A 72,089-nucleotide genomic window follows, 5' to 3' on the forward strand; every position below is an offset into this window, starting at 1 on the left:
AACACACCCAAGCAAGGAATGTGCTGTCTCCATGTCTTAGGGTTTCTATTGCTGTGAAGAGACACCATGACCACGGCAACTCTTACAAAAGGAAAACATTTAGCTGGGGCTGGCTCACAGTTCAGAGGTTTAGTCCATGATCTTCATGGTGGCGTGCAGGCAGACATGGTGCTGGGGAAGGAGCTGAGAGTCCTACATCTTGATCTGCAGGCCGCAGAAGCAACTGTGTCACACTGGCCAGACTTATGCTTATAAGACCTCAAAGCCCGCCTCCACAGTGACATACTTTCTCCAACAAAGCCACGCCTACTTCACCAAGGCCACATCTCCTAATAGGCCAAGTATTTAAACACATGCATCTATGGGGGCCCTTCCTATCCAAACCATCTCACTCCAGAATCCAAATAGGCCCCATAAACATTGTGTTTCTTTCTTGGTGATGGGAAGGTCCAGGCATAATAACTTATCCTTCATCTTAGAAAGAGTAACTCTGCATGTTCCACACCAGTGGACTCCTAAGAATTTCACTGAGTAGAAGGTCCTTGAATTTTGGTTGGATTTATTTCCCAACCTTTGATATAGGAATGTGTTATCAACAAGTCCAAAGTGGCTGCTGTCTCCTGCTCACTTGGTCCAATCAGCATATTGTCATCAATATAGAAAACTGAGGTGATATTTTTGTGTTAAAAGACAAACAATCAAGATCCTTTTGAACTAAAACTTTGTTTTTCAAGTCCTGGATAATGGCACTAACTTCTTCATTTCTTTCAGGGATGTGATACTGCTTTTGATTCACTATTTTCCCTGGCAGAGGCAACTCTAAAAGCTCCCATTTAGCTTTTCCAACCATAATAGCCATTTCTCCACAGCTCAGGGAACCAATGTAAAAATTCTGCCAATTGCCAAGTGTAATGATATGGTACATGGGAGGCCTTGGTGAGTTGGGCCAAGGTGCCCTGGTAGGTGAGGGAGACATGCCATGCAGACTCGGTGGACAGTGGGGTGGCACAGTGGAAAGTCACTCATACCATCTAGACACAGCATCCACGTGGAGAGTTTATTATAATACATACACACACATTATATATATATATAATATATAATATATATAGAGAGAGAGAGAAAGAGAGAGAGAGAGAGAGAAAGAGAGGAAAAAAGGAAAAGTGGAAGTGTGCATACCTTATGTCGAGGAAGGGGAAGAGAAGAAGGGAGGGGTTTTTCCTTAAAGAAAGCTCTATGTCAGGATGCAGGTTGGGTCCCCAAGGGGTGGGCCAGAATGCCAACATTCCTCCATTTTGATTACTATAAAAAGGTAAGTTAAGGAAACAAGTGGAGGAATAAGGGCGCTGAATTCTTGAGACTGCTTCCTGCTGATTTGGGGTTGAAGTGGGACGGGGAGTTGGAAGTCAGGGTCATTCACAGTGGGAGGTGTGAGTGAAGAAGCATTCAGCTGGCTGTGAATCATGGAGACCTCAGGCATGGAGATTTTAGGCATCTGTTCCTTGAGGGAGCTGAGAAGGTAAGTTGCTAGGAGAAAAAAAATAGATTGTTATCATTGGCCTCATGAGTGGGGCTAGTCATGAAAGAATGGGACAGAAAAGTACCCTGGATGTACAGAAGAGGCAGGGTGAATGAGTGAGACATGATAGCGGATATGTCCTTTATTGGGACATCTTGGAGAACCAGGTTCTGGTTGCTGGGTAGGTGCCTGCTTGATCTTGGTAGGGTGGTACCAGCAGTGAATTGAGGGATGATGTGTTCTTATTTTTATTTATTTATTTATTTATTGTGGTTTTTCGAGACAGGGTTTCTCTGTGTAGCTTTGTGCCTTTCCTGGAACTCACTTGGTAGCCCAGGCTGGCCTCGAACTCACAGAGATCCGCCTGGCTCTGCCTCCCGAGTGCTGGGATTAAAGGCGTGCGCCACCAACGCCCGGCTAGGGATGATGTGTTCTTTTGGAGTACATGAGATATCACATCAGCTGTTTCTGTAGAGGTGGGAGTACATCCATCCCAGTTAGCATCCTTGGTTGGTGGTGGGCATCCCTGGAACTTATGCAGGGGCTGATATATCTGGAGGACCCTCTGTGGGTTGGCCTTGGCCCAGGCAGGAGGGGTGAAACTACAAAATGTGCTAAAAAAAATGGGTGGGGTCAAAATGGGCTCTGGAAACTGTTTTCATCAGACCGGATTTCTTGGTACAGTAGCAGAACTTTTCCTAGGAGCCTGCAAGTTTCTGTCAGACAGCTGGAATGGATTTTCATCTTGGTGTCATAGCAAAAGGGTAAAAAATCCATAGAAATTTAAGGACTCTTAAGAACTGTTTGTAGTCAGTGCTGTATCAGTTTATCAAAACTGCATTTATCAATATTAAAACTTTGCACCTCTGGAGTTATATCTGAAACCAGTCTATCTTGTACCATGAAGTCTGTGAATGAGACATACCTGTCTGTATTTTTAACAGGAAACTTATTAATGATCTATCAAGGTGCTTGTAGTCTTGAGATTGGGGCTGTTAAACTGGTACCCTAGTCATCAAACACCATCAGATCTGAGAAGGATAAATATAAGAAGTGAGACAGCTTTCCAGCTAGCTAGGGCAACCATCCCAGGTTTCTCCATGGTTATTGGGGGATGGAAGCCCCAGAGACAGCTCTTGCTCAGCTGCTAAGCCCAGAAGATCTGACAGATTTTTCTGTGGAGTACGAACTTGGGGAGATTGACCCACCTTGACTTTGCAGTATGGGGCAATCAGTCCTCTGTTGTTCCACTTATTCACAGTCTGGACAGGATCTCAGCTTTTCACTGCATGGCCAGCCTTGCTATGAGCTTCTGGGTGGAGGTTCTTCTGCAGCCATCCGTCTTCTTGGAGGAGGTACAGGATGCTGCCAGTAGCTGACATGTCTCTCTATCATAAAAAGCTTTTATATTAAATGCCATATTCTCAGATCCCTAAAGGTGTTTGAGGACTGGGGGAACAAAATCTATTAGGTATATCTAAATTAACTTTGAGACCATATATAAGTTAAATCTGGGTATACAGTTTTTCCAATTAGTTGCAGCTGGTGAACACAAGGAGGCTAGACATACATTCTTATATTATTTGTTTTTAAGAACCTATAGTTCTGATCTTTGAGAACAGCCAGATTACAATACTGAATGATTTATATAGAAATAATAATTTCTTATGGTCATATAATACTTTTTTGGTTTTGCATAAAGAAGGTCAAATATCTTATCATAGTGCAGAACCATTTTAGTTAATAAATCTATCAACTGATAATTTTGGGTCCAGTTTCCTGGTATATCAATGGGCATTATAGATAGACATTTCATTCCCAGTGCTAGAGGATCTCTTTGACTTAGCCCTTTAACCTATTTTGGAGGGGCAGGGACGATGTTCTCTCTTCTATAGCTGCTTCGAGCTGAAATGGGGCTCAGGTGGTCAGAGCTCAGGAAGGTTGAAAGGCCAGTCAAAGGCAAGGAAGGAATTTGGGCCATAGGGTATTAATCAGAAGCATCTGATCTGATCCATCTGTAAACAAGGAGCATTCATATCGGATGATAAGCAAGTCCATGTCTCACAGGTTGAAATCAGTAGCTGATGCCTGGATGTGTCAGTCAGTCAAATGGAAGCCCACTGAAACAGATAGACTAGAGAGAGACAAGAGTTAAAATTCATGACTTATTTGGAACCTTTAGGCCCACAGCCTTAGTAACTGGGATGGGGAGGGGTTTGAAAACTCAGGCTGTGCTGTTGTACTTATCTGGAGTCCTTTCGACCTCTGTGAAGTAGATTCAATGGCTTCTTTTGATCCTCTGAAGCTTTTATGGATACTTATTTTTATAAAAGGACATAAAAGTTTTAGATACATTCGTATTATCAATGAGTATTGAAATCGAAATTGTAGAAAAGCAGGTAATGGGTATCTAGACTTACATCTTTGAGTCCTAGCAAAATTACAGATTTGGGTTAAAAGGTATGTACGTTTATTTTTGTTTAGAGAGCCAGGTACAGATTGGACAGATAAGTCTTTGGTCTGATGAGAAGTTTAATTTTATATTTAGAAGACAACCAAGGAGAATTTAAAATCCTGAGCTTGTAACCCAAATAGTATCAGAATTCTATTAATGTTAAAATCTGAAATTTTAAAATCTTAATATAACAATATCATAGAAGGGGAAAGTAATCTGAAACATTTAAATCATTTATTTATGACAAGAGACCAAGTAGCTTTAGGAAAAATAAGGCTTGATTTTTTTTTTTTTTTAATCTATGAAAGAGCTGGCAAGTTGACCATATCACCAGCATGTGGCACCTCTGACGCCCAGAGCCAGGGAGGGAAGAGGATAGGTCTCCGGGCCCTACCCACATGGGCTTGCAAGCAGCAGGGGAGGAATGCCAGGCCTCCCCCTGCATGCACAGCAGGAGACAGAGTTTTCCTGACTCCTGCCCCAACAGAAGGCCCCAGCACCAGGCATCCCCCCCATGCTTCAGCCACTGACAGAAAGTGACTTTTTTTACTGCCCTTAGTAAAGATGGCCCCTGGCCACATGCTTGCCCTTATCAAATATGGCCACATAGCCATAGGACCTGTCTATCTTTGATCTTAATCAAGATGGTGCCTGCCTGATCACATGATGGTCCTCTGGTGCCTGACCACATGTTCACATGGGTTTTTCTTTTTTTTTTTTCAAGACACACAGAACACATACGGGACACATAAACTCAAGCATTCAAAAGTCAGAAACACATTCACGTGGCCCCCTCAACCACCCATTTCCATCCGCACATATGAAATAAGCTTTTTAACAGAACGACGGGCCAAACTTCCCAGGAAACTCTCAGCTGACCAACTTAAAAAAGCCAGAGATAAGAATTCACCGGACCTCAGGTGTCGACCGAGAGACAGCACGGCGGGAGAAAGCCAGGAAGGATCGGAAGATAAGGGAGGCATCCTGGGTCTCCAGAGCCTGGGTAGCCGTGGCAGAGCGAGGGTGGGCTTCGGGGGTGGGGTGGGGTGAGGCATGGGGGCTCGGCTACTCGTAGCTCGTCCTACCAGCGGCTGTGGCGGCAGTAGGATGAGGGAGAAGGGTGGGAAACAGGGAGCAGACAGAGACAGAACAGCAGGAGACGCTTTGAGTGAAAGCATGAGCGAGCAGGTGGTAAGGAAGGAGTCTAAGGGACAGGAGAGCGAACAGGACAGGGGTCGCTGGCAGAAGTGATAAAGATAGAGGTTTGGCGGGAGGATCATTTTCCACGAGTGAGGCAGACTGACCTCCAGTCCCCCAGAGGGTCATCGAGGACCGTGGACAGCTCAAGGTAGCCAGTGGATCGTCATCCAAAGGCTATGGGGCCGTGGAGTGAGTGGGCGCAAGCTGAGCCGTATGCCGCCATATAGGGACGGGGGGCCAGATGCCTGAAAGCCTGAGACACGTGGTGCCCAGTACTAGGTCTTCTGGGCAAGGCTGAAAGGCAAGAAACCACGGTCAAGAAGATACAAATCCTCACTCATGGAAAATGGCCAGAAGGGAAGGGAGGAATCTTACTGAAACGGTGAAGAGTCCCAGCGATCCTCCCGTGGTCCTCCCATGGTCCTCCAGTCGGCAAAGTGATGGTACAGGGTCCCAGTGTTTCTTGCACTGCCGGCCGGTAGGAGAAAAGCCAGAGGAAGCCTGCCGAGTCACACAGCACCAATGTCATGATATGGCATGCAGGAGGCCGCCAAGGTTCCCCTGAGCGCCCCCCCCCCCCCCCCCCGCCCAGCCCCGTGGGTGAGGGAGATGTGCCATGCAGACTCCTGGGTATCAGTGCGCGATGGAAAGTCACTCAGACCATGCAGACAAAGCATCCAAAGCATCTATGTGGAGAGTTTATTATGAGAGAGAGAGAGAGAGAGAGAGAGAGAGAGAGGGGAGGTGTGTACACCTCATGGCGAGAAAGGGAGGAAAAGGAAGAGGAAGAAGAAGGGAGGTGCTTTTCCTTAAAGAAGGCTTTATGTCAGGATACAGGGTAGGCCCCACAGGGACAGGCCGGAATGCCAATACTAAACATATCTATCCCAATTATACCAGGGGAATAACCACAGGATGAGTTTGGGAACCTACTGGATCTACTGAGTCAGATTTCAGCCCAAACTCCATCAATCCCCTGATCTCCATACATCTCCACTTTAACTGGAGGGCCATAATGTTTCTTGGGGTCTCCTGGAATCAGTATCAATTCAAAACCAGAATCCAATAGACCCTGAAAATTCCCCCTATTTCCTTTCCCCTGGTGTACAGTTACCCTTGTAAAAGGCAGTATGTCCCTCTGGGGAAAGGCTAATAATAAAACTATTAGGTATTTTGTCGAGGTCCTTCCTCGGAGAAACCTAGCCACCCCTTCATTCCAAGGGTTCTGGGTCTGCAAACCAGCTGAAGTCTGGAAATCGGTTCATGAGCTGAGATTCCCTTTTGCCATGATCCAATGTGGCCTTTCTTTAATCTGTTTGAGAATTTTTCCACTTATGTATATATCAAGCAAAAATGAAGTAAGCTTGTAATCTATTTCCTGCCTGGAAACACCATGACTGATTAGCCAGTACCAAAGGTCCATAGGAGTCCTGCTGTCATAAAATTCACTTTGCCTATGCTGACCATTACGGGTCGTGCCATTATGGACACTGCTTTGCCTATGTTGCCCATTACAATAACTATGATCACCGTAGGCAATTCAGTGCCGCCACCTGGCCCCTGATTACTCTGGGGCCCAATTAAACCCCTTGCATTTAATTCATACAACTCAGCAGCAGCGTCTCAACCCTAAGGTCTGGCGCGAGGAAAGGGCTAAAACAAAACTCTTCAAATGTGCTGGCGCCATCTGTGGGGGGCCAGCTCCCACATTTTCAAGGGTTCCTATGAGGAGGAGAGAGAGATAAGAAAATATTAGATAGAAAGATAGTGGAGAGGAGAAAGACAGAAACACAGGATAGCTTCGGGAGGACCTGAGTCAGTAGCCAAAATGTCCCTTTTCGTTTATTTAAAAGGGCTTTTGCCAGCCGGGCGGTGGTGGCGCACGCCTTTAATCCCAGCACTCGGGAGGCAGAGCCAGGCGGATCTCTGTGAGTTCGAGGCCAGCCTGGACTACCAAGTGAGTTCCCGGAAAAGGCGCAAAGCTACACAGAGAAACCCTGTCTCGAAAAACCAAAAAAAAAAAAAAAAAAAAAAAGGGTTTTTGCCGGGCGGTGGTGGCGCACGCCTACACAAAGGCGCAAAGCTACACAGAGAAACCCTGTCTCGAAAAAACCAAAAAAAAAAAAACCAAACAAACAAACCAAAAAACCCCCAAAAACCAAAAAAGGGCTTTTTATAACAATGCCAAGGGATGGGGCAAAAGACCTTCCTCTTGCAGGATCAAAGCACGCCGCACAGCCAAGTGTAGACCCTTCCAAACACCTGGTAACCACTCCCGTGGTCAAATCATCCCCTTATACAGCCCTGCTGGGTAAAGCAAGCTCAGATTCACGGACCCTGAGTAATTTGAGCCTCCACAACCTTCTCACCATTTTGTGTCTTATAGGATTAAGGGAGAGCATGTCTTCCGGGCCTTCCCATTGTGGAGGATTAGGTTTTACAAAGTGTATCCACTCTAGCACTGCAATTGCCCTGAGCCTTAAAATCCCTTCATCAATGTTAAGCCAAGGGCTATCGGGCATCTCCGGCTCCTTTCCAGTAAGTCATCTTTCGACAAATGTTTCAGCCAGCCACTCAAACAGACATTTGACACTCTCTTTTTCCTGTGTGAGCTTTCATATTAAATCTAGAATCTCCACTCAGTATGCCCATGTCAATAGACTCAGCCTGGTCCAGCTTCAAGTTCCTTCTACCATTATCCCATACCCTCAAACCCCACTTTAACTGCTGACACCCTCTGCGACGGGGACTGGAATTTTCTCTGTAATTCAGCCAACCTTATAATGAGGGCTTCGGTTGATTTTCCACAACTTGAGCTCCGTGGCTGCTAGAGAGGACATTCTTTTCTAGGGCACACTGAGAAAACTTCAGTTTGTTTTTGTGCATCTGGAGCCAGTCAATTTTATCCTTCATTGTATTCTGAAATGCTAGAAGTTGGTTAATTTTATCACGGAGCTCATTTTTCTTTTGTCAGTTTATCCAGAGATGCTAAGAGCAATCGACCAGCATCATCGTTTTTCTTATTTTTCTACAAACTGTCAAAAGTTTTATACACCGAGTCAGCAAATCCTTTGCCTCTTACAATTGGTGAATCAGGATAATCAAATCTATTTGTAAATATTTGTAAAATAGTTCGTACCATGGACTTTAAGTGCACTCCAAGCTTTCAGGAGAGACTTCAGTAACTGGAGAAGCTTCATTCAGTAACTGTAGGTATTGGCAAATTGGAAAGCCTATTCCAAATACTTAAAAAAATTCATCCTTGTATTATTATTACTTCAGAACCACTTCTGGTATCAAAATCTGTATTAGTCGTGGTTCTCCAGAAGAACAGAGCATTTATATGTAACACACTGTAACACACACACACACACACACACACACACACACACACACACACACACACACGGGGATTTGTTACAATGGTTTTCAGGCTATGCAGACTGTGGTCCAGCTACTCCAGCAATGGTTGTCTCCTCATGGAAGTCCAAGGATCCAGTCATTGTTCAGTCCATTAGGCTGACTGTCTCAGCTGGTCTTCAGTAGACACTGGAACCCCAAAGAATTAGGCTCTCATGCCTGTGAAGGACTGGTCTTACTAGCAAGGTGAGGGTAAGCAGGCTAAGAGAGCAAGTTTCCTTCTCCCATGTCCTTTACACAGGCTGCGAGCAGAAGCTGTGGCCCAGATTAAAGGTGGATCTTCCCATCTCAATGATCTGGATTAAAGGTGGATCTTCCCGTCTGATAGATCTGGATTAGGAATGGGTTTTCCCACTTCAAATGATTTAATTAAGGAAAAAAAATCCCTGACAGGTGTGCCCAGCTATTTGGGTTTTAGTTAATTCCAGATGTAGTTAGTTAATTCCAGATGTAGTCAAATCGATAAATAAGAAATGCCACTGCAAGCAGTCATTTCCTTATTGCCCGGAGAACAGAGCAGAGTGGAGAAGAACAGCCTCTCTTCTACAGGTGATGACCGGCCTTGGTTGGGAAGCAAGGTCTAACATGACCACCCCACATTCTCCTGGGCTTTGTGTCAGCCAAACGAGCTGACACTGTCTGGAAGACTGGTAGAATACATGACCTTCCTTACACAGAGCTTAGGGTCTCCAAGAATAGAGACTGGGATTCCCCAAGCTTCCTGAGGCCGAGGTCTAACAGTCATTCGGAGTCCCGTCTGTCAGATTCTACTGTCCAAAGCAAATCACAAAGCCCATCCCAGATGAAAACAGAGAGGGGCCCACTTGACCTATGTAGAGGAGTAACAAGGTCACATGCCTTGTGCCTTGCATGCAATTATGGGGATGACTGCAGCAGTCTTCCCGGCAGTCCACCAGTTAGGGGTGGGACCTGAAAAAACACAGTTGGAATCCTTTATAATTCTAAAGGGCTCTGGACACAGCATCACTCCTCAGTGAGCTGGACCGCTATAATGACCAGAGTGGGGGCTGGGTAAAACATTTCCCCCATTATCTGGAGTATGGACAGAAGCGTGGCCAGATCAATCAGGGACTTAGAAAGATTGGTTGGGTATTAAGATATACGTTTTCTATGTCTTTTATTGATATACAAAATAAAACATAAAGACAAGAACAAAATTTGGAAGTAAGATCAAAACTATTTTTCTGTGGGGTCTGGCTTAGATACATGGATATTTTAGTTGAAAGTCAAGAAGACCCTCAATTTTGAAAGTCAGCATTTCAAAAACAATGTTGCCCACCCATAGCATGTAAACTGCCATTGTACAGGTGCTCAGATTCATTGGATGGTATCAGGTTGGATGCAGAGAAATTTCCACATGACTGAAGTTTTATCAGGAGTCATTTGTTGGGGCATTACTGGGACTAATACAGCAAGTAATTCTGTGCAGTGGTATGAATAATTTAGAGGAACGCTCTTTCTTGGGCAGTGTCTGAGTGCCCATGATGCCTTTGGAGAAAGAGAATGCCAAAGGGCATATGTTGGTTGAGGAAAGGTGTGGTGGTTTGAATTAGAATGGACCCATAGGTTCATATATTTGAATGCTTAGTCATCAGGGAGTGGCACTCCTTGAGAGGGATTAGGAGGTGTGGCCTTGTTGGAGGAAGGGTGTCACAAGAGGTGGGCTTTAGGTTTCAAAAGCCCAAGCCAGGCTCAGTGGCTCTTTCTTCCCGATGCCTGTGGATCTGGATGTAGAACTCTCAGCTACTTTTCCAGCCTGCTCCTAGCCAGGATGATAATGGTCTAAACCTCTGAAACTGTAAGCAACTCCCAATGAAATGCTTTCTCTTATTAGGGAAAAGAGAAAGTATTTCTCTTGCCATGGTCATGGTGTCTCTTCACAGCAATAGAACACCGACTAGGTAAGACAAAGGGGAACTAAGGTAGTGCCCTACCCCATATCATATAGCTTGCTGCTTAGGAGACAGGAATCAGGCTTAGGTAATGCTTTTGATTTTGTTTTAGGCCCTTTGAGATAGAATCTTGCTGTGTAGTCCAGACTGACTGGAACTCTGAACCTCTTGCCTTGGCTGCCCAAGTGTTGGCATTACCGGCAGACAGCACCAGAGCCATCTTTATTTGATAGTATGACGTTCAATTCCACACCCACTTTTAATTTTGGATAAACCACTTTTTCCTCCCCTGCATGGTAGTACTGTTTTCTTCTTGAGGCTTTTTTTTTCTTCCTTTAAACAATTTCCCAACAAAAGTGGTTTTTTTTTTCCTTAACATCTCTCTTATCAGTGTGCTTGAAAGCCTATCACTCATGCCTTGAAAATGTTATGGTGTTGCTTTTAAGTTTGGAGTGAAATCTCTCTTCCATTTCTTCTTGTACAGATTTATTTATTTTACTTTGGGTATATGACTGCTTTGCATATATGTATGTGCACCACACATGTGCCTGTTGGATTCCCTTGAACTGGGGTTACGGAGAGTTGAGAGCCACATGGGTCCTGGAATTGAACCCAGGTCCTCCACAAGAGCAACGAGTACTCTCAACTCCTGAGCCATCTCTCCAGCCTCTCGCTTCCACTTTGTACCCTACTTTCCTTTGTACCCTACTTTCCAGTATCTGAAAGACAGCACTGGCATTCACCAGGACCTCTGCGGCTGCTGGCGCACCGTGGGAAAATTCCAGGTCGCAGAGACTGCTGTGTGCTCACTGGGCATGGAATAGACGGCAGAGCGGAGTTGCCTGGCAGCCTGGGTTCTCAGATTTGAATAGTGAGCTTTTTTGGGGCTTTGACTTTCTTCAGAGGCTCTAGCTCCCTTTTTAAATTTATGCCTTTCCCCAGTGAAAACTAAATCCAGTTCAGAGATCCCAGGCTGTTACATTCTGAGAAGTCGCTTTTGTTTGGGAAGCTGATACAGTACAAGGCTGTTGTTTTATTATTACCCCAGACAGCAAGAGCCGGCTCCGTGGCTCCCATGAAAAGCCCCGTGACTAACAGGATTCTTTCTTTTTCCTTTTAGGGGTTACTTCCCCCCTACTTAGCTGCCAGGTCATCTCGCGATGGTTCGCTGGCTGATTTATCACACAGGGCTGGAGAGATGGGAACTGTTGGGTTCCCTTTCATCACCTGAAAGACGCACCCCTATTTCTGCGACCTGGGCAGGCAAACAGATCCTTGTTGGGCCGAGGGGGGGAAAAATACTTGACTCATAACTGTTGCGGTTCTGGAGAAGTCCTGGGCACACAGGGCTGCGAGCCAGCCCATGCAGCCTGCCTTCTGCTGCGAAGGCAAGGCTTAGGTGATGTAGCCAAACCAGAGATAGAGGTGCTTCCGCAACAGGCTTGGGAACCCACTCAGGGTGGACTTCACATTTAGGCAGAATGTGCAGCAACCGGAAGTGAACAGGCATTTTGACCCTCGTTAAGTCCCAGTTTTTGTTTCTTCCCCTCTCCTCTCCAACAGGTTACTTCAGCCCCTACAAGCTGCTGAAAACTCCTCCAGGGTACACGCTTCTTTCTTCAGCTATTTTACACAAGCAAGTGAGATTGTGAAAAGACATGGATTACTGCTGTGATAGTTTGAATGTCATTGGCCCCCATAAACTCAGGGAGTGGCACTATTAGGAGGTGTGGCTTCGTTGGAGTGGGTGTGGCCTTATTGGAGGAAGTGTGTCACTGTGTGTGTGTGTGGGGGGGGGGCGGGCTTTGTGGTTTTCTTTGCTTGAGCTTTGCTCAATGTCACAGTCCACTTCCTTTGGCGCTCTGATCAAGATGTAGCCGGCATCATGTCTGCCATGCTCCCCGCCGTGATGATAACGGACTGAACCTCTGAAACTGTAAGCGAGCCCCCTCAAGTGTTTTCCTTATAAGACTTGCCCTGGTCCTGGTGCCTTGTCACGATAGAAACCTTAGCTAAGACAACTGCCATGTAGCTCAATTGATAGAGTGCTTGCATAGGATGCCTGGGCCCTGGGTTCGGTTCCCAGACTGTCATAAACTTATGATCCCGGGAACTCAGGAGATGGAGACAGAAGAAGGTCATTCTCTGCTATACAGTGAATCTGAGGCCAGCCTGTGTTATAAAAGACCCTGTTTCATACAAACGGAAAAAAAAAAAAAAGAAAGAAAGAAAAAAAAAAGAGGGAAAAAACAAAACAAAACAGAGAGAAGACAAGACACAGTAGTTTGAAAAATCCACTCAGTGCCTGACTGTTGTAATAATAGCTGGGAAAACATGGTAAAGCATCTCTAGGCTTCCAGCTTTCAGAGCTCCACTTGAGATGCAAGCGAGCCATTCACAATGAACACATCAGGACCAGCTGGATTTGCTAAGGATGTGGAAAATCAAGATGCCACCCTGTGGAATGTAAGGGTCAATGCAGCACCTGATAGTCCCTTGGGGGAAGCTATGCCTCAAAGTTCTCCAGCTTTTGGCTTCTGCCGCGGGCTCTGCAGTAGGTTTCCAATTTCCCCAGCTCCTGAGCCAGTCATAACAAGCAGGGAGTAGGTCAGCACAGCAGAAAAGAATGACCAGGAAAAGAGAAATGAAAGTATTTGAAGCAGAGGGCATTGACGGCAGGGAATTAGTTATTCAGGAGATGGGAGAGCCCAGAAGCCAAATGGCCCCCATAAACTCACGGGGAGTAGCATTATGTGGCTTTGTTGGAGTAGGTATGGCCTCCAAGGACAGCAAGAGCAGGAAGGGGTTAGACTACATCTCAAAGAGAAGTCTCCAGGGAGGATATTTTTACTGTAGAGGAGGAGGTCCTAGAGTCAGCTGGCAGAAAGCCACCATGGGTCTGCAGGGAGCTAGAGTCACAGCAGCACTCCTAAGACACTGCCTCAGAGAGTGGCCTGGTTGTTTTTCTGTTTTATTTTTATTTTTATTTTTTATTTTTTTTATTTTTTTTTAGTTTTTTGCTGTTGTCTTTGTCATCCTGACACAAACGAGAGTTGTCTGGGAAGAGGACTCTCAGCTGAGAAAATGTCCTGATCCGATTGCCTGTAGGCAAGTCTGTAGGGCATCTACTTAATTAATGGTGGATGTGGGAGGGCCCAGCCCATTGTGGGTGGTGCCAACCCTCCCTGGGCAGATGACCCTGAGTTGTATAAGAGAACAGTCTGAGCAAGCCATGAGGAGTAAGCCAGTATGTGATCTCCTGCATGGATTCTGCTTCAGTTTCCGCCTCCAGGTTCCTGCCTTGAGTTCCCTCAGTGATGAAGTGTGACCTGAGAGGTGTAACCTGAAACAGACCCTTGCACCCCGAAGTTGCTTTTGGTCATGGTGTTTTATCACAGCAACAGAAACCCTAGTTAAGACAGAGAGGGAGTAGAGAAATATCATGGGAAACACGGCTTCAAGGGCCAGGCTCCCAGGCTCCAGAACGGGGTAGTGGAACATGGGACTGGTTCAGGTGGAAGCCCCACACTCTATATGGTGGAGGGAGCTTGAGATGAAGTCTTGTTGGGTGTGGGTCTTGTGTCTGTCCTTCTGGCTGCTGTAAAACCTGCTAGTGGCAACACCTGCTGCTGTCAGGTGGTCTGGCGGCGAGGGATGATAAGAGTTCTATACTGTAGCTGGAAGTTTTCCGGTGTCCCACTGTGTCCGCAGTCGCTCAGGTCCAAGTAAACACACAGAGGTTTATATTAATTAAAACTGCTGGGCCATTAGCTCAGGCTCACTACTGACTAGCTCTTACACTTAAACTCAGCCCATTTCTGTTAATCTATATGTCGCCATGTGTTCCGTGGCTTTACCTGTGTGCCATTACACGATGCTCCCTGGACGGTGGACTGGTGTCTTCTGACTCAGCCCTTCCTCCTCCCAGAATTCTCCTTGTCTGCTTATCCTGCCTATACTTCCGGCCTGGCTACTGGCCAATTAGCATTTTATTTATCAACCAATCAGAGCGACACACATTCACAGCATACAGAACGATATCACCCATCACTATACAGTGCCACATTCTGCACAGACTAGGTCAGATGGATGATACATGTATTAAAAACTCACGGAGGACTGGGGAGATGGACCAGGGGATAAAGCTCTTGCAGTGTAAGCATAATGACCCAAGTTCGGATCCCCAGAACCCACATAAAAGTGGTGGCGCACTTGCAATGCCAGCACTATGGAGAGCTGGGGAAACCCCAAGGTAAGCCGCCTAGCTAGACTGGCTGAATCACTGAACTGTGGGTTCAGCAAGACATCCTGCTTCAGTGAATTAAGGTGGGGAGTGATTGAGGAAGAGGTCTAAAGCCAAATTCTGACCTCCACATGGGCACACACATGTACAAACAAAAACCCAAACCAACCAACCAAAAATGCTCTCAAACTTAGCCATAAGTTAAAACACACCTCAGTAAAAGACATACTAAAATAAAACACTAAAAGCAAATATCAAGTCACATGGCGCTCGCGACTTCATTATCCGAATTGTTTCCTCTTCACATTGGTGAAGCTCCCGCCCCTAACAGGCTCGTGTTTGTTGATATGGCCTTTGAGGAGGTGATCGCAGTGAATTGAGGTCATCAGGATAGGGCCCTAATCTGATGGGACTGGGCGCCTTTATAAGAAGAGGTAGAGAGCAGAACTGACTTTGCCTGAGTACACAGTGAGGAGGCCGTCTGAGGACACACCAAGACGGTGGCCTTCTGCCTCTCCAGACACGAAGGCTGCCAAGACTTTGTTCTGACTTGCGGCCTCTAGACCTACGAGGAAACAGGCTTCCCAGCTTGTGGTGTTCTGTTAGGGCAGCCAGGGCTGAGTGAGTGCTTCATGAGCTAGGCAGCTCCTCATCTTCGTCTTACCGTTCGCCTGTCTACTTTGTTTCTTCAGAAAAAAAGAAATGAGAAATTTCCCTCCCCACCACCCCCACCGCCTCCCCAGGATCTGGGGGAAGAAGGGAATGCAATATGAATCGAAAGCACACAGTATGTGTGATAAGTGTAACGGATTTTACAATGCCTAACTCTGAGCTTTTGCCTCGGTCCCTCCGGCCAGACTTCAGGTCGACCTACTGCAGCCGAATGCTGCCTCCTGGCTTCACAGGATCTTCTCAGTCTTTTCCTTGGATCCTACTTCTGCCCCCGCCCCCAGTTTCCCACCCACAGATGTCATTTGAGATCCCAGTGGCATTGCCCAGAATTGTCGCCTGCTTTTTCTTCGGCTACATGCACTCCACTTCCCGGTGTCTCTCTACCCTGAGCGTGCTGTGACGGTACCGTTGTGTGCTCCGAGGGAATCAGGAACCAAAGTGTCCCATTGTTGAACCGGCATCCTATCTGTCTTCCGTCACCCTCTCCCTTCTGTTCCTGGCTCCATCCCATCGGCCTGTGTGCTGCGGTTAATCCAGCATGCCGCCTTCACCCCTTCGAACTCACTCGCCTGCGGAAGCTCCAGAGTTTCCTTTCTGTCTAAAGTTCAAAGCGGGACGGGGCAAAAACAAGATAAGCCTGTTTCAGAACACAGTGATTCAGGTGCTGTTCTTTAAGCTTAGGTCGTGGGCTTCTTTGGGTTGGATTTTGGAGGGAATTCTATGGGTGTGGGGCCCGGGCCACAGAGACTGGGCCCAGCCTCTTAGACTCAGTCTCCTCGCTGCACATTGTTAATGGCTTTGTGCAGTGCCATCTTTGGTGGCCTCTCTGAGGTTGGTTGTGTGGTTTGCCAGTGAGTGCTTGTCTCGTTTGTAGTGGATCCTTGCTTAGATGGGTTTTATGTTATCACAAGCGACATAAAAGCACACACTTACTATTTCAGAATTCCTGCAGCTTCTCAGCCTTTTAAAATGACAAAAACGTTACAGCTTGTTATAAGAAGTTAAAAATTGAGGAATGTATAATGTACAAGAGACACGTGTGGCTCTTCTTCTCATCTGCTCTAAATTTCCCCACAAATCATTTAGTGTATACATTCAGAGGGTTTTTGTTTTGTTTTGTTTTTAGATGCTTATGTGCAAATACTCACCTACAGGTACCTGGTTTCTTCTCCACTATTATTTTAATAAAAACCACCCCAAACCAAGCATGATTCTTATCTAGACTAGATAGGATTCTTATCTGCAAGTGACAAAAATCCTGCATGAAATACCTTAAGTCAAAAGAGGAATAGAGGCCGGGTGGTGGTGGTGGCGGCGGCGGCGGCGGTGGCGGCGGCGCACGCCTTTATCCCAGCACTTGGGAGGCAGAGCCAGGAGGATCTCTGTGAGTTCAAGGCCAGCCTGATCTAGAGAGCGAGATCCAGGACAGGCACCAAAACTATACAGAGAAACCCTGTCTCAAAACAAAACAAAACACCAAACAAAAACCCCAAAAAATTAAAAAAAGGAGGAATAGAAACCATAGGCTTTCTCTTTTGTCTTGTTTCTCTAATATCAACATCACCACAGGCTGGAACTGTAGTCACCACAAGCTGTGTGGCTCTTAGCCATGAGTTTAACGTCTAGAGAGGCTGGTCTGTGGCCTCCACTTCTAAATAAACCATTCCCAACACGGACTTTGATTGGTCTGTGTGTCATTTTAAAAACATTTGGCTGCAGGCAGCAAAAGCCCCAATGAAGAGTAACATAAACAACTGGACTTTTATCCCTTTGACAGATCAAGATATCCAAAGATGAGTGGCTGCTCTGTGGTCCACTGATGCCCCTGGGTCTTGCCTGGTGGTTTCCATGGATAATGCAATTCTACACCCCATGTCCTTGCTCGACAGTGCTTTAACTTTGCAACCTAAGGTAAAATCTTAAGCAAGACTAAAGCAAAACATAAGGGAAAAGCTTGTGTGTAGGATACTGATGTGTGGAGTGCAGGACCGGGGACCAGGAAGACGATACTGGAGGAAGAGAGAAAGCTAACAGAAAGGGCATTACTGGGGGAGAAAATACTATGGGTATGCCTTGCTTACTTCTGCCTTTACTGCGGCAGAGGACCTGGCAAAGAGCCTTGAGAGAAAGAGCTGCTTGAGCTCAGTTTGAAGATACGTGAAGACAGATGAAGACATTCCATCACGGTGGGAAGGCATGGGAGCAGATGTGTGAAGCCAGGAACACACTGCATCTGTGCTCAGGAAGCAGAGAGAGGTGTGTGTGCTGGTACTCAGCTCACCTTCTCCTTTTCAGACCATCCTGTGGGAGCCCACAGAGGTTTCCTAGTGAGAGCTGAGCTGGCTTTACCAGCAGGGCTGCCTAAGAGGATGATTGGAGCATGGGCCTGGGTACCAGGTGTTTGGAAGGGTCTACACTTGGCTGCATCTAGCAAGAGGGAGGTCTTTTGCCTCACCCCTTGGCATTGTTATAAAAAGTCTTTTGAATAAAGTTCTGAGCTGGTGGATAAGGATCCAGGCCCTCCCAAGGCTTATCCTGTGTTTCTATGTGTTTCTCTCCCCTCTATCCTTCTATCTAAATCTCTTATCCCTCACTCCTCAAGAGTACCCTGGGGAAAAAAGGTGGGGGCTGCTCCCCCACACCATCCAAGACCCAGCCCATTGCACAGTGCTGTCCACACTTAGGGTGGGTCTTCCCCAAATCAGTTACCATACTCCAGCGAATCCTCACAAGTATGTCACAATTACACTCAATATTGTAACCACCACAGGGTGATGTGCTAGATTCTGCTGGGACCTATGAGATGTGTCTCAGACTGTTTTCCTGAGGAACCAAAGGAAGCGGTTTTTCCATCAACACTCCTGCAAAACTACCCACTACGAAAATGATCATAGACCCCTCCCTCTATGTATGTATGTTTGTATATATAATAAATGTTTTATAACTACATAGTATTTCACTTTATAGATGGTCTACACTTTGACTATCTACCTGTTATTGGGCACTTATCCCTTTGTTTATCTAGAGACAGGGATTGAACCCAGGGTCTTACACATGCTAAGCAAGTTCTAGTCTACTGAACTGTATAGTTCACAGCCCTGGGTTTATATCAAGTCACATATGTGTTGGAAGGGGCATGACTCTGGTGAGTGGTTTGATTCTAGGGCTGAGGATACCTCTTTTATCTCATCTTGAGATAGGTTGCTTTTTAAAAATATAGCCATATTTCATCTTGTCAAAGTACAATTATCTCATACTAACCTATTCAGAACAAAAATAGAAAAGAGATAAAAATAGCCCCTAAGTGGCCAAATAGATGCCAGACAGCCACAGATCCCAGATGGATCGTGGACATATGCACAGTGTCTTTCTGCCTTTGTCTTAAACCTCAGCTACTTTACTCATGAGAGAGTCCTTTATTAGGATTTCATTTAACCTCGTTTTACTGAAAATTCTAATGAGTTTGGTATCCTAGTTACTATTTCCACAGCAATGCGAAGGGGAAGGAAGTTGCTTGAGGAAGTCTCCTGAGCAAAACCCAAATCAGAAAGCGGCTGCAGACCGAGACTGGGAGGGAGGGGCAAACAGCAACCACCACCCGGCAGGGGTGGCAGAGACACACGGAAGCTGGGCAGCCTTCCTGCACCCACAGAGCAGTGAAGGCACCAAGGTTCCGGGTCAGAAACAACCGTCGAGGTCGCTCTCAGCACACTCTTTAAAAGGCAGGGAAATGAATAATTTATTTTAGGCTATTATGTCTTTCCACGTGGTATTGCCTGGATCTGATTATCCTTTCCGTGAAATACGTTTTACAGTGATTTCCCCATGGATAGGCTTAAAAAGATGAAAAAAGTTGATTGTAAGGCCCCGGAGAGCTTTACCTTCCAAACAGCCATTTTCCATGGAGTTTTAGCCAAGAACTCTCGTTCAGCTAGACAGATGGGGAGCTCAGGCAATGGCTCTCAGCCTTCCCTCTGAGCCCTGCAGCGTGAGGACACTAAGAACATCAGTTTTAAAAGTCACTTTTCATAGTCTTAAAATATTTTCTGTAAATTTCTTGGTACAGTTTATTTAGTGTGTGTTCATGTGTGTGATGTGTGTGTGTGTGTATTTGTGTACACACATGCACACATGTGTGTTGGCATGTGTGGTTGTTAGGGACTACTTGTGGGAGTCTGTTCTCTCTTTTCACTATGTGGGTTCAAGTTTTGAACTCAGGCCATCAGGCTTGGTGGCAAATGCTTTTACTCGGTGAGCCATTTTTTCTGGTTCATGTTTTCTCTTAACTGGCATAAATCGCCATGTATGGAATTTCATGAAGGAGGGCATGTTTGAATCACTGTCAGTCTTTGGATGGTGATGATTCCATCCACCCTTCTAGAAGTTTTCAGAAATGCAAAGGTGAATTAGGAAAGAAGGGGCACACACACACACACACACACACACACACACACACACACACAGACACACACACAGACACACACACAGACACACACATAAAATATTTTTTCTAGGAAGAGAAGAATTTGGATTTCTTTTTCTATGAAAGCTTTAAAAACATGTCATTTACTTGGATTGTTTTGCTGCAGTGGAATTCTAGTGAGTACAACCCACAGTCTCTCTCTCTCTCTCTCTCTCTCTCTCTCTCTCTCTCTCTCTCTCTCTCTCTCTTGCATGCAAGTACTGTTTACTAAGAGCAGTGAACAGGGCTTGTTTCTGCCTTGTAGTGCAATTCTGTGGTCCAGCGTATCACTCCTCATTCCTCTCTGGTCCCAACACTGTCATCAACGCTACAATTTCATTTTGTCTCTTCTTTGCCATTTCATCTTAGAGCCTTCATTTTTCGTTTCCTCATTTGCTCTTGGCTCATAGTCTTTGGTAGATACAGTAATGGCACCAAAGATGACCATAGCCGAATCCACGAAGCCACTGGTCAAGGGGGGAGATTATAGCTAGAGGAGTTCTGAGTGCGGGCAGACATCTACCAGCTGGAGGTACAATTGGGAGATTTGCGAAGTCCTTAACTGGGTAAGAGGAAAGGGTTATGGCTTCGAAAAAAAGAAAAGGGCTCGTGGAATTGTAGCTACTCCTAAAAGCTAAGGCAAGAAATCGATTCTTTCTTGTGTGGCTCTGCTGACACCTGGAGTGTCACAGCAGCAACTGGAGATGAGCACACAGGCTCCGAAATTGCCTTGAAGAAGTGTCTGCGATTGTTTCTTTGCTGTTCCTCTAAGGAAAAGCAAACACATGGTGGACGAGATGAAACTACTCTCTGGCAGTCACTCAGCTTCTGTGAAACTCTGAACACCGGCAATGAACCAAGGTGGAAATCGTAAGTTTACAAAATTCTAGTCTTTTTTTTTTTTGGTTTTTCAAGACAGGGTTTCTCTGTGTAGTCCTGGCTCTCCTGGATCTCACTCTGTAGACCAGGCTGGCCTCGAACTCACAGAGATCCTCCTGGCTCTGCCTCCCGAGTGCTGGGATTAAAGGTGTGTGCCACCACTGCCCATCTAAATTCTAGTCTTTAAATATTTATTTACTTTTCTTTTATGTGCATGGGTGTTTGCCTGCATGTGTATATGCACTCCATGCATACCTGGTGTGGTTCTGGATATTGAACACACCTCACACATTCTAGGCAGTGCTTGCACACTGAACTAGGTCCTCTTGGTCTTCACTTTTAATTAGAAAATGAGAGATTGGAAGCAAAGCCAGTGCAAAAAGATGGGACATAAAAAATGAGTCATGGATGAATTTATGTCTGCGTTAAGATAAAAACAGGCTGGAGAGTGGCTTAGCCCCTAAGAGCACTTGCTGCTCTTCCAGAGGATCTGAGTTTGATTCTCTGCACCCACAGCTGATGGCTCACATATGTCTGTAACTCTGGCTCCAGGAATCCAACACCCTCTTCTGGATTGTGCAGACACCTGCACTTATGTACGTGTACATACACACAGACACACAGACACAGACAGACAGACACACACACTCCTTGTGTTCCCTCATATACAGTTCCTAGCCTGTAATGTACAAAAGTGTATAAAGTACAAATGTATACCTTATATATATATAAGGTATAGGCCATATATAGATGTAAATGTGGGCAAAACCTAACAGTCTAGAAAGAAGACCAAGAGGAAGTATGGGGTGGGTAAAGGACACGTGGGACAAGAAAGAAGAAAAGAGACTGTGAGGGGTTATGAAGGAGGATGAAGTCTAGCAGAGAGTTGGGAAGATGATTATGAGTAGAATCTTCTAAAACATTTAAAAATGCCACAATGCTATCTAATACCTTGTATGAAAATTGAAAAACACAAGAAATTATTAAGAACACTTGCTGCTCTTGTGGAGGACCCTGTTCAGTTCCCAGCACCCACATGGCAGCTCACAACCCTCTGTAGCTCCAGTTCTAGGGGACCTGATGCCCTCTTCTGACCCCTGTGGGCACTAGGCACACATGTGGTACACATACATACATGCAAGCAAAATATTCATGTACATAAGATAAAAATAAATAAATCCTTAAAAATAATAATTATTGAAAGACTGAGCATCATCAGCTCTTTAATTTCTGCTTCCAAAAGACTATTAACGTGATTTATCATAATCCACCAAAATGACAAAATGAAAATAAAGCAAAGCCAACAGGTTTCTGCATTAAATGACCCATAGATAAAGCTGGTCTACTTTTGATGGCAGTTTCGTATTCAGTATGTAATGGAAATAATCATGTATTACTATACATTGAAGCAGTTGTGATAGCTCCATGGGAGTATTTCAATGTATAAGTCATATTTTTGAAGTGCACAGAATAAAATACACGGAATCAGCTTATGGATATTCCATATCTCAACTCCCTCACTCTGCCATCCAAGTGACCCTGTGCATTATTTAACCTCCCTGAGCCTCAGTTTCTCCTTCTGTAAAATGAAAACAACGGTATTTACTGTGATGAGGATTGCAAGTGCTACTGTATGTATATTGCGCACCAAACCTTGTTTGAACGGGTTTGAGAGTGGTCTCAGTTGGGACAGGTCAGCCTCCCACTGTCTGTGTATGCCTGAGAACAATTCACTTCCTCTCATCTTTGGGTCCTTTATGTGAGGGAGAGAATAGTTTTAGTTGTCTGGGACCACAGATAGCTTTACACCCAGTGTGCCACACGAAGTGTTACATAACAGCTATGATCATGAGACAATAAACATAACAGATATTGCCATGAGGACCCCAAACTGAAAACTAGTGTGTAGCTTACCTGTACAGCACAGATATCCAAATATTGCCGGTTACCATGTTCCTCCACATCTTCTTAAACACTGCTCTTATTTTCTGAACAGGTCACCTTCAGGTATCAGGGATTCTGGTACATTATCCCATAGTTTTGGTGTGCCCATTTTTTTTTTTTTTTTTTGCTTGTTTGTTTAGTTTTTTCGAGACAGGGTCTCTCTGTGTAGTTTTGGTGCCTGTTCTGAATCTCGCTCTGTAGACCAGGCTGGCCTGGAATTCACAGAGATCCGCCTGGCTCTGCCTCCCGAGTGCTGGGATTAAAGGTGTGCGCCACCACAGCCCAGTCTAGTGTGCCCAATTTTAATGCTTAGAGTTCACGAATCCTGGCATCAGGACTCTTGAACATCCGTTTATTGTTGCTATCCTGATTTTACTTGTTGGAATTGAATTGTACCCAGAGCCCATGACTTGGCTCTTCATCTTCCTTTCTTCTTCCTCCTCTCACTTTCTCCTTCTGACCCACTCTCTTCCTTTGCTTTCTTCCTCTTTCTGCTGTGTGATGATGTCACCCTTGAATGTTCTAGGAAACCAACCCAGAGGACTAAATGTGCTAGTGGAGACTTCTGCTCTCAGAATGTCTACCACTTGTCCAGTGCTAGTTGCATAAACTTCTGTGAGCAACTCACTAACTTCTGTCTCTTTGTTAAGTAGGAAGAGTAATGATGTCTTTCACTGCTCAGCATTGAGGGCTGAGGAAGAGAATTCACAGGAAAAATTCCACACACAGTCAAGACACACGGTAAACTCAACTCAGCAAATGTTTAGTGTTATCATTCTGTAAGTATTGATAATTTATTCTTGAAGCTGGCCATGGTGGTGCATGCTTTTAATCCTAGTGCTTAGGAGGCAGAGGCACGTGGATCTCTGTGAGTTCAAGGCCAGCCTGGTCTACAGAGTGAGTTCCAGGACAGCCAGGGCTACATGGAGAAACTCTGTTTCAAAAACCTAATAATAATAATAATAATAATAATAATAATAATAATAATATTCTTACCAAACTTCATATTTTAATAATTTGGTTAACTTCTCCTCTCCTTCAATTAATCACATCATCCTTTACTAAAGCCTCTGGGTTTAAGATGGGAAAAGCATATTTTTCTCCAGCACCCTTTTTTGTTTGCTGGTATCTAGCAGGCTAACCTTCCCTATTTCCTTTCTCCCCACTCTCTGTATTATTTATAGCAATACAGTAAAACTCTGTGTGATAGATGTAGCTGAAGTTTTCCTGTGTCCCACCTGGCCCATGGTCAGGACAAATCTCTCTCACCCGCCAGTCCTGCAGCCGCTTGGACCCAAGTAAACACACAGAGGCTTATATTAATTAAAACTGCTCGGCCATTAGCTCAGGCCTACCACTGACTAGCTCTTACATTTAAACTAACCCATAATTCTTATCTATGTTTAGTCATGTGGCTTGGTACCTTTTTTCAGTTCTGCCTTGTCATCTTGCTTCCCCTGTGTCTGGCTGGCAACTCATGACTCAGTCTTCCTCTTCCCATAATTCTCTTTGTCTGTTTATCCCACCTATATTTCCTGCCTGGCTACTGGCCAATCAGTGTTTTATTTATCAACCAAATCAGAGCAACACACATTCACAGCATACAGAAAGACATCCCCAGCAGACAGATGTTTCATCAGTCTTATAGACAGCAGAAGAAAATTTCCATTTGCTTCTGCTGCTGGAAATCTGGCTGTAGACACGATGGATTCCTGCTGGTAGAACATCCAGGGGACCAACTGCCTGAGTCTGAAGGACTCAGTGTACCTACTTTTCCTAGAGAGGACTTTTGATGGAACTGTGTTTGCCCTAGTGACCAGGGGCTCCCTGGACACCTGCGTGGTTGTCAGGTGGCCCCAGTACTGAATCTACAAGGCTCTGATCAGGGTGCTTCCCTGCTACCTTCTTGGCTCAGTTGCTCTGTGGATGCTTCCATCTATGTTTGTAAACATCTCCTTGGCTTCCAGGGTGTCTTCACAGGTGCCAAACAGCACGAGTTCTGAGAGCTTACTCGGGAGGCCAGTGGCATTCACTCTACCCTGTTTTACAGAGAAGGCAATGGGAGCTTTCCTCAATGGGTTTTCTTAATCAACGGTGATTCGGGAACACACTTCCTGGCCTCTCTTCCCACTACTCAGAGGGGTTTTGGCTAGACTGACTTCATTCCTACACAAAGACAGCAGTATGGTTTGAGGCCAGTAGGATCCTCTCCAGGTAGATGGCTTCTGTTTTTCTGAAATCTTATCATTTGAATCAGTTATCTTATTTTTCACCATCTCTCTAAGTAGTTTCTTAGAAAAGCAAAGAATCTATAGGCATGTGGGTCAGTGGTCAAATTAGCTTCTTCCTGACACCCATAGATTAGGGCAGTTAAGGATGGAGATAACACAGCAGGTCAGGAAGGAACTTTTGGAATTTATTTCTTTGTCTAGAATGGGCAGGTCCCAGGGACCTTACTTTACTGGTTTACTATTGCTACATCAGAAATGATTACAATTCAGTGGCTCAAACAAACAAACAAACAAACAAACAACAAGCAAAACAACAGCATATTGATTATTTCACAGTTTTCCTGTGTCACGACCCAGAAGTGGCTTTAGTTGGCCTAATTTGTTTTCTATTGCTGTGAAAAACGCCATGACCCAAAGCAACTTGGGGAGGAAAGGGTGTGTTTCATCTTACAGCTTGTAGTCCATCATGAAAGAAGTCAAGGCAGGAACTTGAGGCAGGAACCTGGAGGCCTGAACTGAAGCAGAAGCCATGGAGGAACATTGCTTACTGTCTTGCTATCTATGACCTACTGAGGACCACCTTGCTAGGGTTGGCGCCACCCACAGTGGGCTGGGCACTCCCACATCATCCATTAGTCAAGAAAATGCCTCCATACCAGAGTTTCCTACAGGAAACCCGATGGTGGTAGGGCCCCATGTTCCCCCCCAACTCCCAGCACCATCCTAGCTTGCATCAAGTTGATAAAAATCTAATCAGCCAGTTTGGATTCTCTGGTTAAGGTCTCAAAACTTTGCCATAAAAATGTTATTTGTACTACAATTCCTTTCTAGAATGTGAGATCCTCCTCCAGGCCAGCAAGATTGATAGCAGAATTTAGCTTTTTGGTTGTAGGACTGAGGTCCTCAAGCCAGGAGGAGCCTCCTGCAGTTCCCGGTCACATGACTCTCGCCACCACCAGGTCTTAGCAAAGCTTGCTTTGGCTAGATGCTCATTCCTGTCTCTCCAGCTTTTAAGAATGGGCGTTGTCCAGTAGACTAGGATTGTGAGAGTGACATTTTGAGATTTCACCAGAAAATCTGGATCATTAGGCAAAGCAGGGCCGATATTTTTGTTGAGAAGTAGCCGTTAGGAACTGATCACGATGTCTCCTCGGACGGAGAAGGTTTCTTTCATTTTCCAGCCTTACAGTGATGCTGCCCAGGCTGCATTGGTCAAGACACATGCTTATTATTCATCTATTTCGAGCATTTGAGTTTGTGACCTAGGATTATATTTTTGAAGAAGCAAAGGAAACTGTGTGACTCTAGGAAATGAAATACGGAGGGCTCTGGTTGAGAAAAGGCGGGGGAGCTGAGGCAAACAGGCTTGCAAATCTTCCCAGATATAATATAATATAACATAATTATAATGTAATATAAAATAAATTATAATTATAATATAATATAAGAGAGGTGAGTTGACCCGGTCCTGGTTTCTTCTTGGCTCTGCTCTCAACTGGGGACTCCAGGATGTAATCGGATCTCTGTGCTCCACAGTTCCTCTTTTGGGGTACATTTCCTTTCCCACAGTTTCTAATTCAGATAGGCATGGCTTGCCACCTTGAAGTCTGACATGTTGACAAATGATCAAAGCTCTCACCAATCAGGCAAATTCAGATAACAAAACCATTCACAATTGGACACTAGCCTAGAACCTATGGGCCCAGGGAATAAGAGCCAGCTTGAGGAAAGGTGTTAACAAATATATGGTTCATTTCAGCAAACAGGGTTCTGGGAAATAGTTCAGTTTCAGCAGAAATAGTCTCAGGGAGTTGAGGGTCTGGGAAACTGAGTCAGAAATCCAGTCATACATATTAGGGAGGGAAAACATACATGTACCCTTATACCACCTTCCTGGCCAGGGGCTGTCTTCCTGTCATTCATAAACCTAGGGGAGTCAGGGCCAGACAGGTTCTGAGCAGACTACTTGCTGATGAACCTCAGGGGCTGATGATTGGTGCCTTATCTCAGATTAATTTGTAAACATATATGGGATGGGCTACCCACCTCAATGAGATGCAGGGGTTCAGTCAGTGTGTGCATAAGAAAACCAATAAGAAGCGAGCCTTCCGGTCACTGGTGACACTTGGCTGGCCTGTTATCTGAGGTCACTTAGATACATTTCTTCTCTCTCACCCTTCCCAAGAACACAGAGAGAAACACTCCCATCTCCTAACCTGCCCTACTGAACTCAGCACCATCTGTGAGGGGACTGTCGCCTACAAGGAGTGTACAGTACAGAAGATCTCTTACTTTTCAGTGCAAAGCAAATTAAATGCCCGCCTTGTCTTGGTTTAAAATGTGAACTCAGTGGTAGCTCTGTGGCAGCGATCTTGCCTAGCTTGTGAGAGGCTTGGGTTCAGTCCTTAGTACGGCATAAATAAATAAAATGCAAGCCATAATTTTTCACTAAAAAAATTGCTTTGACATGAAAATAGGAGTGAGGGTATGAGAGGAGGGAGGGGCCTAAGGCCAGAGGGCTGAGAACGCAGGGCAATGTGGGCAAAGTTCAGTGATATACAATATACAATGATACACAATGCCGTAATGAAATACAGCGTTTCGTATACTAACTGAAAAAAAAAAAAAAAAAAAAAGCAGTGGAAAATGAAGGGAAGAATCCTTTTTGGTAGTCTGAATTTCTGGTTCTGAGACATGTTTTCCCAGCCAAGGAAAATTGCTAATAACTTACAGGCGTGGAAAACCTCACTGTGGGCAGCTTGGATTTTTAATGTGATACTAAGCTGTCTAGAAATTCAGGGGAACTTTAAGTGACCCAGTGCTTCACAGTTAGGAGAATATGCAATTTATCAGATGGTGCCCCTCCACTACTGCACAGTGTATGGTTTGTCAGTCCATGCTGAAAAGAAGGCCGAAAAGAAACAAAAGGACACACGTGAGGCAAAGGACACACGTGTTTCTATTAAGTCCTGCTCTCAGGACTTTGCCTTTCCGGTAAGAATAGCTGCTGAAACATATCTTGGCCAATTAATTTATATATTTTGGTATCTATCTTTTTGTAATATACAAACTTGGTTTGGTTTAATGATCCAAGGAAGCCTCTAACTTATTTCATAGCTGATAGTCTTAACGAAAACAACTCATACCAAAGTCATTTTTTATTTATGGGCCCCTGGGGTAACTGTGGTGGCCACAAAGCACAGAAAAGACAGGTTTAGGGCCCGAGCCTCTGTGAGTCCTTAGCATTTAGATAGCCGTGCATGGGTGGCCTTGTGAATTATTAGCAACCATAGCCTCCTGGTAAGAATGACAGCTGTCCTGCCCGAGGGAGGATGATTACCCAGGATCTGGGCACCAGCCACTGCTCCTGATGTCATTTTTCCAGGAATGGTGATGGGCGTTGAAAGGAATGAGGGTTAAGGAAGGGAGAAGGGAGAAGGGAAACAAGAGAGGCATTCAAAATGAGGCGAACGACGTGGCCAGATACAAAGGGGCTAGAGCTGGTATGCTTGTGGGGCATAGTGTCGGGGGTGAGGGGCTGAGTAGTAGAGTGGACCTGGAAGATGTGGAAAATGAAGGGTCTGGGCAGTCAGCCTTGGAATCCAGAAGTTAGACATGAATGGTGTTTTGTTGTTGTTTTGTTTTCTTAAAGTTTCTTTTTGGTTGTTTATTTTTGTATGTGTGGGTGTATGTGTGTGTGCACCTCTCTCTCTCTCTCTCTCTCTCTCTCTCTCTCTCTCTCTCTCTGTGTGTGTGTGTGTGTGTGTGTGTGTGTATTTGTGCAGAAGAAGTCAGAGGTCAGTGTGGTTATGTTGGGTATTTTCTTTAGTCACGCTCTATTTCATTTTTAGACACACGTCCTCTTTACTGAGATTGGAATGTCTCCATTTGGCTATACTGGCTGGACAGAGAGTCCCAAGGATCCTCCCCTCTCCATTCTCCCCGGTGCTGGAATTATAGGTGTAAGCTGCTGTGCTCAGCTTTTTATTCAGGCTCTGGGGATCGAACTCAGGTTTCTGTGCTCATGAGTCAAACACTTTCCCCATAGGGCCATCTCCTCAGCCCTTCTTGAAGGTTTCTGTCTGGAAGAATGATACAGCTGTAATGAGCTTGGAAGAATGTTTACCATACACAGGTAATAATAGAACTTGTCCTAGGTCCACTCAATCACAGTAACCTGTGATGAAAACTCAGTTTGAGTTGGTCAGTCTTAACTGTCAGCTTGACACAACATAGAGTCACCTAGGAAACACATCTCCATGAAGATTGAGTGGTGGGCATGACTATGTGGAACTGTCTTAATTAAACTAATGGGTGTGGGAAGACCCAGCCCAGTATAGGCTGCACCATTCCCTAGGCAGGGGATCCTAAGCCGTGTAAGAATGGAGAAGCGGAGCTCCGTTCTTCTTTGCCTCCCTCTTTGCCTCCCTCTTGTAAGGGAGCAAGCACAAGCAAATAAGTAAATTGAGCATGCATGAAGTCTTTATTTTCTTGACTGTGGATACGATGTGGCTGTTTGAAGTTCCTGCCTTTTCCACAATGGCAGACTGTACCTTGGAACTGTAATGTGAAATAAACCACTTTCTGCCCTAAGTTGTTGTCTTAGTTAGGGTTTCAATGGTTGAGAAGAGACACCATGACCACAGCAACTCTTCTAAAGGCAAACATCTAATTGGAGTGGCTTACAGTTTCAGAGGTCTATTCCATTAAAATCATGCAGGGGCCTTGGTGGCGTGCAGGTAGACATGGTGCTGGAGAAGGAGCTGAGAGTTCTACATCTTGATCCGCAGGCAATAGGAAATGAGCTGTCTACCACACTAAACATAGCTTGAGCCAAGGAAACTTCAAAACCCATTCCCACAGTGACATGCTTCCTCCAACAAGGCCACACCTCCTAATAGTGACACTCCCTTGGGGGGGCATTTTCTTTCAAACCACCACAGTTGGTTTTTGTCATAGCATTTTATCAAGCAACAGACATGTGACTAGGTCACGGTTTTATAGCTGTGGAGATGGCACACATCAAAATGGGTGAGGTAGGATTTGCATGAAAGGAAAACGGCACTGGTGGCTGGTGCTGGTTACCGTGTGGAAAGGTCACGATCACCACAGGACCCAGTGGTACCTTTTAGAGCTTTATTAGGAGAAGGGGAGAGAGAGAGAGAGAGAGAGAGAGAGAGAGAGAGAGAGACAGACAGACAGACAGACAGACAGACGGGGGAACATGGCGCTGCCTTATAAAGGCCAGGATGCACCTGTGCACACAGGCTCATGTGCAGAGATCACACAGTCACATCTGTATGATTACGTGGCCACGTAACCACGGGGCATGGATCACGCAGGATGTATGACCTGGAAATGACTAGGCAGAGATGACTACGTGTCCCGCCGGGCATGCACGACCATGGGGCATGGTTGGAATTCCTATCATTGGACCCAGGGTATTTGACTCTAGAGCAAATGCATTTACCCATTAGGCTGTTCGGCGCCCATGGTAAGTGGCTGTTATAGGAGATTAATGTGGTGATGATGTGTTGGGTTAATTGGAAAATTGGTGCTGGGAAATCTAGTTAGGAGGTATGATGGCTAATCTTGGTTGTCAACTTGCCTACATCTGGAATCAACCAAAACCCAAGCAGCTGGGCACATCCGAGAGAGGTTTTCTTTAATGAACCATTTGAGGTGGGACGATCCACCCTAAATCTGAACCATACCTCCTGGTTTCAGCCCATGTAAAGGTCATGGAAGAAGGGAGCTTTTGCCTGGTTGCCTTCTCTCTGGCAAATTCACCTATCTCATTGCTGAGGCATTTCTCTGCTAGTATTAGAACCCACTTCTTTGGGATTCTAACATAGTCTGAAGACGAGCAGCTCTCTGGGAATTCCCTGGGACTCCAGCACCAGACAGAAACAGTTGAGATATACACTTTATGGACTGAACTACTATAGCATCCTTGGCCTCCTAGTCAGGAAGTAGCTGTTGTTGGACTACTTGGACCACAGCCTGAAAGCCACTCTATGTAAGTCACACACACACACACACACACACACACACACACACACACACACACACACACAATCAGTTCAGGGGGTGATGCTAATGATTTGAGGCATCCTATTTGAGGCTATTTGAGGCTATCTTGTCTTCCTGTTACTTGATTTCATCCATCTCTGTAGACCTATGCCAACTATGCCAAGCTCAAGTTCTATAATTTTAATCTCCTTTATTGTTTTTTTTTTTTTTTTGAGACAGGGTTTCTCTGTATAGTTTTGGTGCCTGTCCTGGAACTCACAGAGATCTGCCTGGCTCTGCCTCCCAGGGCTGGGATTAAAGGCATGAGCCACCACCGCCCAGCAATAATCTCCTTTATTGTATACACCTTGATTCCTCTCATTGTATAGCTAGATGATCTTTGTAAAGGAAAAATCTGACCATGCCTCTTGGAATCCTCCACATAAAAGCCATGCTCGTGGGTTACAAAGTCCTTTATGATCTGGCTCCTTTTTAGCCCCATGTCTGGATACCTGTGTCCTTACAATGCATTGTCTTACCTTCCTGGCTGCATGCATGTTGGAATCACCTGAGTGAGGCTCAAGTCCCACCTCTGATGTTACAACCTTGGGGGCAGAAGCAGGCAGAGGAGGTCTTGTAAACACCACCAGCAACAATAATAACTACACCCTGTCTAGCTGATTCTGATGAATGGCCAGGGTTGAGATCTAGTACTTCACAGATAAAACTGGACAGATCATATAGACCAGTGATTCTCAACCCTCCTAATACTATGGCACTTTAATACAGTTGCTCACGTTGTGGTGACCCCCCAACCATAAAATTATCTCACTGCTACTTCATAACTGTCGTTTTGCTACTGTTATGAATCATAATGAAAATGTCTGATATGCAGGATATCTGATATGCGACCCCCGAGAAAGGGTCCTCTGACCCCCAAAGGGGTCACAACCCCCATGTTGAGAACTGCTGATAGAGACTCTCTGGAAGGTCCTCTTCCTGCTCTCTGTCTCTCGCTGGACCTTGCTGCCAGGAGCTTGTCCTTGTCCTGTTTCACCTGATTGACTCCTGAATGGTCAGGATCTCAGTAAATCTTTATTGAATGATTGGATAAATTTTAGTTAAATGACTGAATAATGGTTATCCTGCATCCAAAGGATGGCTGCTTTCAAATCTCCATGACGACGGTGCCAAACAAAGTTAAGAGGAGCTGCGTTCAAATTAAGAATCTAGATCCGGGCATTGTATCTTTGGTTGTCAAGTGGGCCCAAAGTAATCACCAGGTACCTTACGAGAGGGAGGCAGCAGTAATGGAATGAGGAAGAAAGACAAGAAGCGGAGGTCAGAGAGATAAGGCTGTGCCTGCAGACATATACAAAAGCTATAAACGCTAGGAATCAAGTTTCCAGAAAATGGACAAGCTGTGACCAATTGTCCTCTAGAATCTTCAAGGAGAGAGTGTTCCTGCCAGCAGCCTTGACTTGAGACAAATGAAATCTTTCCACTTGCGGCCTACAGAAGTATAAGATGATACATCTGTAACAAATGGTAATTGTTGTAAATGACTAAGTTTGTGCTAGTTGTTATAGCAGCAACAGGAACATTTAATAGATGTCAGTTTCCCTCTTCCTCCAAAGAGCATGGTAAGTAACTACTATATATGCTGATGTTACTTTCTGTACCTTGGTTTCTCCTTGTGTGACATGGATACATGTGAGGTTTAAATGACTAAGTAAATTAATAGTGCCTTTTATGAAGTAAGTGACCAATAAACTATCCTTATTAATCTATCACAGGCTGCTAGTCACATCCTTTATATTTGCTCAGTGAGATTAAGAGGCAGATATAATTCTTTTTTTTTTTTTTTAAAGATTTATTTATTATGTATACAGTGTTCTGTCTGCACATATCCCCACAGGGCAGAAAAGGACACCAGATCTCATTACAGATGGTTGTGAGCCACCATGTGGTTGCTGGGAATTGAACTCAGGACCTTTGGAAGAGCAAGCAGTGATCCTAACCTCTGAGCCATCTCTCCAGCCCCCAGATATAATTCTTAATGCCTGATTTTACTATTTCACCTATGGACTTGATCCCAGAGAAAAGGGATCCAGCAGCCTGTTCTATGTTCTCAGCAGCCATTTCTTCTAACAGCTATTTTGCCCCTGGTCCTATCCCATGGGAGGATCTGCTTCCTGCATATCTCCGTGGCGGCCAGTTCTTCTGGTCCCGTTGATAAGCATCTCCAGCTCCAGGAACTCATGAGTCCTTTTGCTGCCTTGGGAAGGATGATTGGAAGATGAGTGCATGCTTTGAGGCCGGCTGACTCAGAGCATGATTTATAAATTCCTGGAAGGATGGGAAGTACACGGCTGTGGTGACTTCTCTCGATGACTGTGCAGCCACGGCATTCTACCCAACTTACCCAAACCTTAGCTTGGCCTCCTGGGGACAGACCCATCTCAGTATTTACTCTCCCAAATTGTCCTGAAGATGAATGGAAAGGAGGTCCTCAAGTACTTGGTCCCGTGCCCCGCCCACAGGCTGCACTCTGAGTGCCTCCAGCATCACTTCCAGCAGGAATGATGATGAGTGGGTACCACCTGTGACCATTACTTTCCAACGTTTGCCTTGAGAGACCCTCCTGATACTCTTAAATACTCCTAAGTGCCTCGAGGAGCATTTGTCTATGTGCCTGCCATAGTTAGCAGTCCTTCCCACAGGGGAAATAAAAGCTGGAATATTTAAAACGTTTCTAAATTCATGCAGAGACAGCAATAAACTCATTATATGTTAACACGTCTTAAAACACAGTTCATTCCCCCCCAATATAAACAATTGGAGTGACTTGCTTTACATATCCTTAAATCTCTTTAATGGCTGGCTTAAGAGAAGACAGTTGGATGTTATAATTGCTTCTGTGTGTATTCTCATATAGTTTCACAGGCCAGGGAGGCTCTGGAAAATTCTACCATGCACTTTGGGGGCCCAAATTACTCAAGGTCAGAGAGGCTGAGCTTGCTTTGCCCAGCAGGGCTGCATAATGGGATGATTTGACCACGGGCACGTTTACCAGGTGTTTGGAAGGGTCTACACTTGGCTGTACAGTGTGCTTTGATCTGGCAAGGGGGAGGCCCTCTCCCCTTGGCATGTTTTTTTTTTTTTTTTTTTTCGAGACAGGGTTTCTCTGTGTAGCTTTGCACCTTTCCTGGAACTCACTTGGTAGCCCAGGCTGGCCTTGAAGCCCTTGGCATGTTATAAAAAGCCCTTTGGAATAAACTTCTAGGCCACTGGGTATTGACCCAAGCCCTCCTGAAGCTATCCTGTGTTTCTGTCTTTCTTCTCATTGTCTAGGTCTATCTTTCTATCTAATATTTCCTCATTCTTCTCTCCTCCACCCAAGAATCCTTTGATAGGTGGGAGCAGGTCGGAGCTGGTCTCCCACAGACTCCCACAAAGGTAGAGAATATCTTGGCATATTTTTTTTCCACAAATGACCTGACAGAATCTCAGGGGGCTCAGGACAATTTTTTTTTAGAATAAAACTTGAAAATAAGATTTCAATCTGGGTACAGATATCATAAGTTAAGATTGCCTATCACCTCTGACTTGGTATGGGCAACAATTAAAGTCAGACAATATCATAACTCTGGGAGTGTATAATGTTGGGGCTCTCAGTCTCTGCCAACAGGATATAAGATGCTCTATCAGTTTATTAGGTATTATCAGATGTATCTTTAGAGCTATGAAGGCTCACATTGTATTCCTCCTGCTGAACTCCTTAGATGAATTAAGAAACAAATTGATACACCACACAATGGAATGCTACAGTTAATGCTATAATGAACAGTATTAGTAATGGAACTCTACAGCAAAAGTAATAAACACAGAACTGAACACTGCAGTTAGAAAGTTAAAAGTGAACCAACCAATTCCCAATAGTTCAGGAGCCAAGGAATTTGAGACAATCCTGTCTCATAAAAATAATATTAGTAATAATATAACAACAATAATAATAATATCATGTGAACCAGAAAATATCTTGAAGGTAATGGTGACAGTGAGAGGTCCAGATTCACCGCTTCACTTATATAGCATGTGGAAGCACATGAGACAAAATTATATGTCACTGATGGGCATGCTCCTAGATTAGAAATTTACAGTCATTCCTAGAGTGAGAAATATCCCATTCAGGACCACGGTGAGCTTTGGTCTTGTTGAGTAACTTTTATTCCTTAAACGTTGCTTTATCTCCGGTGTTCTGATAGAGCAGCAGACGTGAATGAACTAAGCAAGGGGCTGCCTCATTTCTGAGCCTGTCAAAGTCAGCTGGAGTCAGAGCCCCTGGAGCCCCCTGGAGCCCCCTCTCAGCAGGCAGACTCTTAGCCTCCGGTGACGTGGACATTTTCTTCTAGGTGGGGCTTAGAGGTGTCACCTGGGTGAGAATTAGGATCTGAAGCTGTGTTCATATCCATTTGGCGCTGGAGGGGTTACATCAGTGGTCTCTGGGGAGATGAGGTGGGGATCCGGGAGAGGGGGAGGGGAAGAGAGGGAGGGGAGGAGAAAGAGAAGGAGAAGGAGAGGGGGAGAGGGAGAGGGGAGGGAGAGGGAGAGGTTGGAGTCCAGGCTCCCGACCTCCAGTCTCTCCACTCAACCCACAAGCACTCAGGTCTCCTCTGTTTTGCTCTTGACAGAGCCCGGAGCAAGCACTTATCAGGGACCAAAAAGAAAAAAAAAAACATTTCAAGCATCCTCTAAAGCTATGATATATGTTGGTATATATAATAGGCATTGGATCATACATCCAGCTGACTGAAAGTATCTGTTAAATCATTTTGCACATTTTTCCCAATAATGATAAAGCGTAGCGAAAACTCTGCCTAATATTTTCATCCAAGTTTGTTCCCGTTTTAGGACACTGCTCTCCGGTACACAGTACACTCGTACGTAGCTGTATACTATAGGGGCCTATTCACCAATTTTAGTATCTTCACTACTGATGTAGACATTTCTCTAGGTGCCTACTCTGTGTTCACACTTTTCTTTGTCTGTTTAGAGGGTCTCATAGCTTAGCCCAGCTTGGCCTTGAACTTGTCTCACTGCCTCAGTTCCCGTTTAGCTGAGATTACCGGCATGCACCACCATGCCTGGCCAATCACAGTTATTTTTAACTCTGGGTACTATTATGTTGCATCGTCACTGATGGGGAAAGAAGGTGCGTTATGAGCTCTAGTTTAGGGAGAACACCAAGACCTCAGAACACAATGGCGTGAATGAATGGTGGTGATTGCTGTAGCTGTTTGTAACAGATGGAATAAAGGTCAGTGTCCTCTAACAGATGGTTGGTCATTGTCCTCTGAAACCATGTATCCACTTTGTTATAAGATGCTCCCTCTATTTAACAGAAGCCTGGGACTCTCCAGTGGCATCTGCCATCTCTTGTGTACTTAGAGACAAATGTTCACATCGTTGATGATAACTGGATCTCAGAATGGCAGAATGACCTAGGTAGCTTCATTTAGAGAAACAGAATGAACTTCTGCCTCTTCCCTTATCACGTTAGTAGCTCTTGGAGCGAGAGCGAGGGGAGGGTTTGAGCAGGGCCTTTAGGGTGAAGTACTTGAAGAAAAGTGCCCTGGCCTTTTACTAATACTGTGTGATTTGTTTGTAGAGGGGCACTACTTTTTTTTTTTTTTTTAAAGTCAATTTGGTGCTAGACACTTTGGTGCATTTAGACACTGAAGTACAGAGGAATGACAATTTCTCCCCGAGGTTGCTCAATCTGTACCACCGAAGATGTTAAAGTGGGAAAAAGCACAAGGGAAGAATGCTCAGCCTGGGAGCTTGGGGAAGAGCCAAACCAACACTGGCCTGATGCTCAAGATGAAGTGGGTAGGGCTCCTCCCAAAGGTTAGTCAACACTTTAAAACAATATACTAGAAAGGACACCGAGATCGCCCGTCTTGGAGGGCGTTACATGCTATGATAAGGCGGCACCCCCAGCTGGACTGTCTCCAGTGGGCCATGCAAGAAGTTAGAAAGAACAGGTAGGAAGAGAACACGAAGGGCCGGGGTTGTCCTCTGCCACATTTCCCTTGGTTACCGCCCTAGAGGTTTGTCCCTCATTAGCCGAAGATTGTAGCTGGGGAAGAGAAAAGGGAAACAGGAGAAGGAAATCCCATCTTGACAGCAGAGAGGACGGGTAGCTGGGTGGGGGTGGAGCAACTGGCTAGGACAGTCATCTGTATTTAAGGGACGTACGCAATTTACGTCTCTGTGAGCCAGAGACTCCCGAGAACATAAATTTCCCATGCTGTGCAGCCATTCATCAGTCCTAAACTTCATCTCCTAGTTATTTATGAGTTTGTAGATCTTGAATAAATGCCAGGCAAGCTTTTTTTTTTTTTTTTAAAGTTTGGCTTTTCGCTTAATAAGTTTATTTTAGAACATTCTCCCCGACCTAAGTGACTGAGTTCAAAATGAAAGCCTCACCAGCAAAGGGGAAGAGTGCTGATGGTTTGTGATAAACAAGCAGTTGATCTGATAACTCCCGATCACCAACTAACTCAGTCCTTCATTATGAGACAATTAAACAAAGAGGGTGGTGTTTCTTACTTGGATGTGTGAACGTGAGCGTAGATGTAACAGATGGCAGTTTGACACATCAACTTTGCAAGGCAGTTCAGTCGAGTTAAACTCTCTGGGAAGTGCTAAAAATATTGAGCTTGACTTACATACTTCTGCTTATGTGCCGAGTGTAAGATTAACTCTGTAGCTGTGCTAACCAGGACACCCTGAGTTTCTGAAAGAACAAGTTGATTTCTTTAGCATTTTCCAGAACTGCCATTCCAATTATACTCCTTAGAGGTTGCATAAAGACTTCTGTCATGCCACAGCTATGATTTAAGAGTGAAAAAGATTTTGACTTCGCTGGGCCTGGTGTCACATGTCCATAATCCCAGTACTTGGGAAGGTGTGTGTGTGTGTGTGTGTGTGTGTGTGTGTGTGTGTGTGGTGTGTGTGTGTGTGTGTGTGGGGGGGTGGATTTGATGATGGTTTGGGCTCTATAGAGTGCCTTGGATTTTCCTTTTCTTTTCCAACTCTAAGAACAAATGACATAATGTCTCAAACCTGACACTTTCTGGAAGATTCTGGATGTCATAGTAGAGTTTAGTTTTGGAGCAAGAACTGCTAATTAAAATTAACTAGAAAAAAAGTCTAATGGAAGATTATTTTAAAACTTCCTGTTATATGATCCTTAATAAGAAAATAACAAAGAGAAGAAAACATGATAAGTGATTTCACCCAAATGAGGTGTTAAAAAAAAAAAAACCCAGATGGGGCCTTGCAGTTAAAAAAAATGTAGCAAATCTGTTTAACTTCCAAATAATTTCCCCAAATAATCAAACCTGTAAATATTATGTAATGTTCTCTTAGGAATGCTTTGTTGCCTTTAGTTTTTTCTTTCCTCTCCCCAATCCACATTTCTACTTGCAGCCACTTACATTGACTTAGAAGAGGTACTTCTCACCATCAGTGATGAGAGAGGGAGGGCAAGCTTGGGTTCCGCTCATGGAAGAGGGGTGTGACTTCTTGGGCTTCAGTGGGGAAGGTGGATGATTTCCTTATGTGATGTGAATCTGGAGTGGGCTGCCCCGAGTAGCTACTCGGCCTGAGGAAGCCAAGGCCCCTTCCTACTTCTCTGTACCTTGTTTGGCTGGACAAGCAGGCTTTGTGCTGTCTCCCAGGCAAGAAAAGTGGAAGGTTGTAGACTGAAGTTTCTTGGTCCCACCTGGTCCTGCCCAGGTAGCAGTTATTTTTATAAAATAACCACCCAGAGGTTTGGTATTAATTATCAACTGTTTAGTCTATGGCTCAGGCGCACTATTAACTAGCTCTTACAACTTAACTCAACCAATTTCTATTAATCTATGTATTGCTACATGTTCTGTGGCTTTACCTGTGTCCCATTACATCTTGCTTCCCAGGGGCAGCTTGCAGAATTTGCCCCAACACTGCCTTTTCTCTCTCTGTATCTCTCTTGGATTACCCACCTCACTCTGTCCTGCCTTGCCATAGGTCACAGCAGTTTCTTTATTAACCAATGGTAGCAACACATATTCACAGCATACAGAAAGACCATCCCACAGCACTTCCCCTTTTCTGTCTTATCAAAAAGGAAGGTTTTAACTTTAACAGTGTAAAATTACATATAACAAAACAGTTATCAAGGAAGAATTAAGTTACACTATCTAGTCTATTTGTATTTGTCAAAATCAAAGAAAATGTTTTATCTATCCTATCTTTGTGAGTCTAAAGTTTTATATCTAATTTACTTTTTATCATAACTAAGGAAAACTATAATTATAATGATCTAGTCTTTAACTCCATCAAAGACCCCAGAAGGATATAATATTACCTAAGTAAACAGGAAGAGCATTGTAAGCAACTTCTAAAATTCTAGAGATGATAGAGACATCTGACTGCCTGGACAGTCGCCCAAAGTTCCTCTGTAAATTTGGGGCATCTGTCTTCAGCCTACAGGCTTAGAGTCTCTGTTATACTTTTTGTTGAAGTAGGGAATTTGAAGGGCTATTTTGCCTATTTTTGCAAAGTTCGTCAGCCGCTTTTCTCTGTGTCCTGCAGAATGTCTGGCAGTTTCTCCTGTGAAGCAGGAACCTAAAGGATCATCTTGCCCTGTTTTGGCAAAGTTCAGTGGTCATTTTCCCCTGGGTCCTGAATGTCCAGTTTATCTAACATACTGTCAAGCAGTCCAAGAAAGAGCAGTTTCTTGCCCAAATGGCTAGGCTTGCCACATTGAAAGCAAACTCCATAAGGTGTTTCTTTGATGCCCATCATCTCTGAAGTGAATTTGTGTGGCCAGGAGCAGATATGTTTCATTGTCATAAAAAACCCTATGTTAACAAAATATTTTAAATGCCACATTCTATAGATTTTTGAAGTATTTGAAGACCATCTAATATATATATGTATATATATATGTATTCCTAAAAACATACCAAACATATCCACAAATTTGATTGTTATAGATGACTAACTACTAACCTATGTTTTTTGATTATCCTAAATAGTTTATAATCATAGCTTTCAAAAATTAGAACTTTACCTTATATTTTAAATTAACTGCATAGGTACAATACATTAAACAAAAATAGAAACATATTTACAATATATTGTAACAAAAATAACTTTAATTTTGTATCAGTATACAAGAATAGAAACATATATACCATGTAACAAAAATAACTTCAAATTTGTATCACTATACCAAAATCCATGCCAATGTAAAATATCTGAGATTAATAGTTGTCTTTTTATCCTATATTCTTATATTCCCCCAAATTATAACAAACATCCATAATCCACCAAATAACCAAAGACTACCCACACACCCCAACTCTTGGGAATGTGGGCATAGTTTTCTCTATACTGCTTCCTGCTGTCTGTTGGTGAAGGCATCCCCAGGGTTTCCTGAGAAGAATTTGAGATAATGACCTAAAAAGCCATAGGAAGACCAGCAGTAACCTTTGTTGATGGATATCACCTGTCAAGATTTAGGAGGTCTCCCTTGATCAAATCTGATCCACATTTGTGGCATGAATCTTAAAAAGTCTTATTAGTAAAAACAAACCCAGAGCCAGGTATTGGGGTGAATGCTGAATGATCAGAGAAACAGAACAAGCCACAGCTACCTCACCTTGTCAATTGCTCAGCTGATCCTATTTCCTTAAACTGGAAGCCTCTGTGTCCTCATCTGAATGAGTCTCAGCTGAACTGATGCTCAAAAGCCTAAAAGCTTAACAAGATTCTAGTTCCTGGTTTTCACGCCTTATATACCTTTTTGCTTCTTGCCATCACTCCCTGGAATTAAAGGCGTGTGTCACCATGCCTTGAACTCACAGAGATCCAGACAGATTTCTGCCTTTGGAATGCTGGGATTAAAGGTGTGTGTGCCACCATCTTCTGGCCTCTATATCTAGTGGCTGTTCTGTTCTCTGACCTCAGATAAGTTTATTAGGGTGCACAATATTTTGGGGAACACAATATCACCACACTTTCATTCTGTATATCTTACTTTCCTGTTTCCTCTGTGTCTGGCTGTCTGGCCTCTGGCCCCAGGTGTCTCCCTCTCTTTCTCTCTCCTCTTCTCCTCTCAAGCCTAGATTCCTCCTCCCACTTATTTTTTCTGCCTACCAGCTCTGCTTGTCTCTCCTCTGCCTAGCTATTGGCTGTTCATCTTTTTATTAGATTAATCAAGTACCTTAGGGAGGCAAGGTAAAAGAGCAACACATCTTTGCAGAATTAAACAAATGCAGCATAAACAAAAACAACATAACTTTACATAATTAAACAAACCCAGCATAAACAAATGTAACACATCTCTGCCTAGTTAAAGTAATATTCCACAATAGTGATCTGATAAGATAGAAGAAATAATTTTGATTCTTTTGTGTTTGTTAATACTTGCTTTGTGGTCTATTTTTAGAGAATGTTCTATAGGCTGCTGAGAGAGAATGTATTCAATTTCTGTTTGAATGATGGACTGTTTATATAAGTGTATATGCTTTCAGATCTATCTATTATGTTCATCCTATGATATAGTATATAACTCTGAAGTTTATTTCATGAGTTTTAGTTTAGATGGCTTATTTAAAAATAAGAGTATAGTATTAAAGTCATCTGTTATTTCAGCAAGACTTTTCAGACCTTTTATGTCCATTGGTGTTTTATTAAATTGGGTGTTCCAACATTTGGTGTATATATATTTACAGCTGTTTGGTCTTTTAGTATGTAGTGCATTTGGCATATCATCTGACTAGTTTTGAAAGCTACTCTGTCAGGTACAGAATACCTATGCCAGGTTATCTTCAGCCTCCATTGTTTCTCACCCTTTGACTCCTAGTCTGTGGATGCCTTTATTCATAAAATGTGACTCTCAGAGACAATAGATGGTTGGATATAGTTTTTAAATACGGGTAGCTTTTTTTTTGGTGAGTTGAGGCTATTTGCATTTTTAAAACTGTTATTGACAGATGCTTACAAATTCCTGTAACTCTTTCCCCTCGGTTGCACTGTTGTTGGTTCTTTACTGTCTCTCCTGTTGATAGTAGAGCTTTGATGATTTACCGTGTTGGTCATGATGATTCCTTCCAGCTCTCCACTGTTCATCTGTTCCTCTCACGAAGTTTATTCTCTCTTGTGCTTTGATGAATAAGGCAGTCTTATTTCACCACTATGTAGAAGATCCCTTTAAGTATCTTCTGTGGTGCTCAGGAGAGGTCTGATCTTCTTTTTCATGTGTTTGCTTTTGTGAGTTGTTAACAGTTTCTCCCTCTGTGAGTTTTAATATTATTTATTGGCTTTGTGTTTTTGACATCTTTTTTCTTTTTCACATTGGGTCCATGTCTGTGACTGCAGGTGCTCTGGGAGGCCAGAGACACTGGACCCCTTGAGCTGCAGTTATGTGCAGTTGTGTGCCACCAGATGTGGGTAATGGGAACTGAGCTAAGATCCTCTTCAAGAGCAGAAAGCACCACCTCTCCAGCCTTATTTTCAAAATCCTGATGGGATGAAATATGCAGGCAAATGGATGGAACTAGAAAAAATCATCCTGAGTGAGGTAACCCAAACCCAGAAAGACAGTTATGGTATGTACTCACTCATAAGTGGATTCTAGATATAAAATAAAGAACAATCAGACCATAGCCCATAGAACCATAGAGGCTATATATATAGCATGGAGGTCCCTAGGACGACTGTGGCTTATAATAAATTTTGGTTTTACTCAGTTATTGAAAAAAAAAAAAGCCAAATGAATGGAAGGAAACACATGAACTATGAACCAAAGGCTGAGGAGCCCCCAGCTGGATCAGGCCCTCTGAATAGGTGAGACAGTTGATTGGCTTGATCAGTTTGGGAGGCAACTAGGCAGTGGGACCAAGTCCTGTGCTCATTGTATGAGTTGGCTGTTTGAAACCTGGAGCTTATGCAGGGACGCTTGGCTCAGTCTGGGAAGAAGGGACTGGACCTGCCTGGACTGAGTCTACCAGGTTGATTGCAGTCCTCGGGGGAGGACTTGCCCTGGAGGAGGTGGGAATGGGGGGTAGGCTGGGGGTAAGGGGAAGGGGTGGGAGGGGGGAGAATAGGGGAACCCGTGGCTGATATGTAGAACTGAATGGTATTGTAAAATAAAATAAAATAAAAAAGAAATAAAATAAAAAAAAATCCTGATGGGAATATGTTGTAGAGAGGTTTGCCACTAATTGTGCCATTTGAGGTTCTAATGCTGCTTGCATTTGGATATCTATTTATTTCATGATTTGGATCATTTCCCCTATAATTTCAATGGATAGAGTTTCTGTCTGTAGTTTTTAATCTCAGCACTTTCCTTTATCCTGTGGATTCTTAGTTTGATCTCTAGATGCTAACCCAGAGTTTTGGATGTTTTAGTCATGCTTGTCTATTGTTCTTTATTGATATTCGATCGTAGTATTTTCTTGACCTTTTCTACAATCCCTGATTTTCTTTCTTCTGTCTGGTTGAGTCCATTGATCAGATTTTTCACTGAAAAAAAATGACCTTGGGAGCTGGGTGGCAGTAGCACATACCTTTAATCCCAGCACTCCGCAGGCAGAGGCAGGTGGATATCTATGAGTTTGAGGCCAGCCTGGCCTACAGAGTGAGTTCCAGGAAAGGAACAAAGCTACACAGAGAAACTTTGTCTCAAAACCGCCCACCCAAAAAAAATGACCTTGGGTTTTTTATTGACAATATTTCTATTTTCATTTTTCAAAACCCCCACCTTCTTATTGTGCTTTTCTTCCACACTGACCACCTTTTCATTCAGATTGCTCATTTTTACATTGCTGACCTTTGTTTTCAGATCGTAGGTCAAATTCATCATGTCTGTGTCCTCTTTGAAGTCGCTGATCATTTTTATTAATCCACGTTTGAAATCTTCACCTGGCATTTGGCCTGTTTCAGCGTCTCTGAATTTGGTCCTTGGGAAGAGTTATGATATTACAGAGGGGTCATCTTCCCTTTTGTATCCTGGTGCCTCTGTGATACCATCTGTGCAAATGCTAGTTCGATCATCACTTCTGGTTTTATTTGGGGATTTGTTATTGACCAGCCTACTTTTAGGGGCTCAATCCCCAGTTATTTATATACAGTGATGAGAAAACAAGCCAATATAATTGTAATCACATCAAACTATACCAGCTACAGAAACACCCTCCAAAATGGTTAAAGCACCGATAACAAGTCATAAAATAGAAACTGTAAGGCAGAGTATGCCATGAGGTTACAAGTTATTTAGAGTAAACATGGAAACATTACCTGGACAAGAGAAGGAAGGGGACATGGGAAGGGGAAACAGAGGACCAGCAAGGACCAGCAAGGGCCAGCGATGACAGTCAGGTTCAGTAAGTGGAAGAAAGGAAGAAAGGATGGAGAATGTTGTGGAAGGAAATAAGGCAACGAATTTGAGAAGAAAAAGGATCTTCTAATAATGAGAAAGTTCAAAAGCAAAATTAGATAAATGCAAGCAGGGCAATAAAAAATGAGATAAAAAAAATTTAAAGGACAAAGCATAACAAAGGGAGCAGACAGGTAGAGAGACAGACAAACCCTAACAAGATGAAGGGACAATACTACAGAAAGCAGGGTAGAAAGAAAATGGAGAAGGAATGAAGAAGGAGGGGGGAGGAGGAAGGAAGAGAGAAAAAGATTGCTTAGTAAGGAAACATACGTTAAGGGAATAAAAAAAATAAAGACACAATTCAAAAAGTCCCATAAAGTAAAAACACTGGTAAAACCATAATAAGAAAAGAAAAATTAGAGACTGCCAGTTAAGTGTTCATGGGAGCAGGGCCTTCCAACTCCTGGGCTCTTGTCTTTTCTATGGCTCATGCTGGTATTGAGCCTGTTTTAGGCAAGTATCTTAGTTAGGATTTTTATTGCTGTGAAGAGACATCGTGATCATGGCAACTCTTATAAAGAAAATATTTAGTTGGGGAGGCTCACTTACAGTTTCAGAGGTTCAGTCCATTATCATCATGGCGGGGAGCATGGCAGCGTGCAGACAGATGTGGTGCTGGAGTAGTAGCTGAGAGTCCTGTATTTTGCAGCAACAGGAAGTTGACTGAGACACTGGGTGGTGTCCTGAGCATAGGAAACCTCAAAGCCCGCACCCACAGTGACACACTTCCTCCAAGAAGGCCATGCCCACTCCAACAAAACCACACTTCCTAATAGTGCTACTCCCTATGAGATTATGGGGGCCGGTTACATTCAAACTACCACAGTGAGTATCTGAAATCTACCATAGCTGTCTTCACTTAGCAGGCCCCTTCCCTTGGCACTAGGGGTCTCTGTAGGCCACACTTAGCTTCACAGTCTGGGGACTGGGAAGGTCCCATTAGCCTCACACTATCCAGCTCACACAACCTGCTCTCAAGCTGGAGGCTTCTTCTCCTGATGGTGTCAGGACTGTGGGAAGCAGCCACAGCAATGATGGCTGTTCAGGTGTGGGGGGGCTCTGTCTTGTCCTTTCAAGACCCCCTAAGAGCTCATCACTCTGCTGGAGAGATGTAGCTATGGCTGTCAAGAAGACTGCTGGAACTGGGAGACAGCAGCGCACGCCTTTAATCCCGGCACTTGGGAGGCAGAGCCAGGCAGATCTCTGTGAGTTCAAGGCCAGCCTGGTCTACAGAGTGAGATCCAGGGCAGGCTCCAAAGCTACACAGAGAAATCCTGTCTCGAAAAACCAAAACCAAAAATAAATAAATAAATAAATAAATAAATAAATAAATAAATAAATAATATAAAATAAAATCAGGAGTGTCAGACTCTAGGGCTCTTCTTGGTTGATGAGGTCACTCTTGGACACCAATGGTGAGGTTATCACCTGTGCCCTTCTTTGCCTGGGCATAATTGCCCTTCCACTCTCCACTAACGCCTTCTTGGGCCTCCCCTCACCCAGCAGTTGTGACTGGCCAGATTCAGGCTTCTGACCTGAGGTTGTTCACTGACCTTCAACTCCAGCGTAATCTGGTTTTAAACAATAGATTCTCTCTCAGTATATGGTTCCTGGTCATTGTCCTCTGACTCACAGAGTGACGTAATGGGTTTCTCCCTGCTACTCACTGCTCTGCCAGAAGAATTAACATCCTACCACAATCCGCAGTCGGGTTTGAGACTTGGAAGGGCAGTGGGCTTGTCCTGAGGGCAGGCCTGCCTTCATCTTTCCTGGCTTACCCTTAGGAACAGTTTCTGCTTCTGGTGTGTGTGTGTGTGTGTGTGTGTGTGTGTGTGTGTGTGTGTGTGAACTAGACATAAGTTAGTGTCATGAGAGAAAAGGGAACCTCAATTGAGAAGATGCCTCCACCCTACTGCCATGGAGGCAAGCCTGTGGGGCATTTTCTTGATGAATGGTTGATGCGGGAGGGCCCAGTCACTGTGGGAGGTACCACCCTTGAGCAGGTGATCCTGAATTCTATAGGAAAGCAGGCTGAGCAAGCCATGAGAAGCAAGTTAGTAAGCAGTGTTCCTCCATGGTTTTTGCTTCGTTTCATGCCTCCAGGTTCCTGGCCTGACTTCCCCCAGTGGTGGAGTATAAAGTATAATCAGAACTAAACCCTGTAAATAGGCATTATTCTGTCCCAACTGCCTGGTCCCAAATAAATACACAGAGGCTTATCTATGAATGTAAATGCTCATCCAATAGCTCAGGCTTATTACTAACTAGCTCTTACATTTAAATGAACCCATTCCTATTAATCTATGTTTTGCCACGTGGCTCATGGCTTTACCTGTCCTCTAGCATCTTGCTTCCCTGGAGGCTGGCTGGCGTCTCTCTCAATTCCGCCCTTCTTCATCCCAGTCCTCAGTTTGATTGTCCTGCCTAACTTTATCCTGCCTTGTTATAGGCCAAACACCTTTTTTTTTTTTTGGTTTTTCGAGACAGGGTTTCTCTGTGTAGCTTTGCGCCTTTCCTGGGACTCACTTGGTAGTCCAGGCTGGCTTCAAACTCACAGAGATCCACCTGGCTCTGCCTCCCGAGTGCTGGGATTAAAGGCGTGCACCACCACCGCCCGGCTAACCAAGCACCTTTTTAAAAAAAATTAACCAATGAGAATAATACATAGTCACAGCGTACAGAAGGATTATCCCTCAGCAAAACCATTTCCTCCTCCAAGTCACTTTTTGTGAAGTTGATCCCACTAATAGGAAGGAAACTGAGTCACCCTCCCCCCACCAGGCTGCTGTGTGGTTGACGCTGTGTTTACCTTCTATTCCTCATCCCTCTTTTTCTCTATATCTTTCATGTATCTTTTGTTTCCTTTGTGACTTTCCAAAGCTCTTCTCTTTGGAGTATTTTTTTCATCTTTGGACTCCCTTTCTTCACCATCACACACAGAGGCAGCTTCTAGGTTTACCCTGAAGCCGGGTTACATACTTTCTGTTTTCTACTAACACTAAGATCCATCACAGCCATGGCTGTTCAGCAAAGGTGCTGCCTGGCCGAGAGAGGTCCACAGGACTGTCGGGAGTGTGTATAGGCCTGAAATCAGATTCCAAGTTCAGCTTCCAGGTCTGTCTGTCATTCACCACCTATGTAGCCAAGGAGACCTGTTCTATCCCTCTGCCTGATTAGTAAGGTTGGTGACAATGGTAAATACCGGGGCTGATGTGAAGATAGAGTGAGTGTTTGAAAAGTGATTAGAAAGAGCTTGGCACATAGGAGAAAACCCTCTGTAGAAGTGACCTACTGTGACATAATAGTTTCCAGTTGTTCCCAGTTGAGAAGACGTGCAGGCCAGCTTTCTATATGCATGCTTTCGTGAGTGCATCCATTTCCATCTTCTCCTCTCCCTCTACCACTCTTCTTTAAACACATCTTTTGCCTATGTCTGCTTTGAGACCTTTCTCTGGTCCAAAGAAGAACCCCAAGGAACTCTGGGAGCAGCTCAGATGCCTTTGGTAGCTGGGAGAAAGAGTCCTATAACTCAATACTGTAAACCATTGGGAGGGGCTCCTTAGCTGGGTGCCGATCAGAGTAAGCAACAGATCACCAGGGCTGATGCCTCCAATCTGGACTCTCCTTGGGACTCTTGACTTTGCCTTGTAGTGATTTGAAATGGATTTTATTAGACTTTCATTATGTGTTTCCCACTCCCTTCCTGGTATGTAAACTGTGTGGGCCAGTACCACATGCTTGCCGGGTCGGTGTTCTGCTCAGGCCTCTCTCAAATGCTCAGCTCCCTCTCTCTTCTGCACTAAATCCAAAGTGAGGGCCAGGGTTCAGAGGCCCAACTCAGCTTGCTAATTAATGGAGTGGTAGGGCTACCTTTGCGTTCATTTCTTCCAAGTTTTCCCAAAGCAGAATTATAAATAGGCTGTTTTCTGACCCATGGGTCAAAAAGGGAATAATCAGGCAAATGATTTGGATTCTAACATCTATTATGAACATAACACATTAATAATGAATGTCAAGGATTTGGTTCAGAGACAGTAAACGCAAAGGCACCTTGTGCCTCTTTTCTTTCACTCACCATTATTTTGACGCATTTTTTTTTTTTCTATCTGGAGGGTAATAGGATTTTTCAAAGTAAGAGAAGTCTTCCAGGCTGGTAGGATGGCTCAATGGGCTGCCAGAACCCCCCCTCCCCCAGCCTGGAAGACTTCTCTTACTTTGAAAAATAAGACACCAGGCTCCCAAGCCTGTTGACCGAAGCGCCATCTCCAGAACCCACGTGGGGGAGGGGGAAAACTGAGTCCTCCAAGTGTCCTTAGACATGTGTATGCACACACATCCACAAACACACTCTGAGTCAATGTAAAAAAAAAAAAAAAAAAGAAAAAAGAAAACTGCAAACAAAAAGGGAATATCCACCTCCAAAAACAAACCCAAGAGTGCCTTTTACAGCCCGAGTTTGAGGGGCTGAAGGGTTTAAGGGGGGGGGGTGAGTGTCAGAATCTGAGTTTCAATTTTCTTCCTGTTTTTAACTGGAAGACTGGAGAGCTGAGTGTCCACATCTCTCTCAAGAGTGTTTTCTCTCTGAATTCCCAGGGAATAGTGTTTTGTCAGCATGCCTGGTGCTGTGGATGTGGTTTTATTTTCTCCCAGCAAACTGTTTAGCTCATTCCCTCCTCTTCCTGAGGACAGAGAAATGTAAACAGTGAGAAATCCAGCTCTTCACAACTCTTCCCTGACGGGTCTCCACCTTTCACAGAGTTCAAATTGCAAGATTTTAGGAGGAAATTGCCTCATTGGAGAGGAATAGCTGTTATGATGACTCTAACATTTTTGTGAAATGCCAAATTGCCATATGGTTTAAACCTACCGTCTCCTCCTGCTGTGGGTTGGTGTCTAAAGGATCAACCGTTGAGCGTGCATGAGCTGTAGGAGACAGAGAACCCTCCATAGTGAGAAGAGTTTGAGAGCCTGGGTGAGAAAGAGACACAGTGTGTTCCTTGGAAAGCCAGGCTGGAGAAGAATCAAACTCAACTTGATAAAAAGAAATGGAGGCACACTTTCGGGGCACAGGACCACTGCCCCTGCTCCTGAGATCCATTTACTTGGTTCAGCAGATCTGAGACATCCAAATTTTCCTTTTCCTTTGGACCCCCCCCACACACACACTGCTGGCAGAACAGTGGGGAGGCTCCCACTGAGTTTGGAGACTGGGATGTCCAAAATTTACACCCCCAGCAAGGGGTCTTCCTAATACTCATAGGAGTTCAGGCTATCCTGAGTACTCCAAAATGCTTCACTGACTCCTTTAAGGGTCCATAGTCTCACATGTTCCTCACACGGGGCGCCAAAATGTGCCGGTTTGAAGGCATTCATGGTAAACTCAATCACCAATAATATGTTGGTGTCACATTAAGGAAAAGAAGCCAAAGCCCTTCCCTTGGGGGCAATGGAATCAAAGGTGAGCTTGGATTTGAATTCTCTGCTTCTCTCCCCCTGCGTCTTCCGCCCCACCCCTGCCTATTGTATGGGTCTGAATCTCTGCCAGCCCCAAATGCTGTCTTGTGTCTATCTGTCCTTGTGTTTGTGTCATGTGTCCGTCACAGTAGGCTTTGCTCTCTCGTGTATTGAACATTACAGAAAGCATCACGCGGGGAAAGGACGAGGGAGACTTCATAGAAATCTTTAACTCCAACTGACCCCCGCTGAGCCAGATAACAAACAAACCAATGCTATCAAGCAATATCCATATGTTGCATCTGGTACATTTATGATGGCTCTTCATTTTTATAAGACCACTTTTAGCCTCTTTGCTGTTTCCAGCATTTGTGACCACAACATGCATACAAACATATGTTATTTTGTGGGTCGGGGCATGGGAGAGTGCATGACTTAAGATACAGCATGTATTAGCTTGGGTTGTAAAAGCCAATGACATGGGAACTCCAAGGCAAGTAAGGTTGATTGCTATGTAGCCCTCCTATAGGCAGGTTAAATAGGCGGGCTGAGTGCCTGGTAGGATAGCAGTCTTAAGTGATCTCAAGATGTGTTACTAACTCTGGCTGTGGAGTCCAGCAAAAGTTCCAGTCTCGCCGGGTAGTGGTGGTGCACGCCTTTAATCCCAGCACTCGGGAGGCAGAGGCAGGCGGATCTCTGCGAGTTCGAGGCCAGCCTGGTCTACAGAGTGAGTTCCAGGAAAGGAACAAAGCTACACAGAGAAACCCTGTCTTGAAAAACCAAAAAAAGTTCCGGTCTCTTAGAATGGAAGAGATATTTTCATAATGGTGTCTTGTCTCTACATGGACTTTCATCTCCGTAACTTCCAGAAGATGCACTGCCCTTTTAAGTAGTACTTCACCGGCGCTGTGCGTCCCCTTCTGGCAAGATGGCCCACCTTGCCCATCCTAGGATGTTTAGTGACATTCCAAGCATCTAGTAGGTACCTCTATTACAGTGACAGGGGGAGAGGGGGAAGTGTGTGCAGAGATGGCCAAATGTCCCTGGGAGTAATATTGTCACCTCCCCAAGAACCACGGTATTTAGTAATCTTCAATTGAGTTCAGTGACAGCCTCCCTACAAAGAGCTGAACAACGTTCCTCCCCACCCCAAGAAAGGGGAAGAATTGAGCATTTTTATTCTAGTTTTGGTGAAGACTGAGGAGCGATGGAGAAAATACAACAGGCGTGTAATGGGATAAATCCACGGAGTCTATCTGATGGTCAAAGAATTTATTTTGGGGGGTTAACTCACAAACAGAATAAAGGAGTTGGTAGCAGAATCCTGGAGGGGTGGGGCATGGTCCAATGGGGTTCTCAGGAGAGCTCTGCCTTGATCCGCACCAGCATCCAAGACCACGAGGTAGCGAAGAGAAGAGAGATACACACGTATGTGCATCCCAGGTCTTAAGAGTCTCTGGCGGCCACGCCCAAGGGGCGGGTACCTAGCAGCTCCCTGCTTCCTCACCAGGGGTGGTACTTCAGGGCCAGGCACAACCACCCACCCCCAAAGGCGTGACCCAATGGAGGTGTGGTAGGGAGGGGTGGGGACTGTGACAACCATGGAGGGCACATTTCACCTCAGCTCCAGCATAAGAATCAGCCCAGTCCCAAGTCTTCTTCTCATTTTAATGAGAAACCCCAAATTTGATTTTTGTCGAAAATATTTTGAGTCAACATAAAAAGGACAGTATAGGTCTTGGGGTACGGCTTAGTTGGCACAAGTGCTTGATTCGTGTGTATGAGGCCTTGGGTGCCATCCCAGCACCATAGGGAAACCAAAGCTAGATGTAGGGGAACGTGGTTACAATCCCAGTGCTCTGGAGGCAGAAAGAGAAGAAGGCTGTGAAGCGGCTGTCCCCTCTTGTAACAGGACTGACCCTAACAGGGCCAGTTGTTTTTTTGCTTCCAAGGGCCAGTATTACCCCACCATCCAATGTTGACTCATGTCTGGCTTCAATCCAACCCTCAGGAAGTATGTCCAGTCTGATAGCCAATCAGGGTCCTACCTGGCCACAAGCAGGTACTGTCCTTGCTATTTTCAGTCAGACAGACCCCTGACACAGAAGACAGACCCCTGACAAAGCAGACAGACCCCTGACACTGCAACCACAGTTGCTGATCAGATGTCATGAGCCAATCATAAAATGATTCCTGTATCAGTAAGGGTCTATACCCAATCACTTCGAAGTACACTTAACCACAACTGGAATTCCCCTAATCCTGCTTAAAAGGAGCCTATGAGCTTCTTTTGTAGTCACCATTTGTCACTTTGTTACATAGTGTGACATCAGCATGCTGGAATTTTTTTAAATTAAATGTTCTTGCTGTCGGGATCAGCTAACAAGTTAAATAGTACCTGGATAGGGGAGTGAGGATTAAGAAAGAAAGAGACAAGAGACAGAAGATAGAATCAAGAGGTTTCTCAGTGAATACTGAAGCAGTCCCAAATTTATTTCTCATAGCCTTTTTATACCCAAGGCAAAGGGGGCAAAAGAATTCCTTACCAGGGAACAAACAGGCATAAATACCTCCTTAATTCTCAAAACATCTAGTAACCACACCATTGGCCAATCATCCTGTTATTTGACCTTGAGGAGCAAAACATCTGGTAACCACACTGTTGGCCAATCAGCCTTAAGGAGTAAAACCAAGCTTGAACTCTCTGACCTTAAGTCAATGTGGAATCAGGTCACAAGCTGGAGTCACTGTGGGCTCCCATATCTTGCTGATTGTATACATGACTGGTGGCTTTTTATTGGGCTTCTTGCAAACCCCAACAGACTGAAATGTGCTTGAGGCCAGCCTGGGCTATGATAGTGCATTATAGATCAGCCATGGAGTATTATAGATCAGCCATGGAGTATTATAGGACAGCCATAGTGCCTCAAAAACAAGAAAGAAAAAAAGAAAATTCTGGGGATGTCGCTCAGTGGTCGCTTGAGTAGATTGCTTGCCTGGCATGTGCAAAGCCTTTCCTCTGCCCTGCAAAAGTAACACAACATGACACCAACAACCAATACCAAAATAACAACAGCAAAAACAACAAACAAAACAACCACAAACAAAACAACAACCAACCAGCCAAACAAACAAACAAAAAGTAAAACAAAATCACCACCATAAAAAGAAAGAAAGAAGAAATGAAACAAAATAGAATGGGGAGGGTTGGATCTTTTTTTCTGTCCAGAAATACCACGCTCCTTGTCTCCAGGCGCAGGGAGTATGCCTCTCACAAGAAGCCCTCATGGCCTCTCCTGAACTCCAAATGCATGCGTATAGAAATCTACGTGTAAAAACAGAAATTTAGAAATGGCTGCTGCAGCAACTAGTAATTATTCAACCTGGAAAGGTCGGACATGTAAAAGGTTCTTTTCTATCAGTGTCTGTCTTTTTCAAAATTATTATCTGTTATAATTTTTATTATGCAGCCGAGACATGTTCACCATGGGAAAAGTTAGAAAAGCGTAGGTAGGATCAGATAGAAGAATCACCCTGAATCCCATTGTTTCAATACAACTTGTGGTGGTTTGAATTAGAACGGCTCCTATGTGTTCATCTATTTGGAAGCGTGGTCCCCAGTTAATGGAACTGTTTGGTAAGGATTAGGAGGTGTGGCCTTGTTGGAGGAGAGGTGTTACTGGGTGGGCCTTGAGGTTTCAAAAGTGTCTCTCTGCCTGCTTGCCTGTGGGATCAGGATGTAAATCAGCTACTTCTCTATGTTCATGCCTGTCTGCTTCCAGCCATGATGATCATGGACCAACCCTCTAAAACTGTAAGCAAGCCTCCACTTAAATGCTTTCTTTTGTAAGAGTTGCCTTGGTGTCTCTTCACAGCAATAGAACACTAACTAAGTTACTGCTAATACTGATATTTCAATGCATGTTTTCCAAACGTGCTCATAACAGCAGCTGCTGGGATCACCATCATGCCCCTCCTTCTCTTCCTTCTCCCATTTCTCCTGTCCTTTGGGGTTTTAAGACAAGGTCTCATGTAGCCCTCAAACTCTATATAGCCAAGGATCACCTTGAACTTTTGATCCTCCTGCCTCATTTTCAGTCAAGTCTTTTTGGATTTGGGCTGAAGTTAATTGTAGATGGAATGCTGCCTTGTAGTGATGCTGTCTTGGTCCTTATAGGTCCAATGCCTTCTGTGGACTAGGGACACTGAGCAGATGTGTTCTGATTTACAGTTACTTTTCAGGATCCCCCTGAGGAAGGAGTAACTGTTACTACCTCCACTGATGAGTATCAAAAGGCAAAGAGGGGTATCAGTGGGTGACTTAGCATGGCAGTTCATCAGAGGAAAAGGGTTGAATAAGACCTTAGGTTTTTTGCTAGCTCATCCCGATGTAGCTTTTCCTAGTTAAGCTTGCCTGGCTTAACTATTTCAAATATAGATCTTCATGAATGCCCTTTCCCCCAAACCTTCAGTGCTTCGGAGATAACTAGTAATTTTTAAAAAAGGCGTCAAACCCTTCTGGGTAGTTCCATTAACCAAAGGAGAAGATGGAGAGTGGGAGGGGAACGAAACGGAACGTCAGAGTGAGTGTTTGTAAACTCGCATGCATTTAAGTCTTCCGAAGTCTGGGGCTGTTGAGCGAATACACGTATCGCAATTCTTAGAGACAGAGCAGAGGGCATTCAACTTCAATGCCTACAAAACACAGACGTCTGCTAAAATAAGAGAGATTGATGGGTGCATGTTAGGGACCGGTGGGATTGTGTCAAACCACAGAGGGCATCTTCCACCCCCAGGGGCGGCCCCTCCTCAGACTAGTGGGGGAAAAAAATACCTACCTCAGTCTTGTCCTCTCTTTTACTGAAAACCCAAACCAGAATTTTTTATGTAAAGTGTTAACTTTAAAAACCCCAGCATAGACCACATTAGTAATGCTTGCGAGTGAACTGTGCCTGCTGGGCTCCAGTCTACCCTTGGCACATTGAGGTTTGGTCTCCAGGGAGTTTCAGATTGAGAGGTCCACCACTGATGTAGGTGGTGGGGTTTTCCTTTTCAACCGAAATATGCTTCAAGTACCGGGAGGTTGGCGTTACTCCCTCGGAGTGACGGAACACTCTCCAACACTGTTTCTGCCGCTGCTCTCTCAACCCTCCAGGGCTAATGCCTCCCTTCTGCCACACCACAGTTCCCACACAGGCCGCCCTCTCTGGACCTGCCCAGCAGCTCCAAGTGCTGTCCTTCAGGTCTAAGCAATGTAGTGTCTGTTAGCATTTAGGCATCTGTTCTGGCCTGCCTTTAGGGTCCAGACAGGATATATCCTCAGCTGTAGCCACTAAGAGAGCACCCCCCTGTGCACATTCGCTATGTTTCTTTATAAAAGGCGGATCTTTCTTGCCCACCTCCTACCTCTTTCTCTTCCTTTGCTCTCATCCCCAGGGACCAGTCTCTGTCCCCTTTCTTCCCCTCCCCTCAATAAACCTCCCGCGTGGGCCCTGTTGTATGGTGTGACTCCTTCCCGCCTTTTGTATAAAAAACATTTGGTGCTGAGACTCGGACAGGCTCTCCTGGCAGTCTGAGACGTGTCGGGACTCTGGAACCTGGTCCGCCCATGACAGCCCCATTTTCCCATCTCATGGATCTCCCGGGCTCTCCATCCAACACTGGTAAGCACACCCCCCCGCCCCCCACCCACGCCTCTTCACTTCTGGCCCTTTCCCACAAGTGAGGCTTCGTTTCTCGAGCACAGTCCTTTTCTTCTGGCTTTTCTAGAAGTCCTGGTATCAGGCGACCGTGTCTCCCTTGGGATCTTAGCCCATGGGCCCCTGCTTTTTTTTTTTTTTTTTTTGGATGATGATCCACCGAGTAACCTCATCAGTCCTCGATGAATTTCTGGGACGCTAGAGAGTCCAGCCCTTGGATTTTCTCTACCTGACTCATGGAAAATGTGCCTACCATCATACCTACCACCCGACTTACGGGCAAAACTTACCCGCCTTTGCCGCAATACTCCTTAGATAACAATGCAAATGGTCGCTCACCACACCCCATATCCGGTATTTCACGGGACCTTTTCAACTTCGGCCAGCGATCCAATAGATGAAAGGGGGTACCCTGTTTTCAAGCTTCTTCCAACCTCCTCTCTGTTCTTTCTTCCTGCTCTACTCAGCTCCTGCTGCTCCCAAGCCTGTTGTGGTGCCTCCTGTTAAGCTGCATGTCCCCTGCCCAGCCTCTGCCAAAGCAGTTACATCATCATCTGTTTCCAGGTCCTTTTCCACAGCATGTGCACCCTTTAAAAGTGCCCGCCAGGCACAGCTCCTTTTCTTTGCCTCGTCTGATGCCTCTTCCTTTTCTCCTTGCCTCTCATTCCCTCTCTCGCCTCGTCTTTTCTCTCTTGCTTTTCTCTTCCTCTTGTCTGCCTGCCTCTCTCAAGTCCCCACTCTGATGCGGCCACTCTTCACTCTTCGGCTCTCCCTCTCCCGATAAACCTCTTGCACTAACTCTGTTGTGTGTGGCGTGTTTGCTCAGTGGCATACCTTGGCAGGGCCCACCAAAGGTAGCCACTTCACTCTAGGACCTTATCTGTCTGCTCCACCCGCAACGATCTGTTCTCTTCCACCTGCAACAAATCTACTTTTTCATTCACCCGCAGCTCTGCCCTCCATTCAGTAACAACAATTGGGTCTCTGGTGGGGCTACCCGCCTCTGACCATTCCCCTGGGTGTGAGACTGGCCTCAGTGTTCCGTGGACCAGACAGTCGGAGAACCGAGAAAGAATTCTCCACTTGCGGGCCGGGCGGTGGTGGCGCACGCCTTTAATCCCAGCACTCGGTAGGCAGAGCCAGGCGGATCTCTGTGAGTTCGAGGCCAGCCTGGGCTACCAAGTGAGTTCCAGGAAAGGCGCAAAGCTACACAGAGAAACCCTGTCTCGAAAAACCAAAAAAAAAAAAAAAAAAAAAAAAGAATTCTCCACTTGCTTTTTCTTTGCTCAAAGACTTGCTTATGTCTGTCTACTCTCTTGAGTTAGAGATGGAGAAGCCAGCTTCACCTGGCTCAGCGCACACCTGTTTCCCCTTTCTTTTAATTTGTTCAATATATATGAACAAATTCTCCTGTTTAATATATATGTGTGAGTATACATATGTGATTTGGATTTAACCCTGTATGTGTAAATGTAAGCTGGGGTTAATTCTGTGTATATGTGTATGTAACTTGGATTCAACTCTGTATATGCAATTATTGTTTAGAAAAACGTGTTAAACAGCAACCACATGATTCTCCTCCATCTCAGCTGGTGACCTCATGATTTCTTAGGAGCTCCAGGAATCAACTTGGACCCACTTTGAACAACATCTTGCCGGGTCCAAGTGGTGCTGGACAGTCCCACAGAGCCTGAACAATGAAGTGAAACAATCAGCTACCCCAGGACATGGCCAGAACCCTAGTTTTCTCAGATCCCCAAGAGATGATCACTGCCCCCAGGCCAGCAGGAAGCAGTCTTCAGATCATGGTGCCTTCATCCCCTCCTCATCTGCTAGCCCTTTCTAACTCCTCGTCTTTTTATAGTAAGAGGGAGGGATGTTAGCATTTAGGCATCTGTCCTGGCCTGCCTTTAGGGTCCTGACAGGATAGACCTTCATCTGTAGCCACTAAGAGCACCTCCTGTGTGCATTCCCTACATTGTCTTATAAAAGACGGGCCTTGCCCACCCCGTCTCTTTCTCTTCCTTCTCTCTCCCCAGGGACCGGTCTCTGTCCCTTCTCTCCCCTCCCCTCAATAAACCTGTCACGGCCGGGCCGTTGTATGGTGTGACTCCTTCCCACTGTTTAAAAATACAGTGTCCTGAGCCACAGCAACTTCTCGAAATCTTAAGAGATCTGTCCCTTTAAGAAGTCAGGGGTGAGTTGTTTTTAAATCGACAACCACAGACCATTACTTTTACCTAAAAGTTAATGAACCTATCTCTTGTTTACTTCACATGTAACAAACATTCCTCCGTTGAATGGAAGACAATAGTAATTTCTGCCAGATTCTGTTCATTTAGAGTTCTTCTGAGATTGTCACCATGGGAAAAAACACTTCTTCCCCCTAATGAACTGAGTTCTTGAAAGTTCAGGAGCCCTGTAATGCCCATAATTTAATATCCAGTAATTTCTTCTGACATCCATTAAGACCTATATAAAATTGTAAAGCCTAAACCAAAGTTAGATATTAAAATGTGAGAAGGACATTGTGTATGTGAATATTTCCCTTTATATACAGATGCTACACGAAATGGATGCAATATTCTACAGAGGACTTTTTTGGGAAAGATTTTAGACAAAGTCATGCTATTATAAAATTGACCACCAGAGGGCAGCATTGGCTACACAAATCTGAATTGCAAGCAAATGCCAAAGTTGTAAGGCTCATCCACCATTTGGTTTCAGACACGTGGACAAAATAATAGCAGCAGCAGCAGCAGCAGCAGCATTATTTAATACTTAAATGTGCATTCTTTTCAATAAAACACTTAGGTCTCTCTAGCCATTAGGACAATGCTAATTCTGTCTAATAAATGACATTTATCTTCCTCCCCACTGTTCCCCTCTCTCTTCCCCAGCAAGCCTCTCATTTGACACTCAGTTTGTGTAGCTTTATTATTTGCTTTGAGAAATCTGACCATGCTCTTTTCTGATCCATCCATGTTAGCTGTAGCCAGTGTCGGCTTCTGTGGTGCATCTAGCTTCTAGCTTTCTTTAGCGTATGAACAGGCATGCATGTGCACCTGTGCTGTGCATATGGAGGTCAATCTTGGATGGTGTTTGACATTTCCTACCTTGGCACTTTTATCTGTCTGTCTGTCTGCCTGTCTGTCTATCTCTATATCTATCTGAGACAAGTATCTCACTGGTGTTGAGCTCATCTCTTAGGCTGGCTGCTGGTCAGTGAGCTCCAGGGATCCATTTGTCTCCTCCTCCCCAGCATGGGGACCTGAAGCCAGCCAGGCCCCTGCTTTTTGACGTGGCTTCTGGGGATTGAACTCAGGCCCTCACGCCTGCCTCTCTGGCCAGCACTTTCCAGACTGACTGAGCGGTCTCCCCAGGTGAGCTAGGCAGTCTAGTGCAGTGAGGAGGGAGGGTGCATACAGGAAGGTCCTGCAGAATGCAGGTGGTTCTCTGCTGCAGGCAGGCATGGCAGGTGCTTTTGCGATGTTCCTCACTAGGGAACAGAAAATAACAACATCCACTTCATATGTTTCATAATGGAATTATAAAGTGCCTGGTGCCTAGAAGGTACACAATATAAACATTGTAGGAACATTTATTTTTTATTTTTATTGAGAGAGAGAGAGAGAGATTTAAAAATCTGGATAACTTGTATAGAAGTCCGTACTGCCAGCCTCATTACTCACATTACTTGTCTGGTCCCTGGACCAGTTTGTGGCTGCTCCTTCTGTCTCCCCACTTCCCACCGTCTCTTCCCGATTTGCATCTGAGGACAATAAAGCCTGCACGGTGGCCAGCAGGAACAGCTGTGGGAAGGAGCCATCTGATTTCTCCCCCTCTGCAAGTTGCATGACACAATTGTGATTTCTCCTGGTCCTAACAACTCTAGATCCCTTTATCTAAGCAACGCAAAGCCCTTAGCACCGCATTTTAATCTGATTTGTTTCTTTCGTCAGATTTCATCTTGAGGGAGAAGCCTTTAAGAGGCCGAGAGGGGACATATCCTATGGGACGTTTGGTTTCATTCATTCCTAGGTGGCAGGTTGTAAGGGCAAGGCTGTTAAGCTGTGAGGGGCAGCTGCAGCCTGATGCGAGAGCCCCTGGGGACGGGACGGTCCCATGGAGACATCCTTTCTCTTTTTCATCCTTCCCTTCCTCAGTTATCCCATCCAGATGTGCGAAGGCTTTTCTTATTTTCATTTTCAATCTAAAAAAGAAATCGTGATCTCTGAAAAAGCGTTTCAAATTTGTTCCCTCCTTATCGCGGGAATCTAGGGAGAAAGCTTTGATCCCGTGGGAGCCAGGGAAGCTTCCAGACTCTCGCCCACCTCCCGAGTTGCCAAAGGAGGCTGCAGAGGGCCGCAGAGGCTGCGTTTGTAGGAAGTGCTCTAGCGGTGGCAGCAGACGCTCAGGGTGGCACCGCCCTGACGCCGCTGCTTATCTGTTCATTGAGAGGCAGGGCACATCGACGGCCTCTGCGAGGACACTTCGCAGACTATAAATTGGGGCTGGAGGAGATGCTTAATTAAATCAGTCCTGAGGTCACAGGAAGGAAAAGCCCCCTCTCCCTCCCAGACTTGACCTGGTTCACGTAGCATGGCAGCAGCCAGAGAACCTCGAAAACGTGTTAGTAGGGGTAATGCAAACGTGCTCAGAGGAGCCAGCTCCCAGCCCCATTCTAAGGAGAGAAATCCCAGCTAGACTGCGGACACGGAAGGGTTCTGACCTTCCCGTTTATTTCTGTGCACAAAAGCCAGAGGAAGACAGCCAGAGAGGCCGCATCGCTATGTCAGATGGCAGGGCTCCGGACCAGCTTTCTAAGGACATCTCACTTCTAAAGATTCCTGTCATCTGAAGGGACGGGGGAGGTTTCAGTGGGTCCTCCTTCCAGAACTGGGTGCAAAGGGTAAACCATTCACCGACAGCTCCTAGTTCACAAGTGAGGCCACCCAGTCAGGAGCTAGGCTCTTGGCTAGGACGCCAGTCAGGAAAAGTCTGTCATAAAAGAAAACATGGGGACCCAGGATGAAAGGGGAGCAGGCTACCCAGCCGACCTGGCCTCCCGACCCTCCACCGGCTGCGCAAGCAGGTCTCTCACACACCGGTGGGTCTGTCCCTGTGCGAGCCTCGTCCCTGTCAACTGCTATTTCATGTCACTCTTCTCTCTCCAGCCCTCTCAAATGTAAAGATAGGATCAGGTCACAGGAGGAAAGCGGCGGAACATCAGTGTGAAAATGGTGTCCCTGGAGGTGTGTGTGAGCCTGGCTAAAGTTTGGGTCAAGCAAACCGAGACGCCGCCGCTTTAGCAGCTCAGTCCGGCTGGTCTCCACAGGCCTCGGGACTGCAGGAATGACTGTCCGGCTCAGTCTAGGGCACAGGGTCCCATGGGTGTCACCATGTGGAACAAAGGACTCCAGGCCTCTGAATCATCACCCACCCCCATGTCTATAATATTGGGACCACATTCACTTTTTGCTCATCATTTTCTGTGATCTTATATCCCACAGTGCACCCATACCCCTTCAGATCTCTTTGTTAGCTGGATCCATTCTTTTTTTTTTTTTTTCTTTTGTTTTTTCGAGACAGGGTTTCTCTGTGTAACTTTGCGCCTTTCCTGGAACTCAATTGGTAGCCCAGGCTGGCCTCGAACTCACCGAGATCCACCTGGCTCTGCCTCCCGAGTGCTGAGATTAATGGCGTGCGCCACCACCGCCCGGCTATGGATCCATTCTTAACTTAGGCAAGTCACAGCATGTGTATATGTGTATGTGCGTGTGTGCGCGTGCGTGCCTGTGCGTGTGTGCGCGTGCGTGCCTGTGTGCGTGTGCATGTGCGTGTGTGCATGTGCGTGTGCGTGTGTGTGTTGGTGAGCTTTGGGCCCGGCATGTCTTCATTTCCCCCCATTTCTGGAACTTTCTAGGTTTTCATTGTTCTTCTGTGTCCCCTTACAAATTAAAGGGGCCCCGAAGGACTAGGAGGTCAAAAATTTGCCTCTCCCTGTCAGGAAGGTAGAACAGGACAGAGAGAGGTTCCAAGGAGGAGAGAGGAGGAGGGGAAGAGGTGAGGGAGGGGAGAGAGAGAGAGGAAGGAGAGAAGGAGGGGGGAAGTGGGGAGAGGGGAGGGGGAGAGAGAGAGGGAGGGAGGAAGAGAGAGGGAAGGAGAGAGAGAGGGAGAGAGGAAGGAGAGAAGGAGGGGGCAGAGTGGGGAGAGGGGAGGGGGAGAGAGAGAGGGAGGGAAAGAGAGGGAGGGAGGAAGAGAGAGGGAAGGAGAGAGAGGAAGAGGGAGGGAGAGTGGGAGGAGGGAGAGAGAGAGAGAGGGAGGGAGAGAGGGAAAGAGAGGAGAATCGTCACCCCCCCCCTCCCATGCTGACACATTCACAGAGCACAGGACATGTGCACACAGGACATGTGCACACAGGACATGTGCACACAGGACATGTGCACACAGGACATGTGCACACCACAGGACATGTGCACGCAGTACAAATGTCCCAGCCTTCTCCGTGCAGGCCTCACTGAGCTCCGATCTTACTCCAGCTTTGGCCCACTTCCATTCCTTGACGTTCTTTTCTTCCTTGATAAACTGTCTTGATTTCTATCTCTATCCTCGTGTCCCGGGTCCAATTCTTTTATCCAGGACACAGGAACCCGGAAGTCCCAGCAGTTGCTGTCCAGACTCTCATATCCACCCCATAGCACCCCGCAAGCAGCTTACTTTATCGCTAGTGAACTGCCAACATCTGAGCAGTTTGGGGATTAGGAGTGAGCCCGCAGAGTGGAAAGCTATGTTCTAGGGGATCTGGGGGGGGGGGGGCAGGGCTAAGGGGCGGGACTTCACATCCCAGGGCAGGGTGGAGGTGAAGGAGGCCTCTGACTGAGGTGGTACTCAGCCAGCCACCTCGCTCTCCCAGTTATCTCAGCGGGCAAAAGTCCAATATCAGATTTGTCCGCACTTGTCCGGGGCACTCCAGGCTCGTGAACGAGGACGCCGAAGTCCACAACTGGAAAATGCAGTAGCCCGCGTTTAAAGTTAATTTGCGTGAACAGCACAGCCACAGCGACATTCTTCCTGTGGTCCATATATTTATTCCCAATTACCAATGCCATTATATATGAATAACTTATTAGACTCAATTAAAAAAAAAAAAAAAAGCAGCGAAGGGTGGACGGATGAAAGGCAGCGGTTCTCCCGGGCTTGTTCTGGGAAGTGAGTCATTTGTTGATTCCCTCAGTATTCAGGCTTGCCGTTGAGGCCTCGCCGAGAAACCAGTAAATATGTTTAATGCGACAGGAAAATCAAAGCGTTCTGTGCATCACGCACTGTTGCTACACCCAGCTTTTATTTCCTTTCTTTAAGAAAAATTATTAGCTATAATCTTTTTGGACTTTATAGGGTACAAGAACCCTGTGTGTGGTCCTGAGAAAGGTGCCATCTGCACCCCATGGGCCACATACTTGTATGCCACTAGACGGTGCAGGGTCCTTTTGATAGGTGCAGGGAGCTGATGCGTTACATATTTTAAAAATGTTTAGTTTCATCCTGGTGTTAGCGTACACATATTTTACATTAATAATGTAGAGGACTTCAAAATTCCATCATTAGACTTACATAGCTTCCTTAAAAAATTTGAATTACATTTATCTATCTATCTATCTATCTAGTGTGTGTGTGTGTGTGTAGGTCAGAGGATAACTTGAGGGAGCAATTTCTCCTCTTTCTATTTACTGTGTGGGTTTTGGGATTGAACTCAGGCAGTCAGGCTTGGCAGCAAGCACCCTTGCCTTCCTGAGCCCCCTCACTGGTCCTCATATACATTTTTTAGTAGGTATTTTTTTAAAAAAACTGTATGCATTTAGATCCACCCAACTAGCAAGTTTATTACCTTCTTTTGAGTACATTAAAAGAAATTCATGTGCACATGCACACACACACACACACACACACACACACACACACACACACACACACAGACCCATCTGCCATCCTTGTGGAAACCTAATAAAAGTAATGGCAAAGAGAGGCAGAGTTTATTCAATTTGGTTTAGACCTGGGCAACATTAATTTCCTTGACTCAAGACAGCCCCTATCTTAGAAGGGTTTTGATAAAACTCAGTAAAGGCAGACACAGGGCCTATAAGGGTCACTTCGTGAACCCTTCAACCGGCAAAGGGAGAGTTAAATTATAAAAAGAAAGAGGAAGAAAGAACTGCAATCCAAGCTCATGTTATCCATTAGCTGGGTATATTATTGACCAAACTTATAGTCAGATAATGCAAACAATAACAAAGTTATTGATTTAGGAGATGTCAGGCAAATAGGTACTTATCACGATGCTGCTGATAAGCTCAGGGTCGCCCGCTGCTGCTGCTGCTGCTGCTGCAGCAGCAGCAACCATGGCTATTGATTTTACAGCTGGTCATCTGTGGCTTCTAGCAGACATGTGATCTGTAGGCTGATTCTGTATACAGAGGCAGAGCTGAGCTTGGGGGAGGAGTGGGAAGGAGGACGATGCCATCATCACCTCGAGCGATGCCACCAAACTTCGGCTACGTTAAGAAGAGAGTTGGCATTGTCACTGGGTCACAGGATGCTTGGGGGGGGGGGAGCTGCTGTCTCCTCGGGGTACATTTCTTTCCCCCATGCCTGGATGCCTCACATAAGAGCAAGTCCTTAAGCAGCTGGTAGGAGCACCGCACTTGGAGCTGACCAGTAGGGGTCCAGAAGACAGATGAGACCTACAGACCCTCCCCACTGAAAACCAAATGTATCACCTCCACAGCACATCTGCTCCCAAACCTGGGCCTTCCAGTTGGCAGGGAAATCTGGCCAGACGTATTATTGCTTCTCTCAGCATGCGATCGGCCTGAGGCATTCATGGTTGATTGTCTAAATTTTAGATGTGAACCAGCAAAAACTCCATCTCTCTTAGCACTTTTAGTATTAGCCAATTACATGCCTGTGAAGGAGGTATTATAATACTCATTATTTTTTGGATAGCTTTTTAAGAAAAAGATGCTTGATGTCTGCCAAAGGGATCCAGTGATTGTTTGACATTCAAGGGAGGGAGAGAGAGGAGGGGAAGCCGGTGTGGGGGCGTAGAGTGGGGGATGGGAGGAGTGGAGGGTGGGTGGGTTTTTGTTTTCTTCCTTTCCCATAGATGATCCTGGAGATAATTTTCTGCTCTCATCTATGAGGGAACAAAACATGTTCATCATCCCCAGTTCCTCTTCTTGTGAAACAGTAATGAAAGATATATGATATATCTACATAGGGTCAAGCTCCAGGAAGGAAGAAGAATCTCATTTTTTCATCCATGCATAGTTACCTTCTGAAGGATTGGCATGAGACAGGCATGGTGCATAAAACAGGTGCATCCGGGAGCCAGAAGCAGCTCCACATAGGTTTCCATCTGAGAAGGCTAGAGCAGGGTGGGGTGAGTGGCACACAGACATGTGGACGCACTCATTGCCCCATTTTTAGAGATTTAGATTGTTTCCATTTTCCCCCCTCTTGTAACTAGGAAGCAGGCTTCTTTTGGAGGCTGGGGGTTCTGGAGTGGGAGAAGCGTGGTTGGTCCAAAAGGCATCACAATGAGAAGCAGGGTGTCCACATTACAGATGTTGTTTTTGAGAGTTCTTTTTTTCAGAGTTATCTTTCGAAACTTACTTTTAATATCCTCAGTTCTTGGGGGGTGGGCGTGAATTGAATCTGACTTTTAGATACAGTCAAATATCATCTGGCCTTGCATCTGGTGGGCATGGTGGAGATGAATCATTACCATCATTTTGTTGTTTTTGGTAAAAATGTATGACTATAAAGTAGTGTAACTAAGTTTTATTTTTAGGCAAGGAGTGTAAGCCTTGCCTATGACCTTTGAGAGTGACCAGATCTTTCAAGGCATTGTGAAGAAAGGCAGCATCTTTATTCTAGAAAAGGAGGAAAGTGAGCAGGCTTTGAGGTCAGAATGTGGGGCTCTAGCCTGGCCTCTGTGGTATCCATGGTGGGGTGGTGCTAATTCAGTTCTTTGGCTCCATTGTATGCATGCAGTTGATGATCTGTATAGGAAAGTGAATTCCAGAGGCAGGCAGATTTCGGAGTTCAAGGTCAGCCTAGTCTCCAGAGCGAGTCCCAGGACAGCCAGGGCCACACAGAGAAACCTTGTCTTGAAAAACCTAAATGGATAAATAAATAAATAATAAAAATAAAAAGAAGTGAATTTATCCCATACCTGGTTATTGTGAGGGCCCAACAACATGAAATAACTAATGGTAAGTCATGTAGTACAATGCATGACACATGGAAATCAACCGCACAGGAAGTTTCTCGAAAGGCATCGTTCAAAGGGAACCATGCATTTTCAGAACTAGGACCACAGCCTGTTTACAAAATATGCCAAAGCATGCTTTGTCAAGGGGCTGCTTTGCTGGAGAGGGTCTGCTCTTCACTCTACACTACATCCTTGTGGTTGAGTTGTGCAGACCTTGGTTCCCTGGCTTCTAAATGGTTCCAAATTACCATGGTACTGATAGGTAGTTAAAAGAAGGGTCTCACAGAATATTTATTCACCCCCATGTGTTTCTCTCTCTCTACCCCTCTCTGTTTAGGTCAGAGGCCAATGCTGGATGTCCTCCTCTACTGTGTTCACCTTGCTTTTTAAGGTATGGTCTTTCACTGACCCTGAACTCGTCCACTTGGTGAGACTTGGCTGATCCGTGAGCCCCAGGAATCCTACTGGGCTTGCCTCCCCAGCTGGGGATCACACTGTGCTCCCATGACTGCCTCATTGCGTGGATGTAACAAACATCTAAATTGTTCCAGTGTAATTAAAAATTAGTGAGTCAGAAATTGAGATAAAGATCTGATAAATCCAAGGACAGCAGAGAGTCGATTGGCTGACCTTCTCTCCATGGTTTCTTTCTTTCTTTTTTTTTTAACCCAAACCACCAGCCCTGGAAGTATTCTCTTCTCTCTTCCTCTCCTCTCTAGCAGGCCTTTTCAGTCCTCCAAGTCATCTATGGCTAATTCTGGTCAGCCAATCGCTGACTCCATCCTTTGACTCAGGTGGTTTTATTGGCACAGTGGAATGGCTGTATGGACAGTTCTCCCTCAACATTTCCCCCTTTTAGTCTAAATAAAAGGAAGTGTTTTAACTCTGACATAGTAAAACTATATACAATAACAACAATTATTGAATAAGAAATACATTCACAATGTCCAGTACATTAGTATTTGGCAATTTCAGAGAAAATACTCTGTTATCTATCTGATTTTGGTGAGTCCAAAGTTTTCTACCTAATTTACTTCTTATCATAACTAGGTGTAACTATAACTATTTAATCTCTAACCCCATCAGAGACCCGAGAAGGATATAATATCACATGAATAAACAGGAAATGCAGAGCAAGCAACTTCTAAAACTAAGAAACGACAGAGACATCTGGCTGCCTGGACAGTCACCCAAGGTTCATCTGGGATGTTGGGACATCCATCTTAGGCCTACAGGCCTAGAATATCTGATAGACTTTTCTGTGAAGCAGGCATTTTGAAGGACTGTCTACCTTGTCTTGGCAAAGTTTGGCAGTCGCTTTCTTTTGTGTCCTGCTTGTCCAATATGGACAGCATACTGTCAGGAGTCTAGGCAAGGGCAGTTTCTTTCCTCAAATGAAAGCAAACTCCATATGGAGGTTCTTCAATGTCCATCATCCTATATTGGAGTAAATTGGTGCTGCCAGGAACAGATATGTCTCATTGTCATGAAAAGCCTTATGTTATTAAAACACGAAAATGCCATAGTCTGTAGGTCTCTGAAGTGTTTGAAGACTATCTAGCTATTTAAAATATGTCTCTGATTGACCTTGAAAACCTAATATGACTATAAGTTTAATGTTATATGTGACTAACTATTAACCTGTATATCTTTATTATCCTAAATACCTTTCAAGGACTAGAACTTTATATTACATTTTTAAATGAGCTGCATAGGTATAATATCATAAATGAGAAATAGAAACATATAATACAGTATAACAAAAATAACCTTAAGTTTGTATCAATACACAAAAATCCATACCAATGTAAAATATTTGAGATTAGTAGTTGCTTTTTAAACTTGAAAGTGGATTCAATAATCTACCCTTTTATTCTGTAATTTCTGTATTTCCCCTTTTTCTTTTCAGAACAAGATCCCTGAATCTAATTTCCTTTGCTTAGTTTCCTCTCTGATCATGACCAATAACAACTTGTGACCAACTCCCCTAAAAGATAACAAATATCTATTGAATGACCCAAAACCACATACCCCACCTCTAGGGAATGTGGGCATCATGTTCTTAAGATTACTTCCTGCTAAACAACTGTATTCAGAGGGCCTAGTCTAGTCCCATGGGGGCTCCACAGCCACCAGTCCACAATTCATGGGCTTCCACTAGTGTGGCCGGTCATTTCTTCATGTCCTCCAATCATGATCTCAATGTCCCTCACCTGCAGAATCCCTCCTCTCTCTCATCAATTGGATTCCCGGAGCTCAGCCTGGTGCCTGGCCGTGGATCTCTGTATCTGCCTCCATCAGTCACTGGACAAAGGCTCTATGATGACAGCTAGGTTATTCACTAGACCGGTCACCAGAGTAGACCAGTCCAGGCACCCTCTGGACCACTGCCAGCAGACCAAGGTGGGGTCATCCTGGATACGGAAGATCTGAAGGCTTGAACTGTTTGGGGGGCACCCAGGCAGGGGGATTGGGAATCCGGTGCCTGTGGTGTGATGCCTTGCACAGCCTTGGTGCAGTGGGAAGGGGCTTGGACCTGCCTAGGCTCAGTGTGCTAGGCTCTGCTGACTCCCCATGGGAGACCTTGATTTGGGGGATGTAGGGATGTGGCGTGGCTTGGGAGAGAGGGCTAGGGGGTGGGAGGAGGGAGGAGAGGGGATCTGTGGTTGGTATGTGGAGTGAGCAGAAGATTTCTTTTTCTTTTTTTTTTTTTTTTTTTGGTTTTTCGAGACAGGGTTTCTCTGCGTAGCTTTGCGCCTTTCCTGGAGCTCACTTGGTAGCCCAGGCTGGCCTCGAACTCACAGAGATCCACCTGGCTCTGCCTCCCGAGTGCTGGGATTAAAGGCGTGCGCCACCACCGCCCGGCAGAAGATTTCTTGATAAGGAAAAATGATAAAAATTACTTCCTGCTGTTTGGGGGTGATGGAATCCCCAGGGGACCCTGAGAAAATTGAGACAATGGCCAAGTCCCAGGAGAGTTAACTGTATTATTTTTTGTTTAGTCTCTGTGTGATGGGAAAGTATACAGCCCATCTGAAATCCTGGCTGGACAGTCTGTGAGGCTGGACCATCTCAGCCAGAAGCCTTGAAATTGTTCTGGATGCAGAATTTTGAGGAAATTGCAACATACGCATTCTGAGAGGCTGGATCACCTGAGCTACTTGTCTTCATTGGTGTCTGTTTCTTTTATTCTTTTGTCTGTTTGTTTGTTCTTTTGTTCTTTTGTTTGGGCTATATAACCAAACCACTACCCATGCCATATGAAAGGATGACATGTAATAAATAATAAGTCATGAGGACTCAGTAGCCAACAAGATTAATCATGTCTCATCTAGTCTCAGAGCTGTTCCTATAGTAGAGGGATCAGTATATACATCACCTGTCCTGTAGTCTTTCTTGGTTTCCTTTTTTAGGTCTGTAGCCAAGATTTTCAGGATTTCTCCCCAAATCAAATCTGATCTTCATTAATTTTGAAGAGAACTATAACTTTTTGTTTCCTGTGGATACAAAAGCATAATCTCTCACCCAATGCAACATATTTTCTGACTTCCATTTTGAAGTTAAGACATCTTTAAAATGTATAGGTTGGTTTAATTTAGCCATTTCCACAATCCACTGTCTGTCATTTTTTTTCTATTATTAGCATTTAAAAATTCAAAGTCAAAAAAGCACCATACAGGATCCAGATTCCCTGTGTATTTCCCATCTTTATGTGGCTTTTTAAAAATATTACTTCACTTTCTCTTTAAAGACTTCATTATTTTCTTAAACTATTTATTGTTTGACTGTCTATACTCATTTTCTTCTCTTTCTTCAGCATCTAAGCACATTTTAAAACCTATCTTTTTAGAGGTTTTCTGTGTCTGGACCTGGCTTCACTCATCACCTGCAGTGTTCTCTGACCACGTGAGATAAATCTTAAACTGTCACGTCAGCTGCTTCGTGTCTCAGCTCAATGCATGGTGGCCGGTAGCCGAACCTCTGTATGCTGAGCACCAGCCTGCCTGCGAGACTGCAGGACTAGAAAGCCAAGTCTGGCTGCTTGTCTAGAACTTTTCTTAGCTTTTTTTCAGGCCCTACGTTGGAATATTCAAGCCTCTACATTGGACACCACTTGTAACTAATAACTAAATTGTTTCAGTATAATTAAAAACCTGGGAGTCAGAAATTGAGATAAAGACCTGAAAAATCCAAGGACAGTAGAGTATTGATTGGCTGACCCTCTCTGATTGGCTGACCCTCTCTCCACATTTTTACCCAAACCACCATCCTTGGAAATCCCCTTTTCTCTCTTCCTGTCCCTTCCAGCAGGCCTCTTCAGTCCTCCAAGAACTCTATGGCTAATCCTGGTCAGCCAATCACTGACTCCATCCTTTGATTCAAGGTGGTTTTATTGGCACAGTGGATGGCTATATGAACAATTCTCCCAATACAGTGGATGCTGGGGATTAAACTCAGGCCTTCCTGCTTGTATGGCAAGAACTTTGCCCAGCAAGCCATCTTTCTAGCCCCTCCCTATTTGTTTTGACTAAAGGGTGCAGTTTTCCTTTGGGGACACAACTCTTGAGTCCTAACCCCTCTCTTTTTTCCCTTTTCTTCTTTTAAAATCATGGCTGTCCTTCCTTTCTGCCTTCTCATCTAGCCAATAAACTGTTCTGCAATTGCAAAACCAGGGCACTTCCCAATCCTTGTGTGTTTCTTTTAACCCCATCCTTTCCCACAGATAGACACTTCACTGAAGTCCCATCACTGTCCTTGTCTGGATCCTGGCTCATCCATTGACGGCATAGCCAGTCTTCAAGGGTTGATTTGATTTCCTAAGGCGAAGGTACAGATGACTGGTCATGTTGGCTGTATCTGGAAAGAGGGTGGGATTCTAGAGATTGGGAGCCACATGGAACGTAACAGAGGAACCGAGAGAAGGCTTTTGGAGTTCATGAGTGACGCTCGAAGTCTCCATGCTGGGCAAATTGTCTCAGGCTGCTCTTTCCGTCTCTTCCTGTGGTGTCACGTGTCTTCATGTTGAGCATTTGTGTTGTCAGAGGAGCACTCAGGGTAAGTAATGCTGTCCAGTGAATCACCAATGGAATCCATGTCAGCCAGTGTCCTGAAATGGATCTATAACCACGTTTTGTCCCTCGATTTGAGATGATCTAATTCAATTTCTATGATTTATGGCTCAAGAGAAGATGATTTTTGTCCTCCACAAGTTTCCGCTTGTTTATTGCTCTCCAATATCAAGGAACTCAAAGGAAGTTCATTTCTGATGACCATTGCCACCATCTACTGGTCCTGTATGGTGCTTTGTTGACTCTGAATTTTTTAAATGCTAATGTACAAAAAAAGCGATAGCTGCTGACAGACATTGGATTACGGAAACTGCTAAACTAAACCAACCTATATATTTTAAGAATGTCTTAACTTCAAATTATAATATTTGTTTTAACTGTGGCTGCCTATGCATGGGACACATCATTTGTAAAACCTAATTTGGGTCTCTGGTATAAAGATGAGGTTTCTTTTGTAGGAAAACTAGATGATTAAAAAGAAATTAGTTGTTAGGAAGTATAAGGATTGTGTTGGAGGAATAGATTAGTGTGACTGTGGACATGAACTGCTTGCTCACTTAAGGCTGAATCTAGGGTTCAAATGGTTAGTGTGGTGGACTCTGCCCAGCTTCAAACCCTTCACCAGATTGGTACTCCCCAATTCTATGGGGAGTACTGGCTGCTGGTTCCAGCCAGCTTTCCTTTCTCTAAAGGAAGTTGTTTTAGGAGTCTCCATGGAGAGGAGGCTGTGGTCGCCTCTACCCATCTTGGAGGGAAGGACTGAAATGGAGGCTACCAAAGGTGGACTTCCTTGCCTAGAGAAGTTTCCCTGGGTCACTTTGGAGCCTTTCTTCTCCCCTAGCCCATTTCCTTCACCTTTTTACATCCCCTCAACTCCCATTCTCTGGTATGTCCCCAGTAAACTATGTGTTCCTGAATCCCTGTCTCAGGACTTGCTTCCTCAGAGCCCAGCCCTTCCCACTGCAGTACTGTTGAAATGCTCAGTGTGGGGCTGGAGAGATGGCTCAGCGGTTAAGAGCACTGGCTGTTCTTCCAAAGGTTCTGAGTTCAATTCCCAGCAACCACATGGTGGCTCCCAACCATCTGTGATGAGATCTGGCGCCCTCTTCTGGCCTGCAGGCAGAACACTGCATACGTGATAAA

Source organism: Peromyscus leucopus, chromosome 13 (assembly GCF_004664715.2).
Source record: "Peromyscus leucopus breed LL Stock chromosome 13, UCI_PerLeu_2.1, whole genome shotgun sequence".
In the NCBI taxonomy this organism is placed as follows: domain Eukaryota; kingdom Metazoa; phylum Chordata; class Mammalia; order Rodentia; family Cricetidae; genus Peromyscus; species Peromyscus leucopus.